The sequence below is a fragment of the Henckelia pumila genome, chromosome 3, assembly GCF_033568475.1.
Source record: "Henckelia pumila isolate YLH828 chromosome 3, ASM3356847v2, whole genome shotgun sequence".
In the NCBI taxonomy this organism is placed as follows: Eukaryota; Viridiplantae; Streptophyta; class Magnoliopsida; order Lamiales; family Gesneriaceae; genus Henckelia; species Henckelia pumila.
Genome location: NC_133122.1, coordinates 125566677 through 125638765, shown reverse-complemented (window position 1 = coordinate 125638765; position 72089 = coordinate 125566677). Strand labels below are relative to the sequence as shown.

Sequence of the window (72089 nt, the reverse complement as noted above, 5' to 3'; positions counted from 1 at the left end):
CGGTCTTGTTTTGGGTTGTGCCTAATGTCGGTTGCCGAAACCCAGGGGATCTCGTCTCAAAGTATGTAAGATTTAAGTTTCATTACTACTATCTGTTTAAATTTTTTAGCTCTAATCCATAAAGTTTTTTTTCTAGCATGTAAAAGTTTAAAGAAACTCTTTTTCCTTTAGGCATGAAATTTGAGTGTTGAAATTTGAATTTGCGTATAGATGGCCCCTCTTCGTGAGCGTGTTGCGGAGCCGCCGCCACCTCCGCCACCACCACCACCTCCACCTCCGCCACCTGCTCTAGCTACGGATGTTGGGACTCAGGTGTTGGCTGGTTTGGCTCGCATATTGGAGCAGCATGCTGAGGCCAATTCTAGGGCCAGATCGGGGAATATTTATGATCAATTCAGGAAGATGGACCCGAAGGATTTTGTCGGTACGACTGACCCGTTTTTTAGATGAGGGTTGGATCCGTTCACTTGAGGTGATCTTCTGATACATGGATTTGGGAGATTCAGATCGAGTTCGATGTGCCACCTTTCTTCTCAAGGATGATGCTGCCCTTTGGTGGGAGGGAGTTGAGAAGACAGTAGATCCGACTATCCTACCTTGGACTAAGTTCCAGAGGCTCTTCTTTGAGAAGTATTTTATCTTAGATTTGAGAGCTCGTTTGAATAAGGAGTTTATGAGCCTGCGACAGGGAGATCTATCAGTAGCTGAGTTTGTGAGAAAGTTTGAGCGGGGCTACCACTTTTTGCCTTTGATTGGAGATGAAGAAGTAGAGAAGCTCCAGCACTTCATTGATGGATTACAACCCACCATTTGATGTGATTTACTGATGGCTGAACCAGTTGATTATGTTACTGCGCTCAAACATGTTTTGAGGTTTGAGCAATCATTAATGGACATCAACACCGAGGTGCAGGGTAGTGGCCCTTTACTCAACAGGGCCACTCGCAGCAGCAGCAGCATGGCAAGAAGTCATACCTAGGGCCGCAGAGACAGCAGAGGCCCCCAGAGACACCATCAAGCTCAAAGACCCACTCCTCCCAAGACTGGGGAGAAGCCATTTTGCAAGGAGTGCAAGCGTGCCCATTATGGGAAATTCCTAGTAGGTGCAGGAGTCTGTTTCCGTTGGAAAAAAAACAGGGCACATGGTTTCAGAGTGCCCTGAGATGAGGAGGCCTGTTCCAGGGAGAGTCTTTGTGATGCAGGCCGAGGAGGCCGACCCGGATACTACCCTTATCACAGGTAACGCTTTAAGTTTTTTGATATTAAATATGTTTATTTAATGTATGGAATTTGTGTTGAGGAACTGTCTAATTGGGAATTTTCTTCCTACTAGTTGCTAAGTATTCTTGAGATTTTTGGAATTGGCTTAAAATTGGTTATTCATTGCATGATTTATGTTTGGTTGCTAGTTTGTATGATTATGAATTTGAATCGGGTTGAATTAGGGTGAGCATAGGTAGAACTTGTGAATAGGGAATCCAATTGCTTGTGTGGTAACCGTTGTCTTTGCAGGGAGAATCATAGTATCAGGTGTAGCGACCAAGGCATTATTAGACTCGGGGGCTTCGCATTCTTTTATTTCTGAGGAGTTTGTGCTTAATTGGGGAATTCAGCGAGAAGAGTTATTAGTGTGCTTCTCCATTACTATCCCGTCAGGGGAAGAGTTGTCCACCAGAATCATGGTCAAGGATCTTGAACTTCTCTTGTAGGGACAATCAGTGGTTGCAGACTTGATAGTATTGCCTATGCCCGAGTTTAATCTTATTCTAGGGATAGACTGGATGGTGAGGAATGCAATGGTGATTGATTTTCAGCAGAGATCCGTGTTGATTAGACCAGAGGGTGTGAAACCATTCTGGTTCGAGGTAGCCAAGAGTTGGAGGAAGGCCCGAAACATATCTTTTCTGCAAGAAAGGCAGCTTATATCGGATGGTTGTGAGTCGTTCTTGGCTAGCTTGTTGTTGAGAGAGTCGCCAGTTAGGCCTGTGATTTCAGATTTAGAAGTGGTCAGTGAATTTGAAGATGTGTTTCCAGACGATTTTGCAGGTCTTCCGCTCAATAGAGAGGTTGAGTTCTCTATCGAATTGGTTCCTAGTACCGTGCCAATTTCCAAGGCACCGTACAGATTGGCTCCTATAGAGATAAATGAGTTGAAAGAGCATATTAAAGAGTTGCTTGTTAAGGGTTTCATACGCCCTAGTTTCTCTCCATGGGATGCACGGAGTTGTACGGAGTGAAGGTGAAGAATAAATACCCCCTTCTCAAGATTGAGGATTTCTTTGATCAGTTGTAGGGAGCCTCCATATTTTCGAAGATTGATCTTTGTTCGGGCTATCATCACTTGAAGGTGAAGGAATCAGATGTGTTTAAGACTATTTTTAGGACTTGTTACGACCATTACAAGGAATTGTGATGCCGTTCGGTTTGACAAACGATCATGCGGTCTTTATGGATCTCATGAACCGCGTTTTCCAGCCGTACTTGGATCGATTTGTCATTGTCTTCATCGATTACATCCTTACGTACTCCAAGGACCGTGAGGAGCACACACAGCATTTGAGGACAGTTCTAGAGGTGCTTCGAGATCTGATATTGTTTGTCAAGATTGACAAGTGTGAATTTTGGTTGGACATAGTGGAATTTTTGGGTCATATAATCTCCAAGAACGGTGTATAAGTGGACCCTTTCAAGGTGCGAGCAGTTAAGGAGTGGTTAGTACCTAGTAATGCATCGGAGATTCGCAGCTTCCTTGGATTGGCCGGTTACTATAGTAAGTTCATCAAGGGCATTTCATACATTGTTGTTCCCTTGACCGCGTTGACCAAGAATAATGCTAAGTTTGATTGGAGTCCGGAGTGTCAAGAGAGCTTTGATGTATTGAAGAAGGCTCTTACGACAGCATCAGTGTTATCCATGCCATCAAGGAAAGGTGATTTTGTTGTGTACACGGATGCTTCTAAGTTGGGATTAGAAGCAGTTCTTATGCAGCGGGAGAGAGTTATTGCTTATGCTTCTAGGCAATTGAAGAGACACGAGGAGAATTATCCTACTTATTATTTTGAGTTGGCCGCAGTAGTCTTTGCATTTAAGATTTGGAGGCGCTATCTCTATGGGGAAAATTGCAAGGTCTTTATAGACCATAAGAGCCTCAAGTACTTCTTCACCCAGAAGGAGTTAAATATAAGGCAACGGAGTTGGCTTGAGTTGGTGAAGGACTACGATTGCAACATTAGTTACCATCCGGATAAGGCTAATGTCTTTGCAGATGCTCTGAGTAGGAAGGCAGCAGTGATTTCATCCTTGTCAGTGTCTAGACCGTTGCAGTATGAGATTCAGAGGTTTGACCTGGAGTTCTATGCCAAGGGTGGGGCACCCCGACTATCTTCTTTATCAGTGAGGACCACACTATTTGATCGTGATGAGCAGTTGATTAAGAGGAGACAGAAGGATGAGGACAGAGGCAGTGGTTTGTACTCAGTGGTTGATGGGATTGTGAACTTTAGAGGCCGATTTTGGGTATTTGCGGGTGATTATTTGCGAGCTACGATCATTTAAGAGGCTCACGCATCACCGTACTCCATCCACCCAAGGAGTACGAAGATGTATCATGATCTACAGCAGTTATATTGGTGGTCGGGTATGAAGCAAGATATTGCCCAATTTGTAGCTGAGTGTGTAACTTGCCAGCAGGTTCAGGCAGAAAATCAGAGACCCGGTGGGCTACTTAATCCGCTCTCTATCCCCGAGTGGAAATGGGAGAATGTTACTATGGACTTGGTTGTTGGGTTCCTAGGACAGTGAGAGGCTCAAATGCTATTTGGATTATTGTAGACCATCTCACTAAGTTGGCACACTTCCTGCCTATGAGGACAACGTACTCCATGGCTCAATATGCGTAGTTTATACATCCGTGAGATAGTCAGACTTCATGGTATCCCTGTATTCATAGTGTCTGATCGAGATCCAAGGTTTACTTCATCATTTTGGAGGAGCTTTCATTCATCTTTGGGGATGAAGCTTCTGTTCAATACAACATTTCACCCTTAGATGGATGGGCAATACTAGAGGGTAATTCAGATCTTAGAAGATATCTTGAGAACCTGTGTCATTGAATTTCAGGGCATTTGGGAGTTGAGGTTGCTTTTGGTGGAGTTTGCGTATAATAACAGCTATCAGGCCACTATTGGTATGACACCTTATGAGGCACTCTATGGGAGATCGTGTAGATTGACTGTGTTGTGGACCGATGTTGGTGAGAGATCAGGGTTAGGACCGGAGATTGTACAGCATACTACCGCGGTTGTAACCAAGATCCGTGATAGGATGAGGACTGCACAGAGCAGGCATAAGAGTTACGCTGATCATAGGAGGGGGGACTTGGAGTTCTCGGTGGGAGATCATGTTTTGTCCGAGTAGCTCCAATGAAAGGTGTGATGAGATTCGGGAAGAAATGAAATTTGGATCCGAGGCTCATAGGACCCTTCGAGATATTGGACAGAGTGGGGGCATTGGCTTATAGATTGGCCTTACCACCTAACTTGGATGGAGTTCATAATGTCTTCCACGTATCGATGTTGAGGAAATATGTAACGCCCCGAATTTATTTAAATTTAGTTTATTAGCGATATTCGGAGATTATTAATTCGAGGGCTAAAGTGATATTTGATCAAGGACTATTTTGCAATTTTTGAATAATTTAGGGACTAAAGTGCAATTTTGAGATTTTTGACTTAGTCTTACTTTTTATATGGATGACAAGGCTCATCCTTTAATTATTTTCTTCTCCTCCAAACGTGTTCCCTCCATTGAAGACTAGAAACGCCTCTTTCAAGCTTTTCAATTTCGGTTTTTACTCGATCCGTCCGATAGAAATTTAATCTGAAGGTATATTCGCGATCACGACATCAAAGGCTTCGTTCTATCGTAAGTTTTTATTCGATCAGTTATACTTCAATTTTTTGACGTTGTTGGAATTCATTTATTTTTTGATATATTGTTCTTGATCTAGCATATATCGTTTATTTGAAGTCAGATTGGAAAAAGAACGACGTTCGGAATTGTTATGCTTTTTTGAAGCATAATTCAAAAATGGGGTTTTGAGATTTGATTGATATTGATTTGGTTTTGTAGAGATTGTAGTTGTTTTGAGTCGTATTGATTGATATGCTGAGTTTGTGTTTTTCAGTTGTCCGTTTGTAAGTCGTTACGCTGCTGGTTTGAGTTTTGGATATCGATTAGTTTGAATTGATTGAGCCTTATTTTGATTGAGTTTGAATGTCGATATTTATCTTATATTGCTTCATTTCAGATTGGTTTGAGAATTGGTGAATCCAGAGTTAGAGGAATTCAAGTAGATAGAGTTGAAGCCGGTATAGTATTGATTTCTCTCTTGACGATTTTTTTGGATTCGAATAAGTTTTGATATGATATTATCATTTGATTATCCAGGTTTGGAGCATCTCGAATCAAAGGAAAGGTATAAGTCGACATCAAATTAAATGGGACGAATACTCGAATTCGAGTCAATTTTTGAGTTTCCCAAGAAATCACATACTTGCATGTTATTTGAATTATTTGAAATACTTGAATTTACTTGAATGAGTGATTATTTGCACATGCATTCATATTGATCCAAATGATTCGTTTTCATTTTAAATTAGACGTTATGTGGACTATAGTCAAGTGGCATTGGTTGTGGAGTTACTCCAATAGCCCGAAAACTCTTATAGTTGCTTCAGAGTCTATAGGAGTGAAATATGCATCGTCGACCTCGAGCGGGAGAGTGTTGTGATTGTTGTAATATCTTGTTCTCGGGATCCCAACCGAAGAATCAAAGAACCAAATTACCTTCTGATTATCCGATTAGATAATCCCGAATTTTAAAGACATGCATCTCAAATTAGTTTCCTCTTTGGAATTACATTGTTGTTATATATATCATGATTTGATATATTATGTGGAATTGCATGTTATGCCTCTTTTACTGGGAATATTATTCTCACCGGATTTATCCGGCTGTTTTCTTGTTTTGTATGTGTGCTTGGCGACAGGTGGGGAAAGATTGAGTTAGAGGCGACCTGATATGCTCGGGACTGAGGGATAGAAGTGAGGCTTCGGTTTAGAAATCTAATAGCATGTCGAACTCGTGTTTTTTTTAAAGCATGTTTATAACTCGTACTTCCTTTGAATTAAGTTGTATCGAATATTCGAGTATGGAGGTTCATATGTTGTTATTGCATGTATCTGGATACCTCGTTATGTTTTCAAATTATGTTGATGATGGAGTATTGTTTAAGTATAAGTTCAACGTTTTTTTTTGTACAGAGTTGGGCTCTCTCGAGCGGTGGTTTATTAACGCTCAAGCGAGGGTTTTCCATTTTTTAAGACAGAGTTTGTCTCGCTCGTGTGGAACTTTATTACCGCTCGAGCGAGAGATTTTGAGATTTTTTGGGCAGAGTTTTGCACGCTCGAGCGAGGCCCTTTCCATGCGAAAAATAAAAAATAAATATTTTATCTGATTCTTTTTGGCTCTTGTTGATTTATTTGAATTATGTATTTCGAGATTAGTTGATTAGGACCGAGGTCTGACATTAAGTGTTATCAGAGCGATAAGTTTCTTGGACTAAATTAGAGTGAGCGGGGTAGATCGAGTCCGCTTGATTTAATCTCTCGCATGTGATTGAATTCTTTATTCGGCTATTTGAATTCCATGAGAGCATGCTTTATTATTTGAGAATTAATTGAATTACATGATTTTGTGATTAAATTGTAAATCATGAATTCTTTGAAATACGAATTGATTCGATTCCCGATTATAATCCGAATTCCATTGAGGTTATTTGAGTAAGATGAACAGAGGTTGTTGGACACCGATATGTTGAGATTGAGATATTTGTGTCCTAACCATGTGATTATCAGATATGGCTCCTCGACAAGTATTGAACAGGAACCAACCGGAAGTAACTCCTCCAAACAAAAAGGCTAGTACCGAAACTGATCAGATGGATGTCACAGCGATGCCAATGGAAACCTTACTAAAGAGGTTTCAGTCATTCAAACCGCCAACATTGAAGGGTACCGAGAATGCAGTTGACTGCGTTTGTACTCTATTATTGAACTCGACTTAGTATTGTATTTTTGGGCAGAACTTAGATTATGGCATGTTCTAAATACTGATATGTATGTGTGTATGAGTTTAGAATTATTTAGAATTGCCTTTGATTGATTTTCCAGGCTCTCTCTCCCTCTCTGCCCGTTTAGCTTGCGCGCGGGCGAGGCATGACCGCGCGCGCGAGGTTTCCTCGAGGGCTCGGGAATTTTTGCCCGCGCGCGAGGTTTCCTGAAGGGCTCGGGAACTTTTTCTCGCGCGCGCGCGAGCCCTTCTCTCACGCGGGCCCGAGCCTTTCGCTAGCCCTCTGCCCGCGTAGCTTGCGCGCGCGCGAGGTGATGACCTCGCGCGGGCGCGAGGCTTTGTTTAAAAAAAAAATTGATTCGTTTTTTCTGCGGCTCTTCGTGTTCGATTTTGTTTAATTATTCGAGAATAAAAGATTAGAAACGGGGTCTCACAGATGCTATCCTTGGAGCCCTTAAGGCCAAGTGTTCGATTTGTATCGGCACTATGATCCTGTTGAGTGGTAAGGCTATCCTTGGAGCCATCAAAGCCAAGACGTTCGAAGTGCTAGCAATCCTTGGTTAATCGATCTTAACCAAGAAGGGGAGATGTAGACGATTTATCGTCGAACTTCCATAAACATCTCTTATCCCTGTTACTGCTTTATTTACATTACGCATTTATTTACCGCAATGTTGCGTGTTTTTCGCTCGCAAGCACACGATGTCAAGTTAATATAGGAATTAAGTCCAAGTCGATCCCACGGAGAATGAATAAATGATATTATATCAAATATTTGCAACTAATAAAATCATAATCCTATGTAGAGCTACGAAAATGGTTTGATTTTTATACAACTAAAATTTGCAAGAACAAAACTAAATAACCACGAGTTCACGAGAGTAAAATTCAATAAGCGATGAATGCTAGATGTTCGACTTCACTTGACTGTCCACCACAATTTATTTCTAATGATTGTTCAATTATTAATTCTTCTAGTTTATTAGTCAAGAATCCCTATTATTTTTTACTACCTCTCTCGAGTGTCAAGCAGAAATTCGTATTTAATAACAAACTCAATATCTCTATCAAAGTTCAATTATTAAATTCGGTAAAAAGTACAAGAATTCTTCTAATAACTTCTATGGAGTTATATGCCTCTCGAATAATATAAACACCAAAGATGTATTTTCCTATGTCGTATTCAAAATCTCCTCTCTCGAGTGATAGATTCTAAATAAAATATCATTCAATCTATGGCCAGTAAATTGAAAGCATTAAAATCAGGAAAACACAAATAAACCGTGCGAAGAATTTAAATATATAAATCAAAATATCTCAATCATGGTTTCCAGTCAAGATCTGTCTACCTCTAGACTAAGAAATTAGTTCATAACAAATTCAAAGATCAAACAAAACTTGTTCTTCAAATAATCCATCAAACTAGAAAAATAGATTTTAAAGGAAAACTAGAACGAAGTAAAATTAAGCTTTTCTGTCGCCGGTTGCCGCCGTCTTCTGTCTTCGTATCAAATTCTCGAGCTCTTGTGCACTTCAAAACTCTCAATAGCCGTCTCTATGCTCTGAAAACTCTCTAAACCCTCGTCTCCTCCAGAATAAGTCATAAAATCCCTTTTAAAACTCGATTAAAGATTTTCCATATTTTTGGCGACTGCTCCGCGCTGGAACGCTAATAATTCGGCGCTGGGGAACTCAAGTTTCGTATTTTATTTTTCAATGATAGACATCTAGCGCTGGAGCGCTCAAAAGACGGCACTGGAGCGCTCTGGACATGAATTTACGGGCGTTGGAGCACCAGAAAACTAGAGCTGGGGTGCTACTTGTTCTTCCATTTCACCATCTGCGCAGCAGTTTTGTAAAAATCATAACTTAAGTTTTAGCCGTCGGATCGAGCTGAAATTTTGACAGAACTTTTATAACATCCAAAAATTCAATTTGAACAGTGAAGATTGGATTTAGTGTCTGTAACATTCCCAGTAATTTTTTGAAGTTTGCTGTCCCGTAATTCGGATTTTCGCTTCTTCTTGCTACTTTTCTTCAAATCCTTGCAACTCACAAAAACAACAAAAAATACGCATAATATTCACTCGATACATCACAAAATCCAAGTCAAATCATATATAAATTAAGTGTATAAAATGCACTTATCAAATCCCCCCAAACTTAGACTTTTGCTAGTCCCGAGCAAAATAGTAATGAGCAATATAGTCGACCTCTGAATTTTTACATTTCAAGATTCAATACACATGCCCGCTAATTTTTTCAAGAGTTCTTGTGTGTGTGTGATTTTCCAATCTCATCTACCCACCTAACTTTTGGTAAAATCATGCAATCTGTAAGCTTCATAAAATCATTAACTCCGCCCTCAAGTTTCAAAATACTCTCAACCAAGTTCAGCTTTTACTCACACAGATCAACAGGACTTTTTCGGTTAACATTAGACTCAAGTATAATCAGCAGGAGATAAGCATCCATATATATATCAATGTAAACAAGGACTCATGATGCAAAGCAAAAGGAATTGAATATTTTCAATTTGTGCAGGATTATGAGTAGCTAAAATTTTTTTATTTTCATTGCCAGACATTAGTTTTGGCTTTTTTCTACTCCATACATCTCCATCTTTATGCCTTGTATTTGGACTAGAATTTCAATCCATTTTTTTTTCTTTTCAAGGCCTCCCCTCACCTTACTTTCTCCGCCATTACTTTTCTTTGAACTTTTTAGCTACTCAATTTGTTTTGGATTTTTCATGAATATAGAATGGCTAAAAAAAACTCAATAGATTCGAAAAAAAAAACGCCTAAATCACTTCTGTGATCTTAAAAATCTACCTCAGTTTCAAATAAAAATCACAAGAGTTAAGAATCAAATCCTCTAATCCACATCACAAATCCACATAATTTTTTTCTAATTGCTAGGAGTATCGAAAATCATGGCATTCGTGCATAAATATGAGAACTCAAGATTAAATATAGCTAACATAAACTTTTTCAGCACACAAAATTTATTTTCATCATAGGTCAACACAATTACAACATCATGCCTTCAGCTCCAACTAACTCATAAAAAATTTCAAATTTTCACAATTTTTAAACACCCCCCCAAACTTAAATTGTGCATTGTCCTCAATGTACAGTATTCATTAAAAACAAGGGACACATACCTTAGGCACCAAGCGTCAGTACTCGGCACCATCTTAATCACTCAAAACTCTTCATTAGGGGTGGCTCCTAAACTCTTTCAGCTTCATATTTTTTAACCTACACAATTCAAAATTATTATTAATGTCTAGTTTCCTCATGAAAAAAATAAAAACAAAAACAACTAAAAGAAAATAAAAAAACGCAAAAAACAACTAGCTTAGGTTGCCTCCCAAGAAGCGCTTAATTTATAGTCCATAGCCCGACTTTATTTCAATTCTAGCCCGGTTCCGTTTTGTTGAGGGTCTTCCTTTTCGCTTTCACCCTCCAAATATATTCAACAACCTTTTTAAACTTTGATTTCTTCTTCGTTTTCTTCTTCTTCTTTGGCACCTTCGGATCATTCTCTCTTGGCAATTCTACAGCACTAACAACTTTACAGCAACATTCCATCTTCTTTGATTGTTCAATCATGAACACTTTTTCCATGGATGAATTTTTAACCTCCTTATAAACATTAAAGATCACCTTCTCACCATCATCTCATCGTCAACTCACCTTTCTTCACATCAATCTTGGCTTCAGCAGTAGCCAAGAACGGTCTCCCCAAAATCAATGGCATATTTGCATCCTCCTCCATATCTAGCACAACAAAATCCGCAGGGAAAAATAAATTTATCTACTTTTACCGTACATCCTCAATGATTCCAAACGGATATGTGATAGATCTGTCAGCTAGCTGCAATGCAATTGTCGTGGGTTTCACCTCTCCAAGTCCCAAACTCCTGAAAACAGACAAAGACATTAAGTTAATGCTAGCTCCTAAATCACAAAGTGCTTTATTAAAATTAGAAGAACCAATAATGCAAGGAATCGTAAAACTCCCTAGATCTTTTAATTTTTGTGGTAGCTTCTTTTGCAGGATAGCACTGCACTCTTCAGTCAGGTTGACAGTCTCGAACTCCTCCACCTTCCGCTTCTTAGACATCACCTCCTTCAAGAATTTTGCATACTGCGGCATCTGCTCCAAAGCATCAGCGAATGGAATATTAATATGAATTTTCTTGAAGATGTCAAGAAACTTAGAAAACTTCTCATCCAACGCTTTCTTCTTGAACCGCTGAGGATATGGAAAAACAGCTTTTGGTATAGGCGGTTTCTCAGGCACAACTGCAGAATTGCTGGAATTTTTGCTAACAGATTTTTCAGACTCCACCACAATCTCTTCAGCCTCTTCATCATCTACTTCCTTTGGGTCATCAACCCCAAGTTCTTTACCACTTCTAAGGGTGATAGCCTTGCACTGCTCCCTTGGATTAACCTCACTATTGCTAGGAAACATACCTCTCTGCTGATTATTCAATGCATTCGCCAGTTGACCAATTTGTGTTTCAAGATTTTTCATAGAAGCGCTCACATTGGTCAAGTGTGTCTCCATACTATCAAGCCTATTTTCATTCCTCTTAAATCTTGTGGATGATTCTGCAATAAAATTACTCACCAAATCTTCCAACGATGCCTTACCTTCACCATTCTGAGTATTGAACTTCGGTGGAGGATTCAACATATTCTTATTATTTGCATAAGAAAAATTCTCATGATTACGCAAACTAGGATGATACTGATTGGGTACAGGATTACCTCGATAATTGTTGTAATTCCTATTGTTCACATAATGAGCTTGCTCCACACTCTCAAATCCATAAGCAGAATTTACGGTAGTCGCCAGCGATGTTGTCTCATTAGAACTTTGATTCCCTTTGGTCAGTGCAGCCAACTGTGTAGAAATAGTAGCCATCTGAGCAGTCAAAGCAGTGAATGTGTCAACTTCATGAATTCCAGCAGGCTTCCTTATTGCAGATCTCTCACTCGGCCACTGATAACTGTTAACAGTCATTTTCTCAAGCATCTCATAAGCCTGTTCAGGAAATTTAGAAAATATTGAACCTCCAGCTGTAGCATCCACAGAAATCCTCGTTGGGCCATTCAAACCATTGTAGAATAACTCAATATGTTCCCAATCCGGAAAATTATGGTTTGGACACTTTCTAAGCAACTCCTTGTACCGCTCCCAAGCTTCATAAAGCTACTCAAAATCTTGCAGTTTGAAAGTAGTGATCTCAATTTTCAGCTGGGCAGACTTGGCAGGAGGAAAGTACTTAGCCAGAAATTTGGATGACATGTCTTCCCATGTAGTGATACTCCCCAAGAGGTAGTGACTGCAACCAACTACGAGCATTGTCCCTAAGAGAGAATGTGAACAATCGTAGTCTGATGGTGTCCTCAGTAACACCATGAATCTTCACTGTGTCAGCAATCTCCAGAAAAGTACGCAGATGCAGATTTGGAACTTCAGTAGCTGCACCCCTGAACTGATTCTGCACCATATTAATCAGAGCTGGCTTCAACTCAAAATTATTTGCCGTGATGTTCTGCCTAGCTATCCCAGAATAATGAGTATTGATCACTGGTCGAAAGTGATCTCTGATTGGCACCGGAGCATTATTGACAGCTCTTTCTCTTTCTTCAGCCATTTGTTGCAACTCTTCTCTTCTAGATTTTCTCAAAGCTTTAGCAGTTTTCTCGATTTCCGGATCAAAGAGCAGTGAGTCGTCACTTTGGCTTTTTAGCATAAACTGCATAGACAGGAAAGATTTAAAATTAGAACCAACAAAATAAAATAAAATGCTCTAAATCAAAATTAAGACCAATTAGCACAATTTAATATAAATCAAATAAAATTCAATTCCCCGGCAACGGCGCCAAAAAACTTGTTGCGTGTTTTTCGCTCGCAAGCACACGATGTCAAGTTATAATATAGGAATTAAGTCCAAGTCGATCCCACGGTGAATGAATAAATGATATTATATCAAATATTTGCAACTAATAAAATCATAATCCTATGTAGAGCTACGAAAATGGTTTGATTTTTATAAAACTAAAATTTGCAAGAACAAAACTAAATAACCACGAGTTCACGAGAGTAAAATTCAATAAGCGATGAATGCTAGAGGTTCGACTTCACTTGACTATCCACCACAATTTATTTCTAATGATTGTTCAATTATTAATTCTTCTATTTTATTAGTCAAGAATCCCTATTATTTTCTAATACCTCTCTCGAGTGTCAAGAAAAAATTCGTATTCAATAACAAATTCAATATCTCTATCAAAGTTCAATTATTAAATCCGGTAAAAAGCACAAGAATTCTTCTAATGACTTCTATGGAGTTATATGCCTCTCGAACAATATAAACACCAAAGATGTATTTTTTTATGTCGTATTCAAAATCTCCTCTCTCGAGTGATAGATTCTAAATAAAATATCATTCAATCTATGGCCAGTAAATTGAAAGTATTAAAATAAGGAAAACACAAATAAACTGTGCGAAGAATTCAAATATATAAATCAAAATATCTCAATCATGGTTTCCAGTCAAGATCCGTCTACCTCTAGAATAAGAAATTAGTTCATAACAAATTCAAAGATCAAACAAAACTTGTTCTTCAAATAATCCATCAAACTAGAAAAATAGAGTTTAAAAGAAAACTAGAACGAAGTAAAATTAAGCTTTTCCGTCGCCGGTTGCCGCCGTCTTCTGTCTTCGTATCAAATTCTCGAGCTCTTGTGCACTTCAAAACTCTCAATAGCCGTCTCTATGCTCTGAAAACTCTCTAAACCCTCGTCTCCTCCAAAATAAGTCATAAAATCCATTTTAAAACTCGATTAAAGACTTTCCATATTTTTGGCGACTGCGCAGCGCAGGAGCGCTATTAATTCGGCGCTGGGGCGCTTAAGTTTCGTATTTTATTTTTCAATGACGGACGTCTAGCGCTGGAGTGCTCAAAAGACGGTGCTGGGGTGCTCTGGACATGAATTTACGGGCGCTGGAGCGCTGGAAAACTAGAGCTGGGGCGCTACCTGTTCTTCCATTTCACCATCTGCGCAGCAGTTTTGTAAAAATCATAACTTAAGTTATAGCCGTCGGATCGAGCTGAAATTTTGACAAAAACTTTAAAATATCCTAAACTTCAATTTTAATGGTGAAGATCGAATTTAGATGTTTGTAACATTCCCAGTAATTTTCTGAAGTTTGTTGTCCCGTAATTCGGTTTTCCGCTTCTTCTTGCTACTTTTCTTCAAATCCTTGCAACTCACAAAAACAACAACAAATACGCATAATATTCACTCGATACATCACAAAATCCAAGTCAAATCATATATAAATTAAGTGCATAAAATGCACTTATCAATTTGCATAATCGCTTTAAATTGATAAAGTTGTCAATAGAACCAAATCCCCCCCCCCCCATTAGGTTCTAACAAGTGGTATCAGAGCCACCTTTTTACAAAATATTTTCAAAAGGGCTCTATGGCAAATCTAGCGAGCGATTATACTCAAGGGCAATCAACCTATCGTCCTCCTCTTTTTAACGGCATAAAATACGGTTATTGGAAAAATTGAATGTCCCTATATATCCAATCCGTAGATTATGACCTTTGGAAAGTGAAGGTGAAAGGTCCCTATATACCTATGAAAGAGGTTGAAGGGTTTAACATTCCAAAGGGAATGGATGACTTTTCAAAAGAGGATATGAAATTAATATCTCAAAATGCTAAAGCTATGAATATTTTGCATTGTTCTCTAGATACAAATGGGTACAACCGGATCTCAATATGCTCATCCGCAAAAGAAATTTGGGACAAATTGGAGATATGCCACGAGGGAAACAATCAAGTTAAAGAGACAAAGATTGATCTACTACAACTCAAATATGAGACATTCGAGATGGAATCCAATGAAGACGTAGATACAATGTTCCGAAGGCTTTCTCAAATCATCAATGAGCTAGCCCAACTTGGAGAAAAATATCCAACCAAGCAAGTGTGGAGGAGAGCTCTACGCGCCCTACCCAAGGAGTGGGATGCCAAGAAAACGGCCATCATTGAATCCAACAAAGACGACACTGCATCTTATGATCTTGATCAACTTCATGGGGCCCTTAAAACCCATGAGTTAGAAGTGTCTACAAGGAAAGAATCAAAGAGGGAGGATGAAAAGACCAAGGCAAAGGGGATTGCCTTATCCACCCAAGTCGAAGAAGAAGATGATGATGATATGGCACTCTTCGCAAGAAAGTTCAAAAGATTTATGCAAGAAAACAACTTCAAGAAGAAGACGGACAAGGAAGTAACATGCTTCAACTGTCAACAACAAGGCCACTATGCAAATGAGTGCCATCTCAAGAAGAAATTTGACAAAGGCAAGAAGAAAGCCCTAATAGCAACTTGGAGCGACAGCGATGATGACGAGGAGGAAGCTAACATCTGGCTCATGGCTAGGAGTGATGACATCGTTTCTGACGACGATGACAAGGTACCATCCTATGATGAATTATTGCATGCATATAAACATATGTTTGATATGGATAAATCTCTTAGAAAGGAAAATAGAAACCTCAAAAATGAATTAGAATCTAAGGAGCATGAAAACCTAAGATTAAAGGATGATATAGCTCACTTAGAAAAATCATTTGATAAATTCAATGTTAGTAGTAATAAATTAAATAATTTACTAAGCATGCAAAAATGTAGCCTTGATAAAGGTGGAATAGGGTATGGTATGAAATCTATAGACTTTGCTAGCCTTATTGCTAAAGCAAAAATGAGATCACACCCTGCATGCTCTTACTGCTGTAAAATAGGTCATGCTAGACATAAATGTAGATCTTTGAAATATCAATATGATCAAAAGAGCTATATGAAATGGAGGCCTAAGAGTACTTAACAACTCATCAGTCGGCATTATGAGATCATGATCTAAGGAAGTTCATCATAGACCGGTTTAAAATGTCTTGACTTGCGACTATTCTTCCTTATGAACGCTGCTATGTCCAAAGAAATAGGTTTTTAAAGAGGCCATAGCCCTACCTACTACTGGGAGCACTTTTGGAAAGTGGAGATGATGTCGTTATGAGAGACTGAACTCTTAGAAGTCCTTTTTTTATCTCTTTTTTCTAACTCTGTGGACCCAAAAGAACTAAAGGGTACCAAAATCAATTCTTGTAGGGAAATAGGAAAAATATTCTCCCTAGCATATGGTATCTAGACAGTGTATGTTCTAGACATATGACGGGAAACAAAGAGCTACTCCAATCATTCAAATCAAAGGAAAAAGGAACTGTGACCTTTGGAGACAATAGCAAAGGAGTAATCGAAGGAATCGGCTTAATAGGTATATCTAAATCCTCCTTGATTGATGATGTACTCTTAGTGAAAGGACTTAAGCATAATCTACTAAGCATAAGTCAATTGTGCGATAGAGGTTATGAAGTCAAATTCACTCCCCAACACTGCACTATATCACTCACGTCTGACAAATCCATAAATTTCAAAGGATATAGAATTTAAAATGTTTACAAGGTTTCTTTAAATAATTTATCTTTTACAAATATTAAAAGTCTTGTATCCTTGAATGTTGATGACAACATTCTTTGGCATATACGATTAGGTCATGTTGATACTAGTACCATAGAAAAACTTTTTAAACTTGATTTAGTTGTCGGTATGCCAAAACTTAATTTAAAATTAGATTTTGTTTGTGATGCGTGTCAACTTGGCAAACACACAAAGGAATCTTTTAAAAGCAAAAATTTTGTATCTACTTCTATGCCCCTTGAACTTCTTCACCTAGATCTATGTGGTCCCTCGAGGAACGCTAGCCTAGGAGGGAAGCTTTATGCATTTGTCATTGTGGATGATTTCTCACGTTTCACGCGGACATTGTTTTTAGCCCACAAAAATGTTGCCTTTGATTATTTTAAAACTTTTATCAAATGGGTTGAGAATGAGAAAAATCTTTCAATAAAACAGATCTGTAGTGACCACGGAACTGAATTTCAAAATGAGAGTTTTAAAAATTTTTGTGAAGAGAAAGGCATCGGTCACAATTATTCTTGTCCTAGGACTCCTCAACAAAACGGGGCAGTTGAGAGGAAAAATAGGACACTTGTGGAGATTGAGAGGACCATGATATGTGAGCATTCTCTACCAAAATATTTTTGGGCTGAAGCAATGAACACTGCCTGTTACATCATTAATCGTGTATCAATAAGGCTCATTCTCAAGAAAACTCCATATGAATTATGGATAGAGAGAAAGCCTAACATTTCATACTTTCAAGCTTTCGGTTCAAAATTCTACATCCATAATGATGGTAAGGATAATCTCAGTAAGTTTGATGCCAAGTCTGAAAAAGGCAACTTTCTCGGATATTCTATCTCAAGTAAGGCTTTTAGAGTATTTAATAAACGTACTTTACTTGTTGAAGAATCTATTCATGTTGTATTTGATGAATCTATTTCTGTAGTTTCTCGTACTACTAACGATGCTATAGAATTACTCGAAGAAGAGATGGCTTCCTCAACCCTAAATGATATAAATGTTTTTGTTGAGGAAACACCACTTCCGAAGGATTGGACGCTTCACAGAGATCATCCTATGGATCTTATCATTGGTAGTCCTTCGAAGGGAGTAACCACTCGCTCTTCTCTTAATAATATTTGCAATCATCTTGATTTTGTTTTGCATGTTGAACCTAAGTGCATTGATGATGCTTTATTAGATGATTCATGGATTATTGATATGCAAGATGAATTAAATGAATTCAAGCGCAATGATGTTTGGTGTCTTGTTCCTAGGCCGCATGATAGATCTATTATTGGTACTAAATGGGTATTTATGAATAAACTTGATGAGCATGGTACTATCACTAGAAATAAAGCTAGGCTTGTAGGGAAAGGATATAGTCAAGAAGAAGGCATTGATTATGATGAGACATATGTTCCTGTTGCCCGACTTGAATCTATTCGCATGTTGCTTGCTTTTGCTTGCTCTAGAAATTTCAAGTTATTTCAAATGGATGTTAAGAGTGCATTCTTGAATGGTAAATTAAAAGAGGAAGTTTACATTGAACAACCTGATGGCTTTGTTGATGCTTTATTTCCTGATCATGTGTATAGACTAAACAAAGCTTTGTATTGTTTGAAACAAGCTCCTAGAGCTTGGTATGAAAAATTGTCTACTTTCCTTCTTTCAAATGGTTTTTCGAGAGGAAAGATTGACATTAATTTATTTACCAAAAATGTCATAGATGATTTATTGATTGTGCAAATTTTGTTGATGATATCATTTTTGGTTCTACTAACGAAACTCTATGTCAAGATTTCTCCAAGCTTATGCAGGAACACTTTGAGATGAGCAATATTGGGGGAACTTAACTATTTCCTCGGATTGCAAATCAAACAGTGAAAAGATGGGTTCTTTGTGAACCAAAGCAAGTACATCAAGGAGATTCTAAAGAAGTTTGGGATGGAGAACACAAAATCATCATCCACACTGATGAGCACAACAATCAGACTCGACAAGGATGAAAATGGTAAATTTGTAGATCAATCTTTCTTTTGTAGTATGATTGGCTCCTTACTTTATGCTACTGCTAGTAGGCCGGACATTATGTTTAGTGTTTGCTTGTGTGCACGATTTCAATCATGTCCAAAGGAATCACACTTGTTCGCCTTAAAAATGCATTTTCAAATATCTTTTAAATACTCCAAATCTTGGCTTGTGGTATTCAAAAAATTCTTTCTTTGATTTAAAAGCTTATTGCGATGCCGACTTTGGTGGATATAAGGTGGACAAAAAAAGCACTAGTGGAACTTGTTTCTTTTTAGGAAACTGTTTAGTTTCTTGGTTTTCCAAAAAGCAAAATTGTGGTGTTGTCAACGACCGAAGCCGAATATATGGCTGCTGGTAGTTGTTGTGCGCAAATTCTTTGGATGAACCATCAATTGCTCGACTATAAATATCTTTTTCAAAAATTCCTATTTTTGGTGATAATACTAGCTTCATATGTCTTACAAAGAATCCTATTCAATATTCGCGCACCAAACATATTGACATTGGTCATTATTTTATTTGCAACCACATCGAACAAAATGAAGTTGAACTTCAATATGTTGACACGACAAATCAAATTGCCTATATTTTTACAAAACCACAAGATGAAAATACTTTTATTCGTTTGCGTGGTGAACTTGGCATGATTGAGTTGTAATCGCTTGTAGACATAAAATAAATTTAATGTCACATTAAGGGGGAGCTTAATATTAAATTTGAGCAATTTAATTTTGCATAATATAAATCAATTGTATTTATTCAAAATTAAAAAGCTCACATTTTATGTGAATTTTTTGATTTAAACTTAAATTGCAAAATTTAATAAATTTTAAGGTCATTCTCGAGTTTCTGACTTCGGCTAGTTTGGACCACCCGAATTGCCTCACGCCTTTTCAGTATAATAATTTCAAAATTCCCTCCGAAATGGCTGGTTCAGACCCTCCAAACTTAGCTTCGGGCCGTCTGAACCCTTAGCGGTAAAACTTTAAATTTTGACCGCCTTAACTTCGGGTTGTCCGAAATTATTCGGATGACACGAACTCAAATTGAACTGTTCAGACGCTCCGAACTCACTTCGGTCCGTCCGAACCCAATTACAGTCTGTCATATAAGATAAAACTTATCACCTCGATAATCGACTTCGGTTCGTCGGAACCCTCGGCTATAAATACCCCTCGGGCCATCCGATTTATTCACACCAAATTGTCTTCCCTTCTCTTCATTAGTCCGAAATCTAGCCTTCAAAATTCCTGCCAAACTCCATCGTGATCAAGCCAGCTTTAGTCGCCCAATCCCTATCCATGATCCTAACCTACCTGCTATTTCACGTCCTATCCCGGACGATTACCCCTCTCGACCGATTTTACCCTGTTGTATTTTCGATGTCACCTACCTTGCGACAACTCATCTGTTGATGTTGCCTCTCATTGCTGGCCAGCATTGGGAATCTTTTTTTCAGCCTTCCATTCCAGATTCTATTTTCCCAGAGTTACTTTACGAGTTCTATGCCAACCTAGAACTCGAAATTGGCGAGGAGCTCCATATTGCCAAGATTGTCCAGGGTTGTCATATTCGCTTTTCTGTCTCCAACTTTGCTGAGTGGTTTGATTTTCCTACGGAGGGACCCAGCAACTACTTTGGTCAGGGATGGCCTCTCGACGATCCTACTTTTGATCGAAATGAGGTCCTTTCTACTATTCTTGGTCGTCCTGCTACTCTTGCCGACGATCATCTGCTTTTGAAGCAACTCCGTCCCGACTACCAAATCATTCAGAAATTGATCACCACTTCTATCATTCCGCGCAGTGGAGATTCCTCCATCTGCAAATATCTTGACCTCTATGTTCTCTATCACATCGTTTTCTCCCGTCCTTTCAACCTTCCTCGCTTCATTATGCAGGCTATGCATAATGCGGCTAAAGCCACGAGGAAGGTTACTCTACCTTTTGCTCGTCTAATCAACCGCATTTTGACTCACTTTGACATCTATTTTGTTGGCTTAAATTCCTTTTCCATCTCTGATTTCCATACTTTCAACCATTCTATGATTACCAAGATGGAACTATCTTGGAATCCTGTCCTTTCTCATTGGGTTGATGACCCAACTCATGCCTTTAAAAAATATCTTTCGGATAAACACTTTTCACTTTCTTATTCGAGTCTTTCACCCACCTCTCAGGCTAAGGGATTTCCCAATGGTCTGCCTGTAGAAGAAGGATTTTCTTCTTCTGGCTTTCAGTCTTTTCCAGCCAATCTTGGCGAGCTTCCATTTAAGATTCCCGAGATTCCTGCTACCCCCACTCACCAGTCTGATCGTCTTTTCGAGACTCTTCAGCGCATTGAAGGGAATCTAGCCAGCCACTTTTCATCTTCTATTGCCTCTATGGATGCACTGACTATGAGAGTTACCTCGTTGGAGACTCGCTTTGATGACGTTTTCTCCCGCTATCCTCCGCCGCAGCACGATGATGACTCTTAGATTTTATTTTGCATTTTAAGTTGTATTTGTTTATGCTTTCTATGTAAAATTCAAGACTAGTTTAAATAAAATTATTGTGTATTTTATTTTTCTCGTCTTTTATTAATTGTTTTTTGATTATCGCAAAAAGGGGAATAATTAATTTGGTTAAATAATTAATTATTAAATTGAGGGGGAGTTTTAATAATTAATGCTTAAACAATATTTCATTAAATTGTTTAAAATATTTTTTATTGCTCTATTGCTTATATTTTATTTATCCTATTTAACCAAGTTTTGTGATCATCAAAAAGGGGGAGATTGTTACGCCTTAAACGCATACAAATCTCGTGTAATGAGATTAATGTTTTTAATGCATTAACAAGTCTCAAAATATTGTGTTTTGATGATTATAAAACTCGGTTAATTATTACTAACAGTTTAAAGTGAGAAATTTGCAGATAATAATACTTTTGAGTATGAACAATATTGGAAGCAAGAACCGATAATCAAAAATTGGAGATAAAAAATTAAGGGTCAAATTTGCCTAGGTTCGAACGGTCCGAAAATGGTTCGGACGACCCGAAGAATTATTCAGAATTTAAAAAGATTGGAGGACAGGCTCGGAGGCAACGAAGACCACTTCGGACGATCCGAAGTCAGTTCGGACGGCCCGAAGAATTTCTTGGAATTTAATATTGTTCATAAGCACTCTCGGAGGCCACGAAATGTTCACTTCGTGTAGCGACCCTATCCGGATCCGCTACCTAATCAGAGTTTAAGAGCATAATTAAACATGCATTAAATAAATCGCTGCGAAAGACTTAAATAAAAACAGACCGGCAGAATACAACCGGTTAAATAAATTCGATTTATACAACCAAATCGAATAAATAGCCTAAAGGCAAAACCTACAGCTAATCCTGCTGTCTTCACTGGTCACTGACTACTCCAAGCACCTGGTACTCAATCCTGCACCTACACCTGCCCCGTTGAATGGGGTGTCCAAATACACAGAAAAGACTGGACGTGAGCTCTAAGCTCAATACGAAAGCACTGGGTAAAACATATAAATATGATGCATGCAAATGATAGGGTATCCATATCTGGGATAACTGTATATAACTGCTCAGTAAAGGCGCCTAGGATATGAGTGGTACAACCCGAGGAGCAAACCCTGCGTACACTGCTCATTCCTACAGGACGTGGACCGTGTCCCCCGATGCTAGCCACCCATGACCCGTCAGTCAATGGGCCCTAGACATCAACCATCCAGACAGGGCTGAGCGACCCTACATGGCTCATCTCACAAGATGGACAGGCACAATATGATATGCACATGCTGCATAATAAATGACATACAAAATGCAACATATAAGCATGCAAAACCCGCTGGCAATTTCAATCTGTACTTACGTACCTTACTACAGGCAGTTCCTAGCAGTCCCACTCTAGGTTCCAAGCCTATATCAGCTCTACAATGAAAATACCCATGCATTAATATTTAAGCTCTAAAAGCCTTAACTAAGCTATTGTATACTCCTAAATAATTTAAGGAGACCATAGCTATACCTGCGTCCGTCGTCAGCCCACTGATGGCGACTATCCCGCAACTAGGGGCACACCCCTGCTGCAGCTCCACAGTCTCAAGCACTGCTCCGCTACACGATCACTACTCTACTACTATGTCAGACACTATCTGACTATACTAAAATATGTTTCCTACTCCAACTCTAAAATAAGAGTACCCAAAGCCCTAAATAGAGTCACGTGGGCAAAGGAGAGGAACTCGGTGCGCTTTGAAATGAAGCCCTCGCACCTATATTTATAGACATCGATCGGAAGCTCCGTTCCTGATCGGAAGCTCCATTCCTGATTGGAAGCTCCGAACGTGCAGATCGGAAGCTCCGTTCTCCCGATCGGAAGCTCCGTTCGATACGTGTCAATTCGGTCCACATGCAACCACACACCTGTCACCGACAACCATCGGAAGCTCCGATCGCTGATCGGACGTTCCGATCTCCCTGCTTCCGATGTGGTTCCGATTTTACCAAGATCGGAGCCTCCGATCCTGGATCGGTGATTCCGATCCCACTCGAGTCTTGGAACCCTCTAAGCCATTTTTGAGTGTCCTGGATCCATTTTTGGAGTCCATTTGGAGTTTCCTTAATCACGTTTTACTTAATCCAAACATGATTACTTGATTAATTACTCATTAATCATTAATTACGGATACGGGTCACTACATTCTCCCCCCCTTAAAAGATTTCGTCCTCGAAATCTAAGGTAATACCTCGAGAACGTACCAGAAACCCTTGCTCGAGTGTCTGGTCGAAATATCCTCTGACACACTCAGACTCCCGTCGAATTCTCTGCAAGCTCCATTAATGCTGAACTGCATTAACATTTTCCCAGCTGAAAATTTTTGCGCTACTTGATGACAACCAATATTCCTTGACACTAACGTATCACAGCACTGATACGAACTCTGTCGTAACCACGATCTCACTGATCATGAAGGATGCAAACACCCATTTGATCAAGATTATCGTCTCAAAAGAAATCTTATACTGACGAAGACCAAGTCATAACCTGACTGGTTTTACTGCATTCATCGAATTACTTATCGAATCTAACCATCTAATGGTTCCAAAAATTCTCGGTGTTCAACACCTCTAGTCAGGAAAACACTAATCCCAACCTTGTGCTGACACAACAAAGCCCAAATTCTCCTCAAGAGAATCTAGTTGTTCAAGTCTATACTTCAACGTAACTGCTCGCAATGTTCCCTAGATGGGTTATCCTCCCCACTCTCCCTGAAACACAACCGGTTTTCCAAGGAATACTGGGAACTTAAACCATCATGTCTAGTACATTCTGCTGTCCAAGTTTCTTAGTATAACCTCAACACTGTGCCCTGATGATAACTATCATCACTTGCAATTCATGACGCTACGTCATCTCCTAGCCATTGGTCTGCGAAATCACGCATACATTGCAATAGAAGTTATTACATCTCTGATGATCTTCATCATCTCGATCATAGGTTATTCACCTCATGAATTTCAATCGATAGACATCCTCCTGATAGTTATACATACTCGCAATCACTGTCCACGCATCAAGACTAAGGCAAGCTCCCACCAATATGCTCGACTGGGACATTCCACAGTGCACAGACATATGGAAATGCTTCATATTCCATCTCGAAACTCGACAGTCATTGTACCTTTTAACTCAACTCAGAGTCTCTGATAATACCATCAGCTCATACTAACCTTCCAAGGTCGAATCATAAAGATCCTGAAAACTAAATCCCAACGGATTCTCAATAGTCAAATCGCTCCCTTGCCGAACGCATCAGTCTCCGCACTGAACGATCTAATTCGTCGATTCCCTAGTCAATCCTGGGAAACATTTGTTCTCGAAGTAACTTGCCACCCGACGCACATCCGAATATCGATTATTGCTAACGCGCAATATTCTTGACAAACAATCCACACGGATATGGCTTGTTGACTGGAAAGAACAAAGTTGTTTCATCGCTATCTTGCGAAATCTTCAATTCCCACAACAATCTTGTTGGCTACTAAGTTGAAATTCTACTATCTCTGTCATTTCAGAGACATTGTTCATCACACGCTAGAAGACTAGTGACATATTCTGCTAGATCTCGAGGATCAGATCCTAGCTAATATCACACAGATCAGACAACTGATGTTTCCTTGCTAATGTCCATTAGCATTTCCAACTACTCGTCGGATCCAAACACAACGGTATACATAAATGTCCTCGCAGGAACACTTCATCGAAATGTCCGGTTGACACTCTTCACTATTGTTGTTCAATGGAAAACCTCACATGAAACAACAACATGATCCTTTCCTGACCTATTGCTATCACTAAGCAATTGATTGGATCAATATCAGCTTCCTTCTTAACAAGAATGCACTATACTGGAAACTACCAACTCCCTTGTTTGTCTTCACTGTCGAGTTAGCACCTAACTTGATCATACAAGTCTACTTGCAATCTTTCCCGATTACAGCAATCCCAGAAGATTCATCTCTGGCGATCATTGAGACTAAATAACTCAGATCTCCGATTTCTCTGAGATGGTATTCAGTACTCATCCCATAAGCATTACTCGACAGAATACTATCCCAAGTCTCTTAATTGCTACATCCTGATCAACCCTGATTGGCTCAACCAATCGAATTCGTCGATCTATTTAAGTTCGCACTTATCAGATCAGACCACCACTGATCATCCAACTTACATGGCTCGGTCAATAACCATGACTTAGCTGCCACAAGGAATCATTTCCAAACGGTGTCAGATCACAGTACATAAGTAGTTTTCTTGGCACAAGTCCTGTACCTTTTCAGCACTACTAACCGCTGCTTCGTATTTTGAACTTAATCATCCTAACTCTGACAGAGTTACCCAATAACCACTAGTAATCACTAGCACAGATCCAATGCCACCTTAGCACTACTAATCGTTGTCTTGTTTACCCAAGGCAAACATCAAGATAGACTAAGCCCATTTCCATCCCATGAAAAATCATACGCTCAACCTCTGAAAATATCAGACAGTACTTAGTGCAACCACTGGACTCACTGTCCTTACCTCGTTCATTCAGAATGAACACCACGGCTTGTCAAGTCCAAGAAGAATAACTGAAGAATCCCAAAGATTTCCACAATCTTCGAACACAATCTTTATTATATCCCTTGCTAAGATTGTTCAACAATTTAAGACTAAGGTAGCTTACCTCAATAACCCACCTGGACAACCACCAAGGTTTCACGATCATAGGTCATGCTTCCCTCATATCTTAAATAGTCATGTACAATCCTCAACGTCTGATATAATCCAATACTGATGAAGCCAATCATCAAGGAGTAGTCCTCACATTAAAGTCGAAGTCTTAAAACAGCATCCCATCCAAGTTCTTGGATAATTCCTATTACAGGAAAATTCTAACCACAACTCTGATGACAACCCTTAGTCATTGCTGGTAGAAATCCGTCCACCTACTAGATCCACATGTCTAGCAGTAACTTAAAGGTAAAAACCTATCTGCTCAGAGTATACACTTGTCAAGAAAATCCCTCCATGACTGGTTTCCATAGCAGAACACTCAAACTATATCTCTGGCACACCAGACGATATCGAACCATCTATATCAAACCTGATATCTTAATCCAAGGTCATACCTCGTCGTGACTGTCACCAAATCCCTAGACTGAGTAGCCTTCCCACCGCCAATCCTGAAGCACCAAGGCTCCCAGATAACCTCTGAAATACAAGGACTCCCAGAGTAACACTGGCATAGGGTCGCGCCCCATCACGTCTGGTCATGGTCATAGTCCACAACTCTCGGCATATACTGGACCTGGTATCCCTGATGAAAATCCATCATCACAAGCCTTAACCTAACGAAGGTTAGATAGCCTACTGTTCTAAGGAAACATCCTAGAACAAATCCCAATGTTCTAAACCGAACAATATTCCTAATGCCTCTAGATGAGTCCACTCACCGCTGGCACTATCTTAGTCCACTGACTAACTAGGTCAATCCTAGGAAAATGCCTAGACTAACCGCAAGTCAAACAGTCACAGTCGGCCCACTCAAATCTCATGAGCTGCAATAGTTGAACGCTAATCAACTAAAACAATGCCAATCCTAGCAAAATCACTTGCAATCATTCACGAATTGCTGGATAGGTAAAACATGTATCATTGTTTCCATTTATGTACAATTTCTCAATTACAATCCCATGTAATACATACAGTATTCAAAATACAATGAAATGTACAATTGAACTCGAAATGATACAACCAAAGTATGATGATTCATTACAACTGAAATACTGTTTACAACTACAACGATATAGTATTTAAATCATCGTACTAGTCTTGTTCCTTGAGCATGAAACTTCTAATCGACACACGCATCGATACAAGCATACTCCCGACCAAGTCTCTCTACATGTCCTCCTACGAAGAACTCTGGAGAAATGGCTCGTGATAGCTAACCAGTTATGCTCTGCATCAGTGCATGTCAGTCGACCCCTTCTGCTCACGATCTACCATCAGCGTTCTTCTTGTATCCATATCATGCTTCTAAAAATGAAGTTTCCCATGTGCCTATCGAACGCATTGATACAGCATACCGGCAAAACCATGTTCTGCATGAGGTTAAAGACCTCACGCTTGAAACCTATCATGCTTTAGGCACTCGAGGCATTCTCTGGTAAAGGTCTATCTGACAATCTCTCCAACTACTACTGGAGAATCTTCAGAGTAGTGTCATCATGGTATGGACGATACAGATGCAAGCATCAAGTGCGTCCCATCCAATGCTCTGCCACTGCCTCTGACATCCGGTACTCAATCCAAAACTAGGATCCACCTGAGTATAAATCTTGAAAACTCGGACACGATCCATCACTCCTGTCCGCACTTGCTGGAATCCCATAAGCCAAATCTTCAAAAATCCTGCCGATGATGATAATCTCTGGGCAAACTAATTGCCGCATCATCACCTCTTCCAAGGTCTCATCCATCCTATAAGGATAACCCAAATTCTTATTACTATATCCCAAGTCTCTTGCATGCATATGCTCTGATACCAATAAATGTAGTGACCCTATCCGGATCCGCTACCTAATCAGAGTTTAAGAGCATAATTAAACATGCATTAAATAAATCTCTGCGGAAGACTTAAATAAAAACAGACCGGTAGAATACAACCGGTTAAATAAATTCGATTTATACAACCAAATCGAATAAATAGCCTAAAGGCAAAACCTACAGCTAATCCTGCTGTCTTCACTGGTCACTGACTACTCCAAGCTCCTGGTGCTCAATCCTGCACCTACACCTGCCCCGTCGAATGGGGTGTCCAAATACACAAAAAAGACTGGACGTGAGCTCTAAGATCAATACGAAAGCACTGGGTAAAACATACAAATATGATGCATGCAAATGATAGGGTATCCATATCTGGGATAACTGTATATAACTGCTCAGTAAAGGCGCCTAGGATATGAGTGGTACAACCCGGGGAGCAAACCCTGCGTACACTGCTCATTCCTACAGGACGTGGACCGTGTCCCCCGATGCTAGCCACCCATGACTCGTCAGTCAATGGGCCCTAGACATCAACCGTCCAGATAGAACTGAGCAACCCTACGTGGCTCATCTCACAAGATGGACAGGCACAATATGATATGCACATGCTGCATAATAAATGACATACAAAATGCAACATATAAGCATGCAAAACCCGTTGGCAATCTCAGTCTGTACTTACGTACCTTACTACAGGCAGTTCCTAGCAGTCCCACTCTAGGTTCCAAGCCTATATCAGCTCTATAATGCAAATACCCATGCATTAATATTTAAGCTCTAAAAGCCTTAACTAAGCTATTGTATACTCCTAAATAATTTAAGGAGACCATAGCTATACCTGCGTCCGTCGTCAGCCCACTGATGGCGACTATCCCGCAACTAGGGGCACACCCCTGCTGCAGCTCCACAGTCTCGAGCACTGCTTCGCTACACGAGCACTACTCTACTACTATGTCAGACACTGTCTGACTATACTAAAATATGTTTCCTACTCCAACTCTAAAATAAGAGTACCCAAAGCCCTAAATAGAGTCACGTGGGCGAAGGAGAGGAACTCAGTGCGCTTTGAAATGAAGCCCTCGCACCTATATTTATAGACATCGATTGGAAGCTCCGTTCCTGATCGGAAGCTCCGAACGTGCAGATCGGAAGCTCCGTTCTCCCGATCGGAAGCTCCGTTCGATACGTGTCAATTCGGTCCACATGCAACCACACACCTGTCACCGACAACCATCGGAAGCTCCGATCGCTGATCGGACGTTCTGATCTCCCTGCTTCCGATGTGGTTCCGATTTCACCAAGATCAGAGGCTCCGATCCTGGATCGGTGATTCCGATCCCACTCGAGTCTTGGAACCCTCTAAGCCATTTTCGAGTGTCCTGGATCCATTTCTGGAGTCCATTAATCCTTTTGGAGTTTCCTTAATCACGTTTTACTTAATCCAAACATGATTACTCGATTAATTACTCATTAATCGTTAATTACGGATACGGGTCACTACACTTCGGATGACCCGAAGTCATGTTGGAGGACCTTGACTACTTTACGGCCACTGAAGATTTTGTCGAAAGAAATTTTCTGTATTGAATTTAATGCAACCGTTCGGACGACCCGAAGATGAGTTCGAACCCCCTGAAAAGTTCACCAACCGCAGAAATTTGAAATTGAATCATACAACGTTCGTACGACCCAAAGTACAGTTCGGAGGCTCCGAACCAGCCCGGATTAGAAACTATAAATACATGTCATTTGAAGCCATTTCAAATCATCCAATTCACTCTCATCTCTTGAAAACATCTTCCCTCATTCAAAGTGTTCTATAAAAGAGTTATTCGATATATTCGTTCAAAAGTCAAGAGTTGTTTGTAAAAATCATTTGTGAGTTGGTTGTGCTATTGTTGTAAACACTTGAGTGTGAAGCCAAGTGTATTGTTGTTGTGTTGAGGCTATCCTTTGAGCCCTTAAGGCCAAGTGTTCGAGTTGTATCGGCACGGTGATCGTGTTGAGTTGTAAGGCTATCCTTGGAGCCATCAAGGTCAAGACGTTCGAAGTGCTAGTACCTTGGTTAATTGATCTTAACCAAGAAGGGGAGACGTAGACGATTTATCGTTGAACTTCCATAAACATCTCTTATCCCTTTTACTGCTTTATTTACATTACGCATTCATTTACCGCACTTATCATTAATTTCTTTAAGTCTTCCGCTTGCATATTTGTATAATCGCTTTAAATTGCTAAAATTTCCAATAGAACCTAAATCCCCCCCCCCCCCAATTAGGTTCTAACAATATGCACATGCCGCATAATATTCCATGCAAATATGACACATAAATGCAACACATAAGCATGCATACCCACTGGCAATCTCAGTACAGGCAGTCCTAGCAGTCCCGCTCTAGGTTCTCAAGCCTATCATCAGCTCTACAATGCAAATACCTATGCATCATTCAATAAGCTCTAAAAGCCTTAACTAAGCTATTGCATACTCCTAAATAATTTGAGATCATATTTATATCTGCGTCCTTCGTCAGCCCGTTGATGGCGAATATCCCGCAACTAGGGGCACACCCCTGCTGCAACTCCACAGCCTCGAGCATGGCTCTGCTACACGATCACTGCTCCGTTAATATGCCAGACACTGTCTGACTATGCTAAAATATATTCTCTACTCCAAATCTAAAATAAGAGTACCCAAAGCCCTAAAATATAGCCACGTGGGTGAAGGAGAGGAAGTTGGTGCGGTTGTGAAATGAGCTCCTCGGCCTCATTTTATAGACGAGGGTTCGTATCATCCGATCCTTCTTTCGGATCGTCCAAACTTTGCATGCATGACAAATGTCACCTGATAGCACTTCGGACCGTCCGATCGAGACTTCGGATCATCCGAACTCAAATATTATGTCACTCATGACGTCACTCACTCGGACACCTATCTGGCTACTGTTTGGACCGTCCGATCCATCACTTTGGATCGTCCGAACTCAAATTCCAGCCAATCATATTATCTCCCTTATCCTATCTCATCTGATGGAGATCGAACCGTCCGATTCTTCTTCAGATCGTCCGAACTCTGCCCATGTGAACTGCAACAGGCCCTCCGAACTCTGCCACTTCGGACCATCCGATCCGGAGTTTGGAGCCTCCGATCCTGCCTAAGACTCGGAACATTCTCGACTATTTTTGAGTGTTCTGGATCCATTTATGGAATCCGTTAATCTATCTGAAATTTCTTTAATCATGTTTTAATTAATCTAAACACGATCATTGAATTAATACAATTAATCCTTAATTCCGAATACGGGTCACTACAATACTTATGCAACAGGGCAGCATTTTAAAACCTTCCTAAATGTTCTTCCGGGTTAGAACTACCATCATATTACCCCACTGCCAGTTTTCGGAAAATCACGGGGAGCTTTTCGTTCAAGATGGCCTGGGAGAAAAAGGCTCTCTTTGTACATCGGACCAGGTTGGCCTCCCACTTTCCGACCCAACCTCCTGAGCTCTTCCCACAGTGCATCCATTTGGTTGGGCTGACCTCCTCCTGGAGGTGGTGGCGGTGGTGGTAAAAGAGGTGGTGGTGGATAGTTCAGGTTAAGGGACTCATCCACTGTGCGGGTGACCAGCTGAGTGAGCTGATCTAAAGTCATGTTAGCCATGTTTCCTGCTCCGTGCTGACGACCTGCCATATCTACGTCTTATCTAAAACTTTCTCACAGACAACCCCAATTGATGTTTCTCAATAATGTGATCTTCTTGGCCGAGCTGAAGGAGATCAGTTCGACCTGATAAGAACCTGAAACCAACAACAAGAGTGTTAAGAAGGACCGGAAGGTGTTCCGGCGTATCTTCTCTGATGCTCAAGTCAGATACTAGGATAGCGAAATATAGTGAGTGGTATGTGTTCACCCGGTGGAATTGGAATCTCAAACAATAAAATCAAACCTGGTATTTATAGGAGAAACCTCCGGATTTGGTTTCGTCCTTCCTTAATTAGAATCCAAGAAAATTAAGATTGTAATCCCGCAAATCTTGGTTGCGATTTCGCCCGAATCTTCCTTAAAGATGGAAGGTAGAATCTTTGAAGAGATCTGATATTGTAAAGTTGATTTGGTATTTTAGATGACCTAACATCTTAGCCGATCTATCGAGGTAACTGAGTCGACCTTCCACCTTAGCCAACCTGGGGCTAAATGGCAAGAGAGCTCTGCCGACCTGCCTACCTAACATGTTGTCGACCTGAAGGAGCTTTGTCGACCTACCGACCTGGGGGCGGCGAGGGAGCTATGCCGACCTGCCGACCTAACATACTGATGACCTGACGTCTTAGCCGACCTGGGGTTTGGGATGAGGGTCATCGATGGACCGAGCTGGTCTCCTTTCGGGGTATCACAATAGGGATATTAATTAGAGAAATAGATAAAAATTAGTGTGTGTGTGTGTGTGTGTGTGTTTTTTTTTTTTTTTAATAATAAAAAATTAGTAAGTGCTCGGAGACAAAAGTAGTTACTTGAAGTGTGTAAATAAAAATAAGAATCTATTTTTGGAAACCAAAGTAGGCATTTTAACTATTTTAAAGAATTTATTCCATAATAAAATAAAATAAATTCGTACAAGAAAGGGAAAGCAATTTATGTGCATTTCTAATTAGCCTAACTAAGCTACGTATAAGCTATACCAACTAAACTACCAAAGCACGTCGATCGAGTCTTAAAATGTTGAATAGCAACTTAAAATAGAATGTTTCTCAAAATAATTAATATATAGCAAGTTTCATCCTCCATTGTCCCCTGAGTATTCGCGTGTGTGTAGAGAGGTCCTATTAAAAAACAAAATCAAATCAAATAAAATTATATTTATACAAAAATAATTTTGTAGTTTTTTATTCAGTTACATAAAAAAAATTTATCGTCGAATCTCTCGCTCTCATCTATTTCTCTAGATCCATCCACCCTCGAAGTTTTGATTGGTTAATTCAACTGACCAGGGTAATCGAATGTATTTTAGAATTCTATATATTTTTAAAAATTTTATTTAAAAAAATGAATACGGTATTTTAATTTTCAATATAACGAATATATAATTGCACTTCTCTGTATCGTTCCAAATTGCACTTCTACCTGGTCGTAAATGTTGACAAAATATGTTTTGTCTACATAGGACATTCTAACATTGTTTGAAAACCATATATTGTCGCCTGTAGAGTCATAAATAATCTACAAAAAGATAATATATATATATATATATTAGTTTAATGTTTTATACCTTTCGAAAAATAGAGTCATAAATAATCTACAAAAAGATAATATATATATATATATATATATAATAAAACTCATATATATATGTGTATATATATATATGAATCGTTAGAATTTTAATATATGAAGGCGAAGATATTTTTCTCGTATATTATCGCCGAATTATAATTAAGATGCTTGATACTGTTTGGCTTGGATTTTTTGTGTGCGAGTGTATCAGTCAAGAATCGTGTCAAAAGTGAAAAAGAAAAAAAAATCTAACTTTATACAATGTTCTAAAAAGAGCTAGGCGGTAGGCGAACTAGTGTCTAGCCGCCTAGGCGGGACCTAATCGGTTTTTATTTTTAAACCTAAATAATAAATAATTTGAAATATTCATGAGTTTTACTATAAAATATAAATTTTATGTCTTATGTTTTTCAGTTTTTGTACGAAACTCTTATAAAATTTTAATAATAATAATAATAATAACCACCACAACAACAACAACTACATAGATATTAAGTTTTTATATGTAATATGAGATAATTTTTTGTTTGACTTTCTTTTGTGCGCTTCTTCTTTTTTTTTTTTGTGTTTTTTTCTCGCGTCGCCACTCGCTCTTTTAGTTTATTATTATTTTATTTTTTTGTAAAAAATAGTAACCGCCTATGCGGCTTAGCGAGAGATTAGGCGGGCAGCGCCTAGAGGCATAGCCTAGCAAGAAAGCGAGATAGTGAACAACAGTCTAGCGTCTCGCCTCGGCATCGCCCTTTAGAACACTGCTTCCATCAAAAACGATTACGAGTCTCGGATCCACCGTCAGTCTCGATTTCTCCGGTTTAACGCTAAAGAGCATAAGAAATAACGAAGGACAATTCCTAATAGCAATCGAAACTCTTAACTTTGCTACTAAAACTTGAAAGTGACAAATGTTTGTCATAAAAAAATACAAAAAGATACTACTGAAACGTAGAGGAACTAAAAAAATACGTACTGGAAATATATACTGAAATTCTAAAAACATGAAAATTAGGGATGTAAACGAGCCAAGCCGAGCCGAGCTTTTGAATGTTCAAGCTCGGTTCATTTATAAACGAGTCGAACCCGAGCTTATTTAACGAATATATTCATGACTCACGAGCTTATTCGAGCTTTTATCAAGTCTAAACGAGTTTAATATATTTAAACTATAAATTTAAATATTCATTAAATTAATTAAAAACTAAATTATATATTTAAAAAAATATAATATTATTATTAAAATTTTAATTTTATTCTAATAAATTAATTTTTATAGATTTTTCAATATTTTTTCATAAGTAAAGTGTAAATTTATAAATTAAATATCAATACTATTATTTTTTCGTCTAAGAGATGACTTACGAGCTTGTTAACGAGCTCGTTAACGAGCATGTTCACGAGCTAACGAGCCGAATATTGTAAAGCTCGAGCTTGGTTTGTTTGCCTTAACGAGCCTCATTAAACGAGCTCGAACGAGCTTTTAACGAGCCGAGACCCGAACAGTTCGCGAACAGTTAGTCTCATTTACATCCCTAATGAAAATGAAAGACTGAAAAATTATGCAGAAAATTTGATGTAAAAATCGAGAGCTTTTGGAGCTTGATTTGGATTGATTGATTGTTGATTTTTTTTTATTTATGCATGGATGTCCTTTTTATATGCTGGTTCTCGAGTCAGTTTTTTAACTGCTCAAGTCCATGAGCCCACTTTTTGCAGCACTAACCACCCCACTAACAGCCCCACTAACTCTTAACCGCTTTGACTTGGTCTTTCTCTCATTCTTTCTCAGCTAGTTCCTCGAGTGCCGAAAGTTCTCCGAGTGCCCAACTTTACCATCCCACTACTTGTAACTGTTTTGATTTGGTCTTCTCCTATTTCTCTGTTTGGTTCCTCGAGAGTCCATCTGGTTCCCCTGGTGCCCAACTTCACCGTCCCACTACTTGCATTGTGGGTCTTGGAAGTTGTTGACTAATTCTTTGCAGTTCCTGTAACTTTATTGGATTTTAATTCACCGATGCTCATCATTAAAATTTTTAAAGGATTAAATGATAAATTAATGATACAAATTAATTTATTGGTCAAACAGATACAATACCAATAAATTAGTCCACTAACTTTCTTTAATGTCCCAAAAAAATTTAAAATAAATCATGAACTAATATTGACAATTCAGGAATAAAACTCTTGTGGATGCTGTTATAATTTATAATGCTACAGGATCGAATATATTAAGTAAAATCATGCGAAAAGAATGTTGGGATGGAAATCAAGTGGTTGATATTATCTCGTCTTCGGAATAGGCACTCCATTTGAACATTTATTATAGACATATTCTCCTAAATGTTTTACCCTCTAATTTTGTGAAATATTATTTTTCCTTCTGGTGAGAATCTGAATAGCATAATATTTGTTGAAAAATAATTAGTTAGCGGTTAAAGGAGGGACAAGACATTTGGTGATTAGGGACAAACGTTGAACATGATTACAAATTATCATGAAGATAATAATTAATTAAATGATTAAATCCAAGGGGCGAGAGGGTCTGACTCAATGGTTTATTATACCATATAATATATATAGAAGTTGAACTTATTTTTTCTGACAAAAATTATTTGTAAAATATAATCTATTAGGCTTGTTTGGATATGTAGTTTAAAATATTATGTTTAGTGTTTTATAAGTGAAAAAATATTTAATGTGTTTGGACAATATATTTAAAAAAAATTATTTCCAAATATATTTTTTAAAGAATAATGTAAATGAGAGACATTTTGTTATCATGTTTAAAAAAGATAAGGGTCAAATGGGTAACAAATCTAAAACAGGAGAAAAGATTAGAAAAAAAAAATTAAAACTAAAAAGTTTTTATAGAATAGGTGTCCAAACAAGTTTATTAAATACTTTTAACTAAAACAATATTTTTATAAAATAGTTGATCGACAAATATATATATCAAAATTTTCGATAGGAAAAGAAAAAAGTTGAAAAATATATTACTAAAATCAATTTCAACAAAATAGAGTATCGAAATTACTAATTAGAGACATAGATATAAGATGAAAACTACTATGTGACTTCAATTTCGATAAAAATGTGACTTCTTCTTTTATTTGTTTGTTTGCCTCTGACGTGAGTTCCTCTGAGCCGGCAGATGATCACAAATTCATTCAGAATATATAAAGGTCGACATTTGTTTGTTATGAAATGGATGAATGTTGGTATTTATAAATATAATTTTATTGCACGGTATATTGGGATTGTGATGAACAAATGGTAAAAGATCTGTTTAAAAAAATCGATCGTTGGATAAATAACCAGTCCAATTATTTTTTATTTTTTTTTAAAAAAAGGGATTTTCAAATAATAAATATTCTCTATATAATGCTTGAGTTCATTGTGAAGTCGCGCTTTTTGAATAAATTTTTTTTTCCTAAATGATTTACCTATCCACCCTCGAGAAAAAAATTTGTCTCCTCTTAATTGAATTTTTTGGCTCGATCCTTAATCACACTCTTGGATCACATTGCATGCATATCAGTTACTTTTAAGATAAAATATAGTAATTGATTACGTGTAGCTCATCTGGTACCAAAGTCTCAACTTTGAGTATCGAATTCGAAATCCAATTGTAACAAATCTCAACTCCAACTCAAATATATATATATATATATATATATATGAGTAATTTTCAGTTGTCCAACCATTCTAGCCCACCTCGTCCCCGATCACTAAAACCCGGTACCGGATTTTAGTTGTTTTTTTTTAAAAAAAAATTTGTATCACTAAAACACGGTACCGAGTTTTAATTGTTGAGGACGAGTTGGGCAGCATTTATTGGGCAGCTGAAAATTTATATATATATATATATATATATATATATATATATAGTTGTAAGTATATTCAATTTTTGTACACATAGTAACAATATAGAAGTCATAATTCTCTACCAATTATTATATGTTCATGTTTTTATTTTGTTTTTTTAATATTTTATATTTATAAATGTAAATTAAAGATATTATAAATATGGGTACTTTGAAGAGGAAAAAATTGGTATGTCCTAAAGACAAGAATAATTATTACTTACGCTTAATAATATTCTAAACATATAGTAAACTTTTTCAAAAAAACTGAGAATACCATGAAGTAAATGCTTTTTAAAAAATATTATATTTTGATTTTTGGAATAAAATTTTGTTTTAACAGAGTCATAATAAAATAGTATAGATTAATACACGAAATTAAATCACTAATTTTCCAAAAAAAAAAAAATTAAATCACTAATAAAATCCTTAACTTGTGACGTGGAACCGATCGGGAAGCAAACGTGAGAAGATACTGAGTTTTTTTTGTTCATGGAGATCACCGTATTTAATTTATTCGAATAAAAAACCAATAAAAAATCCTCGGAATTTATATTGAATATTTCAACAAATAATTATAGTAAGTTTTCACCTTCCATGCGTCAGCCGACCAAAGAATAAAATAGAGAAGAGAAGACCGAGGTTGGTGCATATAAAACTAAAATGGGATCTCAAATAGGTAATATTATCAATTAAAAAATGGTGAGAAAAATATTAAAAATGATAATATTCATAGATGGTCGTGTATCTAAATTAATATATTAAAAAAATAACAATTGATCTTGTAAATTGTTTCTTTTCATTTTTCGTTGTTATTGTCGAATTTCAGTGAATATCGGTGAGGCAGTATTGATTAGTAACTTACAATGTTGTACTTGAGATTTTTACGAGTTGAGTAGAACTTTAAAAAGTTGAAATGCAAAAAATAAAAAGTAATACTACATGTATATGAATGTTACACGTTAGGTTACTCATTACACTTAAAATTATAACATGATTATCTCTGCATTTATTTGAAAAAAAAATCTTTCAAAAATGCATGTAGGATAATTATCATGTCATTTTAAGTGTAATGTATAACCTAATGTGTAACACTCATCTACATGTAACAATAAAATATGTTTATTTCTTTTCGTTTGAACATTATAATGTGTAAACTAGCTCGATCGATGACGAACACAAACAATTATTTAATGGCATTGTTTGGCTGTGGAATAAATAATGTTGACAAAATTTGTTCTGTCCACGTATTAATATTGTTAGAACACCGTGATGTCGTACGTGTAATATTATTACATTTCAGTATAACCTTTAATGTTTAAAATTTTTTCTTAACGCAAACTCAAAATTATAATTGAATTATTAGGATTATTTTACTATAAGTCGTAAATTAATACTTGTTCATAACTTTTAGCACGTTACGCGAATTAAAACATGGTTCCAGACCAAAAATATATAATAAAGTAGTCGACCAACTTTCTATAAAGAATATTTATACTCTTTCAATACGTATATATTTTCGGTCTTGACCAAACGTATGGTAAAAAAACTTCTTCAAAGATCTTCACGTTATTGACATATTGTGCCTTTCATACACACACTGACACACTATAGAGTTTTGATATACGAGATGTTTTGTCAGTCGATACTCATATAAATGTTCAAATGGAGGTTGCCCATCAGATTAAAATCATATATCTATACCTATATATAAAGTATATATATATATATACACTCTACACATTAGTATGGACGACATCAATTAGCTCAACTTGTAGCCTTTTAATTTTTTTCCAAAAAAGTTATTTTCAAATATTCAAGTGAACATCTAAAAAAAAATTATAAAATGAGGGAAAAAAAACCAAGTTTTTTTTTTTTTTTGGGAAAACACCGCCGGAAGCCCCCGGTTAGGCAGACCCCTACCTGTGTATAAACATAAAAAAGCGATACAAATAAAACCTAAAGGGGAGGGGGACTAGGCCAAGACCTCCCCAAAAGGCTATAGAAAGATAATAGTCACATCAGAACAGTTAGGGTATCGAAAAAAGTACAACCAAAACAACCCTAGAGTATAAGTGAAAACATACAAAAAATCATAGACAACTAACTAAGTCATCGTCAGCAGTCATCCTGTGCAGCAAAAAGCCAGCAAAGATCCACAACTCGAGCTCAGCAAAATCAAAATCCGACACTGAAGCGCGAAAAGTGGCTGGCACCATCCTGAGCTAGACTAAAGATCAGAGCTACGCAAAATCAAAGATAAGAGCTACGCTAAAAAAAAAAAGCAAGTTGAGCGCTAGCTCAGCTGGCGTCCAACTTACAACATTTTATTTATAAAAAAAAAAAATTTAAAAGATAGCGCACATGTATCCTTTGGACAATAGTGTGCAGGAGATCATTTTTGTGTATATATGCATATATATATATATGTATATATATATATATATTCACAAAACACACACACAAACTCTTCTGAGGCGCTATGCGGGTCAATTTTGTAAGAGGATCTCCCATTGACTCGACAAAAATATTACTTTTGATGTCAAAATATCATTTTTCATTGTAGATATGGGTTGAGTCGATCCGTCTCACGAACCTCTGTGTGTGTATATATATATAAGAGTATTTAAGTTATAAAGAATTAAAAAAACAAATTCAAAATTCAGTACTTTTTATGACTCCTGACAAATATTTGTGATCGGTTGTAATTTTTAATAAAACAAACATGTATAACATGCCCACAGAGGCATAGACGAGTTGGTAAGCCAAGAGGTGACGTGAAAAAAATTCTCCAGTGTTACGGGTTCGATTCTCGTGTGGAGCATATTCTCTGTTGAAATATTGTTGGGGCATGCTCTGGGAGTTGACCATGTTACATTGCTCCCTCCCTCAGGTCTCTGCAACTCGTGCACATCCCTCGATTTAACCCTCGCATGAGCCAATGGATTTCTGACTCACGTGAGATGAGATCATTTTCGGGGTCAACCCAATAAAAAGAAAACAAACATGTATAACATGGCAATTATAGTTACCATATAGCGGCGGAAGAGTAAAATGACCATTATGACATGTCATAATATTTATTTAGGTAGTGTTTGATATAATTTTATAAGAAATATTTTTTAGTTTTTTATTAACAACATTTTGAGCATTTTGTTAAAGGAAAAATTGATAAATGTTTCCTAAAATTTTTTTCAAACATTACTTTAATATACTATTTATGCCCAAGTTTAATAATTACTTTTTCGGTCTTCATAACCATCGATTGAAACATGCCAAATAATCGAACAAACGCATATGTAGCAACTAACAAACTTCTTTAAAGATCTTCACGTTATTGTAGCATTGCAACGTGCTCACTTCAATCTTTATAATTATATATATATATATATGTATATATATATATATATATATGGAAAATAAATAATATGTATGTATCTGGGACAATGTGTATTTTGGGCATGGTTCAAGTAATGCTTTTCCTGTTACGTGTGTTTACGAACGAGGGCAAATAGGTTTCAACTTTCAACAATTCTATTTTTAAATAAATTACAAATTGGTTAGTATAATCATGATCAGCTTTGAAATCCAAGAACCAACAAAAAGTTTAGCATTCTTTCGGGATTCCAATATTTCATTCTTTATAAATTACTCGAATATGTTTGCAAACTAATTGAAATATTAGAGCATGTTCATGATTTACTCGAAATATATTTAAAATTCTTTATTTTTCAAAAGATGAAAAACAAATAAATTATTGTAAATAATAAAAATATATTATGTATATGAATATGATATTTATAGAATATATATTGTACACATGTAATGCGTGTGCACTTACATATCAGTTAATAATGCAATGTATGAAAACAAAACTTTAAAAATGTTAAAAATGTTTTGTTAGATTTTAACTGTCCAATGAGACTGTTATAATATGTGGACATCTCACATACCTACTATCCAAGAACTTGTGTAACATTAACCTTAGATTTGATAATTGTCCCTACTATGTTAACACAAGTTTTTCAGCGTATTTATGTTCTCACTCATAGTACATATCGTAGGTAACTTTCCGGGTGCTCATCCTTTCCAAAATAGTTCAAAGTCAAGCACATTTTAATTTTGAAATTCTTATTTGACGAGTTATCGAAAAAAATGTATTTTTGTTGATAAGAATGATACCTATCAACTCTTTTATATCTTTCATTAATTCTAGTATGAAATCGGTTCTTCATATTCTCCGTCACCCAGTTTTTGGTAGTGTCTCCATATTTTATATATTAATCATCCATATTGTGGACAATATACCACTCCAAGGAATTGTGATCATTTACCGACATAGAAATTTGGCTTCCCATATCATAACTTGCATACTACACTTGGATTACATTGTTAGTAGTCTTTCTATCACAAAGCAAAGAGTAATTATTTTTCGAATTCGTAAAATAGATGAGTACTTGATAATGGATTATGAGTTGAACTCTCTCTACATTTTTTCTTCGAGCCATGGTCAAATATATTAAGTCACAACCCATATTGTACATTATAGTAAATTACTAATATACCCCGGCCATACCAATGTAGAATTTCAAAACTATAATACTACCCCTATAATATAAATCAAAATAATTGATTTTTTTTCCATTAAAAGCAAAAGAATTTTTTTTAAAATAAGAGATTATACTGTTGGGTATTCAATCAAAGTTTCACATTGAAAGATGAATAAAAAATCATGGATTAATATATTGAATAATATCTTCATTGGTATGAGTTTTTTTGGATGGTTTTTAAAAACAAAACCATGAAGATTTATGTCCAAAGTGAACAATATTATAGCAATGTCGAAATATCTAAATTTCATTGATCAACATATACAAACATACCACGCTTGCAAAGAGACATTAACATATATAAAATATGTCTTAAATACAATGAAAATAAAACCAACCACTTGGAGAAGGGGTTAAAAATTATTTAATTTTTTCACCAAAAAATACCTTTGAACCATTTACCACTCTTTTGACTTCCACCTATATGCATATATGCCAATTAATTTAAAGTCTTGAAAATAACCCGAAATCAAACAAATGTCCCAACCCATTTGAGATAATAACTCAATACTCCTATCTAATTATTTTATATTTATTTATAAAGAAATCACAAAATGTTAAATAACTTTCCAAATCTCACACTTGTGATTGGAGGCTATGTATATTATGCCCAAGAACTCAAACTCCGAATAACAACAAAATCAGAGGCGAGATGCCCAATCACATGAATCCTCTGCATCTGAGTTGTCTCCTTCGCCCTTAGATTACGGTCCCCTATCCATATATATATTCGCAACAAGACTTGTGTTTTCTTCCTCCGCCACCGTTAACAAAAAACAACACAAATTAATTTGCACACCAAAACAAAGCAACGGCTCACAATTCTGCGGGGAAATGGGTTGTTTTCCCGTCTGTTTTTCTTGACTCTATTTCGTCCCGGTTTGTGTTGTTTATAGCCCCCCGGCCCAGGGGAAATGTCGGACGGAGGAGCCACGGTCAATGCCGGCGGCGGGACTCACCAACGCCGCCGTGTCGCGGAGTGCACGAGTGATCAAGAAAAGGACAAGTCTTCTGATCAGGTGCAGGTTGTGTTGGAGTATTCGAAGATGGATTTAGATTCCGAAGCTTTGTTTAATTTCAATGGCGTCCATCACCATCATCATCCGGCGGTGAGGTTCTTTTTTATGCGTAAAAGGATGCCGGAGAATTGGATTCTGTGCGTGGAGGAATTCGTTTCGAGTTTGCGGAGAGTTTTGAGTTCTCTGACGTCGAGGAAACGTGCGAGGCTTATGATTTTCGTGATGCTTCTGATGATGGTGGCGGTCACGGCGTTGCTGAAGTTTTGTTTGCTGGCAGGCGGTGGCGGAGGCGGAGGCGCGGCGGCTCACGTCGCCGGGGATTTTGTCAGGCCGAATTTCGTTGATGATCGTCTTTCGTCTAATGTTAAAGGAGAGTTCTTTGATTTCAAGTCTTCCAGTTCCAGTAATGTTGGCTTGAAACGGAAGATGAAGGAATTTCCGGTGAGATTAAATTAAAGCATATTTAATGGAAATAAATTTGATTTTATATATATATATATATATATATATATATATATATATATATATTGTGTTTGATTAATGTGGAATTTGGGAAAAAAAAAATCATGGAGTCAATGCCATTAAAGCTGGCATATTTTGATCTCATAGATTTTCTGTTATTGATTTCCCAAGATTTTCTATTATGAAACAAATTTAAATTCTTTTTTAAAAATATATGCATGAATAAAAATATTATCTTTTAAATTAAATTTACATGCATAAAAATATAAACGGTCGGCCACCATTTTCATATATTTTTTTTCCAGTTTGGATGAAAGGAATTTGAATTTCTATTAAATATTAAATATTATAATAAAGTCCAAGCTCAATGATTAGTTGACGACCGTTATGCTTTTTTCACACCAACAACGTTAAAAACAACTGGTAAATTTTACATTTTCCAACGGGAATTTCGATTGCTTTTATGGAGTTAAAATTCCAGAGTTAGTGGGCTCCTTTTTTCCCCACTTTACTTACCACTTGAAAAGTTTCTATTTTTTTAATTATGAACTTTTGATCTTACTGAATTTAGAGTTTATGGAAAGACTTTGTTTTGGACAGATTCAAGAAATATGGATGAAACCGAACAGTGATGACTTTTACCAGTGTACCTCTCGGCCAAGAAATCGCTCGAGTATGTCTGGTTTCACCTTAAAATTTGGTAAAGAAATGCAGCAAAACATTTTTTTGGTATGATAAATACATGTTCGAAATCGTTTCAGAGTCGGGAGAGACCACGAATGGCTACATTTTGGTTCATGCCAATGGAGGATTGAATCAAATGAGAACTGGTGTAAGTTCAATATTACTATCCTTTGCATGAACTTCTACAGGTTCGATTTCGTTACCTTGTGTTTATGAATACACCCATAAGAATGAATGAATGCTATTTTGATCTCAGATATGTGATATGGTTGCTGTGGCAAAGATTATGAATGCTACTCTTGTGCTTCCTTCACTTGACCATGAGAGCTTTTGGACGGATCCTAGGTACCGTCTTTCGGTTATTTCTTTTAATGTATGTTAATCTTGTCTGAGATTTTGGTATATTTTTTGACAGTGGCTTCAAGGATATTTTTGATTGGAGGCATTTCATCAAAGTTTTAGCAGATGATATCGATATAGTTGAGAAGTTGCCATCGCGGATTGCGGGAGTGAAGCCTTTGATCAAAGCACCGGTTTCTTGGTCTAAGGTAGTGCAACGAGTTCAATAAACGCGTGTTGCATCGAGCTAACTAATGTTGGTCAACTCGTGTGCAGGCTCATTACTACAGAAGGGAGATTCTTCCTCAGCTAAAGAAACACAAGGTGATCAAGTTCACTCATACAGACTCGCGACTCGCGAATAATGGCCTCGCCTCACACATCCAGAGGCTAAGGTGTCATGCAAACTATGACGCCCTTCGCTACACGCCTGAAATTGAGGCCCTCGCGAAGAAACTTGTCGATAGATTGAGAGACGAAGGAGGACCATTCATTGCTCTTCACTTGAGGTAATCAACCATCACAGGATTTGCTATAGGATGTGTGCCAGCAAAAGATTGAACAGAGTTGATTTCTTCAACAATTACTTTGCATTCACATAATTTTATCCAATTAGGTATGAGAAAGACATGCTAGCATTCACTGGTTGCAGCAACAATTTAACACGTTCCGAGGCCGAGGAACTTCATGTGATGAGACACAGCGTCAAGCATTGGAAAGAGAAAGAAATCGACAGCAATGAAAAGAGACTTCAAGGGGGCTGCCCCCTGTCTCCAAGAGAGGCAGCTATATTTCTCAAGGCAATGGGATATCCCAGTACATCGAGAATATACATTGTCGCTGGAGAAATATATGGTAGCAATAGCATGGATGCGTTTCAAGAAGAGTACCCGAACGTTTACTCCCACTCTACGCTGGCAACAGCTGAAGATTTGCAACCATTTAGTCATTATCAGAATCGCCTTGCTGCCTTGGACTATATCATAGCACTGGAAAGTGATGTTTTTGTTTACACGTATGATGGAAATATGGCAAAAGCCGTCCAGGGGCACAGACGATTTGAAGGATTCAGGAGGACGATAAACCCCGACAGGTTATTGTTCTAGATCATTTATAAAAGTAACATCATCCAAATTCATCTTTGATCAATGGATTGGAAACTAAAGTTTCTTGAATTTTTCTTCATTTCAGGTTGAATTTTGTTGGACTGATAGACTTGTTGGATAAGGGCTCAATCTCATGGGAAGATTTTAAATCCAAGGTCAAGAAATTACACTCCAACAGAGTTGGAGCACCGTACCGTCGGAAAGCAGGAGAATTACCCAGACTAGAGGAGAATTTCTACGCGAATCCTTTTCCTGGTTGCGTCTGTAACAGATCTCAGGAACTAACTAAACGTCAGAAACTTGATCGAAGACCTGATCGTCGAGTTGCTTCACAAAGATAGGCAGTCTTACATTTTAGTCAGCGCATGAAATTATAATATAATAGTATACAGAATGCTATGTCTATAGCAGTACAAACAGCCTCAGCAGGACAGGGGCATTGCAAGAAACTGTATCTTTTACCACTACTGGGGAACACTAGCAAGAATCGGGATTGTAGATGGACCCGTGAAATGCGTTTCTACACAGAAAGGCGACTTGTTATGGCGGCGTACACTGGATATATCAAAAGATATCAGAAGCATGCAAAGAGAGCTGAGGAAGGGGTTGAATGGAATTCCAGACTATGCATACATTCAAGTTCGAAATCTGGAAACAAAGGACTACATATTATAAATTTTTTGAGTCATATTTCCTATATCAAGATTAATAAAAGCCTATCTGCTATCAAGCTGTCAATGAATGCGAAGGCCGAGTCGAGATACGCTCTTTCTTCGAATGTTGTTACAACCATATAACAAGAATTTTTCATAAGATTGTTTATCATAATGCACATAGTTTTACTCGAGAACGCTTGGTGGGTGCCGTGAGTTTGAATACCGTGTTATTTGATGGCTCATTGTGTGCAATGTTATACAAGATATTCACGCGAACATGTTGTATAAAATGCATCATGTGTGCTACTCTCGACATAGCATAGACGGAACTTTGTTTGATGCTGAGTGGTTAGATTTCTTGAGGTTATAGTTTAGGCAAATTCACTTGCAATTCTGCTCACATGCCAAACATTATCAACCACTAGTATATTTGCACACACTATGTGTGAAATGTCCTAAAACTTCTACTGGATTTTTTTTTAAAACTCTCTAACGATAAAATATAAAATAATAAATATAAATATATATATATATATGCCCATACATATATATATCATACTTAAAAATAACTTTACTTAATTTAAAATACAAATACACAAAAGATACAATAAAAGTACACGCATGCAATTAAATTAATTACTAAATAATAGTTTATAAGAATGCCATAATAAAATTTTTAAATAATATTTCTTTCACAAAAATTCATGAAAACTTAGAAAATAAATACTTAAATTTAAAAATCCATGCATATACTGAAAATCTATAATAATAAATCATATGCGGAAATAAATGTTTCTAGTCTCAACATAAAATTCATCTTAGAGCAATGGTCACGGGTTCCAGCCGCCTGGATACTCATACGCCCTCGCCGCCAGTCGGGAACACATTATCCTTATTGGCATTTTGCTCACCTGCACCATTTAAATCTAGTGAGCCTAGAGGCTCAGCACGTTCTATCCTTACATAACAAAATGAAACCACACACAAGCACACATCATATAAAATACGTGAATAATAATTATACGTGTATGATATTAAAATTATATGCATATAAACATAAATAAATAATCATACTTCTAAATCATCATGCTATAACATAATTCATCATACTTTATAATTTTCGTAAAAATAACATATCATGATTTCTTAGTTCTCAACAGGTCGTATCCATATCGGTGGCATCATACTGAGTGATTGATCAATCTATAAACCAACGTACGCGGCGGTGGGGTTTTCACCTCTGTGCTGCCACTTCACCAGCCCTCTCAGCTGGATCCATAAGCTCATCATACTTATACATCATTAGGAAGGTCACCGGGCCCAGGTATCCCGGCCTCCAACCACATCACTTTTCACCTTCACTTCAACTTCCATAAAAATATATTTTTCTTAACATACATTTAAACTTATCATTAAAATTCTTACATGATGCATGAACTTAAAAAAATCTCATTTATTTCTTTATTTCATGAAAATTTGTCCGTAAATATATATTTAATTTATTTTCTTAAAAATCATACTTATATAACTAATAAAAATGCATGCATGAATTAAATATATATTTACAGACATTTATTTTTCCAAGGACTTGTTCGAGCTGCTTACCCTTGACTTAAACCCAAAAATTCCTAAACTGGCTCAAAAACCCAAAAGCCCAACCTGACCTGGCTCATTAAGTTTTATGGGCCTCAAGGCCCATGAAAAACTAATGAGCTTACTTAAAACATACTTTAAGCCCATTAAATTAGTCCGATATCATTAATTAATTTAATCAAGTCCAACCCATAAATTACTGACTTAAACACTTAATTAATTAAAATAAAATATCCAAGCCTAATTATTAAAAAAAAAATCTAGACCCGAACTAAAAATAATTTGACCCATAAATTTAGACCCGAACCGGACCCGGATCCAAGGACCCAAGCCCGGCCCAAGAACACCCCAAACCCACGGCCCACTTCCCCAATACCCAACGTGACCTGCACAACACGGCCGTGTAGCCGGAGCTCTACTGCCCAGACGTAGCCCACGTCTGGACGGTTCCAACGAACCAAGCCTCGCCTTGAACCGATCCCTACACTGCCCTAGCGACACACGATTCGGGAATCCCGAAGGTGCCGCGATTTGCTACTATCAACCCTTAACCACCTGCTGCTTGACTCACGCCCAGCCCCTTCTCCTGCCTTCTCCAAGACCAAGCCCTAACTCGAACCCTTAGCCCTCAGTACATCCCTGGTCCGACCATGAACTAGAACGAAGACCCAAACGCATCATCACCATGCGTCTTCCTTGTACGCACCCCACGCCCAGTAGCTTACCCGGCCACCTATAGGTCTGAACCACCTTGCTAAATCAACCCTAAGGACCTCGACTCAGACCCCTGACAGCGGAGCAGCAGACCCGAACAACCATGGTTGGACATGATGCCAAACAAAACGGGTCACATACTCAAAACCGTGAACATGCATGAACTATGATAAAAACTCATTCAAATCTGAAGAACACATGCATTCAACAATCATTCATGTTAAAATAAGTGTATATGATCTAAATGGTGTTCAAGAATGGAAATCAAACGTGCCTTATTAAAGATTTGGACCAAAACAAAGAAATCAACGCGTATCGGGCTCGCCAGAACGAACGGCTTGAAAATCCTTGCCGAAAAACTTCAAGAAAATTGTGTGTGATGCGTTCTTGACGATGGAAAATTTTCTGAAGATTTATGGAGGCGGCTAAGAGAGTTTTGGCGTGAGATAGGGATAGAGTTTTAGGGAAAATAATTTAGGTTAAATCTTTAATATAACAAGCTTAAGATATTAACTAATTATATAATAAAATAAAATAAACTTAAAACTCTTAAATACAAAATAATTAAATCTGATATTTAACTTAAATCCCGAAATATAAAAATAGGGTATTTTTAAAAGTTATTAAAAGTCATTAAAATGACTTATTTTGGATAAAAATGGACACACAAATTGTTGAATCCGACATTTTGGTGATAACAAACAACAACTCATTGTATAGGAATGTGCTGCCAATCTTTTGTATTTCAGGAATCTACTACAACTCCTACCGCAACAGTCTAAACCCTTCAAGTTATCTACCGAAAGCTTGTCAACCGCCTTTGTCTCTCGACCGGTTGCAGTCACAAGCCTATCGACTGGTTATTCAAACCAGCAGAGGATAAATCTATCTACCGGTAGAATTCCAACTGCTTATCAAGATATCTCAAGACAAATACTTGAGACAAGACGTTCATTGCAAGATCTTTTATCAAAAGCAGAACCGGCGTATCAGAAGATCTGTTGACTCTTGCATCGAGACAACAGGTTGCACTAAAATGGAAAAAACGCAGAATGGCTACAGATAAAGAATTCGACCGTTTATACCAATTTTGGACCCTGGAAGTTGTCTGCATTTAAATAAGTGTATGATCTTCATGCAGAATCATCAATGCATTTATGAAGCATTAAATGTGCATTCAATGCAGCATCAGAACGTTCAAAATAAAGACGTTGATGATTGACCTATATAAAGGGAAGATTGCTCAAGAAGTAAAAAGAAGACAAGCAACACGAAAAATCTCAATCAACTCAATCACTTGAATACTATCAGAAGTCCTCATCTGATATACTGAGGCAATACTTGAGCACACTTACAAGATCATTCACTTGCTGCTCAAATAAACCCTCGCCTACAGTTTACATATCTGATCTTCAAGGATCATCCTAGGGTTTCCAAGCCTCTCGACCGCTCTGCAGTTTGAGAAGCTCAACCGGACTGTATTCATTATTGAAGAGACTTGAAGCTACTCTGAAAGCTTCCACCAGTCTGATAAGAACTGAGAATCTTATCTGTGTAAATCTAGGAGTTTCGGATTAGGCATTGGATAAGTCCTAAGTCTGAAGTGGGTGTATTGCAAGACGTTGTAATAACCAAAGTCTTCTAGTGAATTCCTTCCTAAGTGGAAGAAGGGGAGACGTAGAAGGATTAAGCCTTCGAACTTCCATAAATCGTGCCTTAGTCTTTACTGCATATTTATCTTATATATTGCTCATACATCGTGTTATAACTTGCCTTTGCATCACTAAAACCTCTGAACTATTTCCGCACTATTTAAGTTGTTCAAACCGTTTTAGAAGTTGAGAAAATAGATTAAGTGAAATAAACTTCACTTGATCATTTTGAAAAGAAAGAAAATAAGTTTCAGAGTGTATTCACCCCCCCTCTACCCTCTGAACCGATCCCAACAAGTGGTATCAGAGCGGGTTCCTTTCTCAACTGCTGATCTAAAGTTTTAAAATCATGACTTCTTTCAACAAAATTCCTATGTTTTCTAAAGAAGATTATGATGACTGGAAAATTCGCATGCAGGCACATCTTGCAGCACAGGACGATGACATGCTATATGTCATAACAGACGGTCCTATAAAAATCATGAAGGTCAACCCAGCTCTAACCGTTGGTGCAGGACAAATGATTGAGAAACCAAGAGCTGAGTGGACTACTGAGGACAAAAAGAAGGCCAATCTTGACAATGTGGCCCGGGACATCCTATACAAAACACTGGACAAGAACATGTTCAGCAAAATCAAGTCATGCTCCACAGCAAAGGAGATTTGAGAGAAGCTCACTCAGCTGTGTGAAGGAAATGACCAGACCAAGGAAAACAAGCTCACCATGGCCATTCAAAAATATGACAATGCCAAAATGAAGCCAGGGGAAACCATGGCTGAATTTGATGAACGGTTCAGTAGTATCATTTGTGATCTTATTGCTTTAGGAAAAACTTATACTAACCGTGAAATTGCTGTGAAGGTTATGAGAGCTTTGCCCAAAGAATGGGAGATCAAGACAGTGGCCATGAGGGAGTCAAAAGACTTAAGCAAGGTTGAACTGCATGATCTCTTTGCAGATCTCAAAGCCTACGAGTTCGAGCTCAACATGAGGACAGAAGATGAACCATCTACCTCTCAACCAACCAAGGCCTTAACCTCAACGGTGATGCGTCCACCGGTCGAGGAAGCTCCAAAGAGATCAGCTGAGCAAATCAGCAACGAAGCCATGACACTCTTTGTCAAGAAATTTGGTAGATTTATGCGTAAAAACAATTCTAAATTTAAAAATTATCATAAATCGGATCATACAGACGATGGTCCTACTTGTTTTAACTGTGGCAAGCCAGACCACTTCATTGTAGATTGCACCAAGCCTAAGAGAAATGATCAGAAGCAATTCTTCGAAAGAAGAAGGGGCAAGGAGGACAAGAGGACGTTTAGAAAAGGAAGAGACCAAAGGGTTCTAGTAGCAGACGAAAGCAAAAGCAAGTGGGCTGAGTCTGACTCTGACAACCCCAATACCGGAAGCTCTTCAGATGACAGCGATGATGAAAAGGTGGAATGCCTTATGGCTGACATCGAAGAAGAAGCTGAGGAGGTATTTGACTTTGGTTCACCTGAATTTACTCACAGTGATCTAGTTACTGCTTTACACGAAATGGCTAATGAATACAAAGCATTATCCAAGGAATTCGAGGAGGTAAAGGCAGAAAGAGCTGACCTAAAAGATAAGTCAAGCGAATCAAGCTGCATGCAGCGAAAAGAGCTTGATGGTCTTAAGGTCAAGCTAAGTCTGCTGGCTACTGAGAATGACACCTTGAAAAGAGTGTTCCAAGCAACCTTGACTGAGAACAAAAAACTACTTGAAATAATTAAGGCTTGGAATAAATCTTCTGTAACCATTGACAAGATTCAAGAAATCCAAAGACCGGCACATGACAAAACCGGTCTAGGGTTTGGAACAAATGAACAGTCTATGGAATCTTGTATTCAGTCAAGCCTGGACAAAGGCAATCTTAACAAAATAAGATTTGTCAGGTCCAGCACGATATATGAACATGATGAGTGCAACTTTGAAAAAAATCAGAAAGTATCTAACGAACGAAGCTCTAAGCATAGAGGGCTGGGATATGTGGATCCCCAGATCTCTAATCAAAGAGGAACTTGGATTAAACCAAAACCTAATGAAAGAAGAAAGGGAAACCAATCTAATTTCAAAAGGCCATGGAATGAGTCTAACTACTCTAAGAGAAGATGGTCAAAGGAGAAGCCTTACCAGTACTTTAATTGCAGGCCAGTTCAAAAGAGGTACAGGCTAACTGATAAAGATAAAAAAGGCAAGCAGCACACAGCAACCTCACAAGCACACACATTTACTGCTTATCGACCGCACAGATTTCTGGACACACACACGGGCAAACCTGTAAGGGTGTTCCAGGTGTGGGTCCCGAAAGGGCTAATCCGACCTGGACCCTACTAGATATGGGTACCAAAAGTTCTTCACTTTTTGCAGGTACTAAAAGTCCAAACGGGCGAGAAGGCCACTTCTATCAAGGACACTACCTGGTACTTAGATAGTGGTTGCTCACGGCACATGACAGGGAATTCAGAACTTCTAACAGAAGTTGTGCTGTGCAAAGGACCAAAGATCAGCTTTGGACACAACTCCAAAGGTAAAACCGTGGGTAACGGTAAGATTATCCATGGTAACATCATTATTAAAGATGTGTTGCTTGTTGACAAACTGTGCTATAATTTGATAAGTATTAGTCAACTATGTGACAATGATCATTCGGTCGAGTTTCACAAACACACTTGCATCATCAAAAATGACAAATGTGAGACTCTTATGACCGGTGTAAGAGACCTAAACACCTACAAGGTAAACTGGTCTTGCTCACATATTTCTTCACCTACTTGTCTTACTGCTCATCATGATAAACATTGGTTGTGGCATAAGCGGTTAAATCATCTAAATTTTAAGTCCATCTCTAACTTGAGGAAGCATGATTTGGTTTCTGGTCTGCCTGAAGGAGATTTTATAAAAGACAAAGTTTGTCCTGCTTGTCAACTAGGAAAGCAGGTGAGAGCAACCTTTAAAAATAAAGGGTGTATGTCTTCTTCCAAATGCTTAGATTTACTTCACATGGACCTATTTGGTCCTATACCAGTAAGAAGCATAGGGGGAATGAGATATGCTCTTGTTGTTATATATGACTTTTCTCGATTTACTTGGGTCATCTTTCTCTCTTCAAAAGATCAAACTGCACCTCACCTGATTAAGCTTTTTAAACGCTTGCAAAATGAACAATCTACTGTGATAGATAGAATCAGAAGTGATAGAGGGACTGAATTTTTAAACACCACTCTTATGACTTATCTAGATGATCAGGGAATCAAGCATGAGTTGTCAGCTGCTAGATCCCCACAGCAAAATGGGGTGGCTGAAAGAAGGAACCGTACTTTAAAAGAAGCAGCCAGAACTATGATTGCTGATTCAAATGTTTCTCAAAGGCTTTGGGCAGAAGCAGTTAACACAGCTTGCTATACTCAAAACAGATCTATGATTAATAAACGATTTAACAAAACTCCATATGAGATCTGGAATGGCACAAAACCTGATATTTCATACTTCAAAATTTTTGGGTGCAAATGCTTTATCCACAACAATGGCAAAAATCATTTGACAGCCTTCGATGCCAAAGCAGACGAAGAAACTTTTATTGGTTACTCAGCCGTTAGCAGAGCTTATCGAGTGTTCAATCAAAGATCACTAACGGTCGAGGAAACCATTCATGTTGTTTTTGATGAATCTACTCTTTGTACAGAACAAACTCAAGGGAGCATAAATGATCTGAGTCATAGACTGGAAAACACAAATCTACAGGAAGAGAGTGACAGTGATCCATATCCTCCAAAGAAGGATGATCCAGTTCCCTCTACCGTGTGTGATCAAACAAGGCCAGAAGAGGATCCACCGGTTGATAACGATCCTCCTGCCAATGGTGATCCAGTAAACGAGGACGTTCGTCAACCAATTGATGACAACCCTTTAGGGAATTATTTTAGGTGGAACAAAGATCATCCACCTGGGTTGGTCATAGGTGACCCTTCTGCTCCTCGAAAAACACGTGGTCAAATGATTAATGAATTCTTGCATGCAGCTTTCATATCTCAGGTAGAGCCCAAGAAGATAGATGAAGCTCTATCAGATGCCAGCTGGATTGAAGCTATGCAAGAAGAGTTGAATCAATTCACCCGCAACAATGTTGGCATCTAGTTCCTCGACCGGAAAATCAAAATGTGATTGGAACTAGATGGGTGTTTCGTAACAAGCTCGATGAACATGGCACTGTTGTGCGTAACAAAGCTCGGCTTGTTGCACAAGGATTCAGACAAGAAGAAGGCATAGACTTTGAGGAATCCTTTGCGCCAGTTGCAAGACTAGAAGCAATCCGCATCTTTCTTGCCTATGCAGCTTTCAAGGACTTTAAAGTTTATCAAATGGATGTCAAGTCTGCATTCCTCAATGGTCTACTTCAAGAAGAGGTGTACGTTGAACAACCACCAGGTTTTGTCAATCCTACTCATCCTCAATATATCTATAAACTTGACAAAGCCCTCTATGGATTAAAACAAGCACCGCGTGCATGGTATGATACATTACTAAAATTTTTACTGGAACATGATTTCCAAATTGGAACGGTCGATAAGACCTTGTTTAAATTTGTAAAAGGTGATCATGTGTTACTAGTACAAATTTATGTTGATGACATTATATTTGGGTCAACTAACCCCAAGTTGTGCTCAAAGTTCTCTAAGATGATGCAGGAGAAATTTGAAATGAGCATGATGGGCGAGCTAAATTTCTTTCTTGGATTGCAAGTGAAACAACTTGAAACTGGAATATTTATCAATCAATCCAAGTATGCCAAGAAATTGGTAAAGAAGTTTGGAATGGAACAGTGCTCAACTGTATCTACCCCCATGAGTGCATCAATCAAGCTTGATAAAGATGAAGGGGGAATCCCGGTCGAGGTAACAATGTATCGAGGCCTTATTGGCTCATTGCTTTATTTGACTGCCAGTCGACCGGATATCATGTATTCAGTTTGTTTATGTGCTAGATTTCAAGCAGCACCTAAGCAATCTCATTTCATTGCCGCCAAACGAATAATTAAATATATTAAAGAAACTACTAATGTGGGTCTTTGGTATCCCAAAGATTCAAATCTTAATCTTATTGGCTATTCAGATGCAGATTATGCAGGTTGTAGAATTGATCGCAAAAGTACAAGTGGCACATGCCAATTCCTTGGAGATAGACTAATTTCATGGTCAAGTAAGAAGCAGACATCAATTGCTACCTCGACCGCCGAAGCAGAATACCTTGATGCTGGCAGCTGTTGTGCTCAAATACTCTGGATTCAACAGCAGCTTAATGATTATGGAATCCGGTCGAGTGAAGCTCCAATCTACTGTGACAATACAAGTGCCATAGCCATCACTCACAATCCAGTGATGCACTCTAGGACAAAGCACATTGATTTCAGGCATCACTTTATCCGAGATCATGTCTTAAAGAAGGAAATCAGGCTGGAATACATCTCTACCGATCAGCAAGCAGCAGACATATTCACCAAGCCTTTACCGGACGCTAAGTTTTCATATTTTCGAAATATTCTTGGCTTAGTAGATCTAAGTTAGTATGCATGCTTTTAGGGGGAATGATTGCTAGTATGACTTTAATAGCTTAGCTGTTACATTGCCATAAATGTTGGCATATCATCCGCCTTTAGCTAGTCTCTGACAGGCTCCGTACTAGCAGCTTTGTGCTTTGAACCAAATGACATTGATTGGGCGCGGTGATTATACTCTTCAAAACTTTTTGAATTTCAAAAATACTTTTCATGACATCACCATATGGCCCATAGGTTCCTATATATACTTCTTTACACTCGTATATCAACCTTTCACCGTTGCTAAAGCTTTTATATTGCATTAAAAGTTCTATCGTATTACTATCAAGCTTTTGCTTACTCTCTGCTCGAGTTCTTATCTACAGCTATCATGTCGATCCAGAAGACTTGCCTTGCAATCAACTTTGATTCCGTTATTGAGGCAAACAATGCAGGAATCACTGAGGTCTTCACCATGCTTGAAGCCTCTGGACTGAAGAAGTTTTTGGGAAGCAGCGCCATCTGCGATCTGCCTATCTTGAAGGAGTTCTTTGCAACCGCTCAAATCGAGCATGGGACTGTCAAATGCTTGATCCGGACAGAGTCCTACTCCTTCAATCAAAAGTTCTTCGCCAGCACATTTGATCTGCCCTCCAGGGGTTTGACAAAATGCGCGGATCTTCCCGATGGTAACTACTCATACTGGTTGAAGGAATTCTCAACCACTGATGCTCCGATCAAACTGCCGGCTCAGAAGACATATCTTAAAGCTCCATTCAGGCTATTGACCAACATCGTGGCCAAGAATCTTCTTGCCAAGGCTGGATCGTACGACAAGGTGACGATGGAGAAATTCCAATACATGGCTTGTATCGCCTCCAAAATCAACATCAACTGGTCAGATATATTGTTCACTACTTTATGTGAAATGATCAGGGGAAAAGGGCAATCCGAGGGATTTGCTCTGCAAATTTGCCACACCTTGAGCGTCCTTGGAGTAGACTTCTCCAAGACTGAGCCTCTGCATCCCACCAAATGGCTCAACAAGTCTACAATCTTCAAGTTTCTGAACAAGAAAGAGGTTGCGGTCGACACTCTGCCTTCAACCGCAAGTGTTGTTGCTGTCACTCAACCGCTTTCAACAGTCCCGGTAGCGGCCAAACCAGCCCATACCAAGAAATCTGCCAAGTGTCAACTTATCATAGAGTCTGACTCTGAAGAAGAATTATGTGAGAACGTTCCACTGATTCAAGCCTTCAGCAAGTCATCTCCTTCTGTCTCCAAAGCAGCTGTGCCATCCACGCCTGAAGGCGAGAAGAAGAGGCAGCACAAGAAGTTAAAGTCCCTTTCTGGACTTACTCCTACCGTTCCAACACCAATTCTGCCAACGGTCGAGACTACTACCACTACTGCTACTACTGCTCCACGTCCTACCAAGGGTGTGATAATCATGGAAGGTGCCTCATCAACTCCAAAGGTCACTCTCGCTGATCCCAAGGACAAAGGGAAAGGTGTGATGATCTACTCACCTAAGGCTCAACCAGCAGCTACTGTAGAGCTCAACTTGATCATCTCTCACGTTCTCCACACTGTCAAGCGTCACCTACAGCGCTTTGACAGATGGCATCATTCCCGTACTCACCTGACGCTTGCTCAAATATTTCCTAAGTGGAAAGCTCTGAACGTTATTGAGCAGAAGATGCTTCTTTTTGCTGACACTGAAGACATCGTGGAGGCTCTGGGAAGAAGACAGCTCATCGACTTGAAGCTTCGAGGAAGCCTGATATCTCTGTTGATTACTGAGCGTGTCAAGAACTTCAAATCCAAGAGTCCTACCGCCACCGATGACTTTGTGATTTTAACTGGACTACAGAATAGTCTACGTCAAATCACTCAACTACTTCAGCACTTCCAAGCTCTTAACAACGTAAAGACGACAGTTTCAGCAGCTTGTATACAGGCTTATGGACTGGAAGCACAGGTGATGATGAAGACTTTTCTTACCCAAGATCAGGGTGAAGAAGACGTCTCTGCTATTACTCTTTCAGATGGGATTCTGACCGGTCTCATCACTGCTGACCTGTTTCAGTCATCCGCTCTAGGATCGATTGTGGCAGCATCTTCATCGGTCGACCCCGCCTCAACCGTAGTCCAAGCAGTAATTCAATCGGAAGCAGCTGTGACTGCTCACTCATCTCCAGCGGCGACCGCTCACACCTCTCCCAGTCGTCTACAAGATTTTTTAGAAGTGATTGAACAAAAAATTCCTGTCACCTCTGTGACAGAGGCTCCTTGCAGCAGTGAAGCAGTAGTGCCCCCAACAGAGATACCAAGCACTATTGTATCACTTGCACCTCCAGAACAGCCAGTGACTGATGCTGACCCAGCACTTCAACCGTCTCCATCTACTGAAAAGTTTGTGGAAGATCTCCTAATGGATGAACCGAGTGCTGATCCTGCTACTCCACCAACCATCTTGGCTGCAGTCGAGACCCCTACATCTCCAATTGTACCACTATTGGAAGGTACATCAGCTAGCTCACCAGCCAGATCACCAGCATCACATCATCTTGAGTCTGGCCCGGCTTCACCAAGGAATGACACACAGAGTCAAATGCTTCAGACTGATGACTCATATATTGAAGCCATGGCAGCAGCTCTGGATCACACATTGATGAATAGGCTTCATGAGCTCCTGCAAACAGTTCAATCCTTTTCACAAGACATCACAAACACATCCTCATGGGTTGACAATTCACGCAAGACGATGATTCGGCATTTTGAGACCGTGTCTAGAGACCTTGCTCATCTGTCCAAAGAGATCACTGCCCATCATCGCACTCAAATCAAAACGCTCTCTACCGTCTCCGAACAAGTTGTCAAATCCGAAAACCGCCTTCATAGGCAGTTGAATGATCGGATGGACACTATGCAAGCTACTCTAATTGCTCAACTAGATGCAAAAATTGATACTATGCAAGCCTGCCTTGGCACTCAACTCACTGAGATCGTCCTTCGACTCAACCAAGGTGATGCCAAAAAGGGGGAAGAAGAGCAACGAAGAGCAGCAGAGGCAAGAAGACGTGAAGAAGAATCCAGAAGAAAGGAAGAAGCCGACAGAAGAAGAAGAGAAGGTGATAGGTCAGGAGGAGCCAGTTGGTTCAAAAGATGAACAACTTGTCTCTTCTTTACTTATCGCAGCTGTATCTCATTTTGTTTTTCTTCAGTAGGTGTAATAAGAATGCTTATTGTAATTAATGAAATTCATTCTCTCAATGAAGTTCATTTTAATGCTTTCATATTGTTTTCGGAGCACTTAAGTTTTGTCATCACCAAAAAGGGGGAAATTGTTGAATCCGACATTTTGGTGATAACAAACAATAACTCATTGTATAGGAATGTGCTGCCAATCTTTTGTATTTCAGGAATCTACTACAACTCCTACCGCAACCGTCAAAACCCTTCAAGTTATCTACCGGAAGCTTGTCAACCGCCTTTGTCTCTCGACCGGTTGCAGTCACAAGCCTATCGACTGGTTATTCAAACCAGCAGAGGATAAATCTATCTACCGGTAGAATGCCAACTGCTTATCAAGATATCTCAAGACAAATACTTGAGACAAGACTTTCATTGCAAGATCTTTTATCAAAAGCAGAACCGGCGTATCAGAAGATCTGTTGACTCTTGCATCGAGACAACAGGTTGCACTAAAATGGAAAAAACGCAGAATGGCTACAGATAAAGCATTCGACCGTTTATACCAATTTTGGACCCTGGAAGTTGTCTGCATTTAAAGAAGTGTACGATCTTCATGCAGAATCATCAATGCATTTATGAAGCATTAAATGTGCATTCAATGCAGCATCAGAACGTTCAAAATAAAGACGTTGATGATTGACCTATATAAAGGGAAGATTGCTCAAGAAGTGAAAAGAAGACAAGCAACACGAAAAATCTCAATCAACTCAATCACTTGAATACTATCAGAAGTCCTCATCTGATATACTGAGGCAATACTTGAGCACACTTACAAGATCATTCACTTGCTGCTCAAATAAACCCTCGCCTACAGTTTACATATCTGATCTTCAAGGATCATCCTAGGGTTTCCAAGCCTCTCGACCGCTCTGCAGTTTGAGAAGCTCAACCGGACTGTATTCATTATTGAAGAGACTTGAAGCTACTCTGAAAGCTTCCACCAGTCTGATAAGAACTGAGAATCTTATCTGTGTAAATCTAGGAGTTTCGGATTAGGCATTGGATAAGTCCTAAGTCTGAAGTGGGTGTATTGCAAGACGTTGTAATAACCAAAGTCTTCTAGTGAATTCCTTCCTAAGTGGAAGAAGGGGAGACGTAGAAGGATTAAGCCTTCGAACTTCCATAAATCGTGCCTTAGTCTTTACTGCATATTTATCTTATATATTGCTCATACATCGTGTTATAACTTGCCTTTGCATCACTAAAACCTCTGAACTATTTCCGCACTATTTAAGTTGTTCAAACCGTTTTAGAAGTTGAGAAAACAGATTAAGTGAACTAAACTTCACTTGATCATTTTGAAAAGAAAGAAAATAAGTTTCAGAGTGTATTCACCCCCCCTCTACCCTCTGAACCGATCCCAACACAAATATACATATATATAAATACCATAATTTTCTTCAAATTATACCTTAAAAAAATATTTTAAGGCTCCTAAAAATCTCATAAAATATTTTGGGTGAAAACAAACATCTCGTTCGTCCACGGTCCCGCCTACGCGATCATAAAATAAGCTTTCTCAAATAAATTTATAAATCACATCATACCGATTTAAATGCCGAAACAATATTTAAAACATGCAAATAAATCACATAATTCACATAATAACTAATAAAATTAATTTAACACATTTTCACATTATTTTAAAATTATTAAATCTCCTAGTTATGCATGCGGATTTACGTAGCAAATTTTCGGACGTTACAATGTGTGTGACAAAAGTTTTTTTAATAATTAAATTCAATTAAAAAATCTTATAAATTTATAGCAATAAAATAGATAAATAAAATGATTGTATTATATATTAAATAGAAATAATTAAATAAATAAGAAAAAAAATAGAGATAGTGGAGAGAAACATTTTTAATGTGTATGTTTTTTTAAAAATATTTTTTTAATATTTTGGCATACCTAAGGGTCTCTTGCATAATCTATATATATATATATATATATATATATATATATAATAACTGAGTTTTTGCCAAAAATAGTAAAATTCTGCCAAAAAAATTAGCTAAACAAGAAAACAAACAAAGCTTATTTCTATTTGTGTTCTATATGCAACTAAATTTTCCATTCTTTTCATACATTATATTATATATATATATATATAAACATATAATTTATGAAGATAACTCATATAATTTACGAAAATTACATATTTTATAACATTTTCTTTTACTAAAAATTTTCACTTTGAAATGTAGATAAATAAATACTACAAATATATAATAAATAAATTATAATTTTAAATTTGCTTAATTACTCTACACAAATTCAATAATTTTAGGAATCCTTACATATTAAATAAATGCTTTAATATATAAAATTTGTAATAATTAATATATTTATTTAATAATACAATAAAATTAGAATATTTAATAATTATTATATATGAAATTTACCGTAAATGAAAGAATAACTTAATTTATTTTTAACATTTAAAAAGTCTTTAATTTCGGAGGTTGATTTTTCTTTGTTAAAATACAAAGATTATATTTAAAAATATGAAAGTTTGAACACGGATTAAAATTGAACATTATTAACAAAAAAATTTTTAGTTTCCAATAATTATCATATTTTTGAAGGTGCAAATTTTAAAAGAATATATTAAAACGATTTTCCATAATCATAGCATACATAGAGCTACAAATATTAATTTGTTATAATAAAATACAAGACAATCTACATATATAATATTAAAGATTTTGGACAAAGATAAAAAAGAAATTGTTTACAAAAAAAAGACATATGAAATAGAAATAGATATACGAAAATTTATAGATTTATATAAATATATACATATATTTATGTATAATATAAATAGATTTATTTATGTAATTTCCATAATAAAAAAAAACAAAATAAGTAATGATATTTCAACCGGTCAATAAAATAATAAAATAAAAAATAATAACTAAAATAGAATACATTTCCAATTTTGATTAGATCCCAAATATTATTGTATAAATAAACAAATATTAAACATCTAAATTGTGAAGAGTTTAATTCTTCAAATTTTCATGCAGAATTATCAGTAAGTATACATAATCACAGTTCAATAAATTTTTAGTTTGTCATATTTACCATATATATGAAGGTTCAAATTTTAAAAAAAATATATTAAAACGATTTTCCATAATCATTGCATATATAAAGCTGTAAATATTCAATTTGCTATAATAAAATAAAATATAATCTATATATATATATATAATATAAACCATATAAATATTTACATATATTTATCTATAATAATAGAAATAGATTTATTTATGTAATATCCGTAATAAAAAAAAGAACAAAATAGCTAATGAAATTTCAACCTAATAAAAAGAATAAAATAAAAAAAAAATAGAATACATTTTCAATTTTGATTAGATCCCAATTATTATTGTATAAATATACATAAATATAACATCTAAATTGTGAAGAGTTTAACTTTTTCTTCAAATTTTCATGCAAAATTATCAATCAGTATACATAATCACCGTTCAAAACATTTTTAGTTTGTAATATTTACCATATTTATGAAGATTCAAATTTTAAAAAATACGTTAAAACCATATTCATTGCATATATAAAGCATCAAATATTCAATTTGCAATAATATATATATATATATAATATTAAAGATTTCAAAAATAAATAAATAAAATATTATTTACTGAAAACAGACATATACAGTGTTTCAAATATTCAGTTTGAATTATTATTAACCATATTTATAAGAAACTATTTTATTCTAGATATTCGAAAATTTATAGATTTATAAACATGTATAAACTATATAAATATTTACAGTATCCTTTGATTGTATCATATGCAATGACAATCAACAAAAGTCAGGGTCAATCATTATCTCATGTAGGACTTTTTTTTGAGGAATTTCATTTTTAGTCATGGCCAGTTGTATGTGGCCGTATCTAGAGTTACCAATCCTAAGAATCTCAAAATCTTGATATGTGATGACAAGACCAATAAAAAAAATTCAACAACAAACGTTGTATTTAAGGAAGTTTTTCAAAATGTATAAGATAATTTGTTTGTTTTCTAATTATATAATGCATATTTCGATTGTTTGTTCAAATGTTTATTTTTAATATTTTTTTATCATTAACTGTATCAAATAATATCACGTGCATCACATAACATATTTTTGTTTAAAGAGTTTTTGTCCTTTTTAAATTTTTTTAAACATTATTCTAATTACTCACTGTAAAATTAAATTTTTTTTTATATTTTACTTTTATATTCAAAATTTTAATTTAATCTAATTTAATTATATTATACACAAGATATAGCCCGTGTATCGCACGAGTGAAATACTAGTAATAGTAATAGATGAGTTGAAGGCCGGGGAAGAGGATTATTGCTAAAACGGGTTCGGTTATCGATCAAATCGAACTAATTTAATCGAATAATAAATAACCAAACCAACGAAATTCATTTTTGAAATCAAATTATAAATATGACATCGATAGAAAATGGTTGGAATTGAATCGACCTAACCATTTGGTCGAACTAATTAATTTATGACATTTTGAAGGCTATTTCGTGCTTCATCATACGTGATGAAATAATTAATATATCATCAGAAAATGCAAAGAAATTAATGTCGGTGGAAATATAGAAGGGGATTGATGCTAACAAGGTAACGTATCACAAAAAGCCTAAGAAAGTGCCATAATTTTGTATTAAATGCTGACCAAAATAGATGCACGTTCAATATTTTTGCAAGACAAGGGCAGGTTTGGAATCACGGTGGGTGATTATTATAATTTATAATACACATATGACAAGCACGTACAAGATTTGCAAAAGATCGATCATTAGGGTTTGGATCAACTGAAATTTAACATTAGACATAATCTAATATAATCATCAGAGAGGAATCGACTCAGGACTTTATTATAAGGAGACCCAAATTTTTTTTTATGTATAGTAGCGTTTCAAAGATATATCCTATATTGATGTTTAAATATATATATATATATTTTTTATTCATCGATCGTTTTATTCAATATGATCTCATATTTCAGAATTATAATTTAGATTAATGACTATAATAATATGATATTGAGAATTCTTAAAAAAATATTTGTTTATGCATGTTTTGTTGTGGATCATGCCTAGGGCTGACATACCGGATCAAAATATCGAGTTTTTGGCATATCGTACCGAATTTTTTTCGATATACAGACATTTTTTCGGTATACCAAAATTTTTTCAGTATCTATACGGTATCAATATGGATTTTTTCTGTACCAAAATTTCAAAATTTCAGTTTCGGTATCGATATGAATTTTTTTCATACCAATATTTTTGATACGGTATACCGAAAAACCAACCCTAATCATGCCAAGAAATGATAAACTTTAAAAAATTTCTATGTTATTTTTGTGGGAAAAGACTAGGGATCTATATGTTGAATCCTTTTTTCGGTTCAGTGCCAAATGTTTTGATATTTTCGATTTAGTCTTAAATGTTTCAAAAAAATTTCTGACTTGAACTTTCCCAATCTAACAATGAAAAACTTATGTGTTTGGATAAAGACTTCGTTTAGACAAATACTTTAAAAACGTTTTCGATGTTTTATAAGTGAAAAACATAAAATATATGTTTAAACAAGATTTTTGTAGAGCATTTTTGAAATTCTTTTTTTTTTTTAAAAAAAAAATTTCCTCTAAATATAGTTTTTAAAGAACAATTGAGATGTGTTGATGTTTTTAGAATAAAACACAAGTAAAACTATAATTAAAATGTTTTATAGAATAATAATCCAAATACCTTCTTAATAATTTTGAACAATTAAATCATTTTTTTAAAACTAGCCAAATATGCTTTCAACTCTAAAAACGTTTTTGTATAGAATAGTTGTCCACACACATATTTATTTTTGAAAATTTTTTTAAAACTTTTTATAAAAGATTTAGTATTTAAAAATAATTAAATTAAGTATGTGTTCAAAGTGAATCAAAATTTTTTTGAATCCCTCTTGAAATATGACCTTGAAACGATTACGACGCTGCTCCTAACTCCGATATGTCCACTTGCTCAATATGGATTACAACTTAGTGGGCTTACAATTGGGATTCTAGGCCTTGAGAGGTCTAATTAAATCTCAAGCCCACACACAAGTAGCGGATAAGAGTGACGAGAAGAAGGTGCAAACCTACTTGGATGTGTGATTACCTCGTGATGAGATTTACGATTTTTTTATTTATTTTTTTTTGGCAAGAATCAGTTAAATTTTCGAAAGAGAGTACTATAAGATTGTGCTTGGATCGATGGCCTTCAAATCTATAGATTTCAATTACACTTTATTTTTTATATATATAATGAAATAATAGAGTAAATCTTAAATCCATACTTTACTTATTTACACATGACTAGCGTTGCGGGTTCGATCCTTGTGTGGAGCATATTTCCTGCTGAAATATTGTGGGGTAAGCTTTGGGGTTGGCCATGTTGCTCCTTCCTTCAGGTCTCTGCCGCTTGTGCACATCCATCGATTTAACCTCTGCATGAGCCAATGAGCCTCTAACTCATGTGAAATGAGGTCCCCTTCGGGTCAATCCTTTTAAAAATGGAATGAATTTCAAATAACATTATTATTTGGTGAACTCGAAATTCATCTTCATTAACATGAAATACTATATAAATATGTAAGAGATGAATTTGAAGTTTATCGTCTTACTTCTTTGCATAACAAAAATAAATTTGAAATATATCAATCCAAATACAACCTAAAAAGAAGTAATTATGAGGCAACAGTTCTCCTGAAATAATGAAGATGATTAGACATTACTGGGTGGGTGGTAACCCAATTTACATCGGCCCAACAAGATGCTCATGCAAGGCCCAAGCTCAGGACAGTGGCTCGTTTGCTTCAAGACAATCTGGAGATCTATAGGTACATAATTTCTTTACATTTGAATATTGAGCTATCATTTTGACATGTTTTGTGCTGACAAGCTTTCTCTATCATCTCTAGTGTTGAGTAGTGCTGATTTCAGCGTAAGAGAATTTTCATCGGGTATTTCTCGATGCCTCTAACGACGATCCAACCCCTTTTATCATAAGTTTCGTAGGAATAACGTTTGATTACTTGGATCTGACATTCACGCACTCCCCTGAATTATCCTAATTCATGTAACAAATTTATTTTGCTACATCGAACATTAATTGAAGTAACATATGGATTTTTTTTAAGTGAGCAAAAACTAATAATTTTTCTTTAAAAAAACTAAGATTAAGGTAGTATTCGAAAATGCTTAAACAAAATTTTGTAAAGCAAAATTGAGAGAAGCACCTTCTTTTTTTTATCATTTTCAAAAACTACCTAAGTATCATTAACTGATTTTAACTAATTTAAAATTTGATTTGATTAAAATAATTCTAAACAAATTTAATTTGAACTTTGATCGGACAATATACTCGCGTAGTGCATGCTTGAATTTAGTTATAATCAAACATTTAGTAAACACTAAACAAAAATTAACCATTACTCTGGTTTAAGAAGCAAGTAGCTACACAAACAATTTAACTTAAATTTTAGTTTGGATACGAACTTGCTAAAATTTGGAGGCCTCCCTCTTCTCTTCTTTCGAGAAATAAATATCATCTGTCACCTTGGATTCACTTGTTATATCGTCCCTGTTTGGCAAGGACAAAACGACAAAAAGAGTGTTGGAATTAAGTTTTGGTGTTTGACAAAACATAAATATATATTCAAGAAGTCAAGACGAAGTAGGTCAAGATCAAGCAGTCCAGTTAGATATTTCAAGACCAGTTGAGCGAGATCATTTGAAAATAACCAGTACATATGACTAGTCCAAGTATCAAGACTGCTCAAAAAATTAATTACAAAAATATACTAGCATATTGGATCAACTGCTCAACAAGAATACATTGACCGACTGTGATAAGTGTATTTTATACACTTAATTTATATATGATTTTAATTGTTAAATATTTGTTTCGAGCAGATTTATGTGGGTATTGTGTTGTTTTTGTGATTGTAGAAAATTATCGAGATTTTGTGAATTATGGAATTTTGAGGAGAAAAATAAGAAGTTTAGAAGAGAAAGGAAAAGAAAAGAAGAAAGAAGAAAAGAAAAGGAAACAACGTACAGAGTCAGGAGATGTTAATGGGCTTTTCACAATTGGGCCAAAGATAGCGCTTATCTTTAGCGCTTCTTCAAGAGCTAACGCGCAGAGTTCTGAAATCTGAGAATTGGAAATTACGAGTTGAAGGCGCGCCCGCGCCGTCTATTGAGCGCCCGCCCCGTTGCTGATTTGGAAATTTTAATTATTTCGGGTAATAAATTCTTGGGCTTTTTGTGGGCTTTTGCTGAGCGATATAAAAGAGATTATTATCAGAGGAGAGGAGGAAGAGCCGCCACACACTCATAATACAGAAATCAGAGGGTTTGATCGTGTGATTTTCCTGAGGATTTTTCTGGAGCTTAATCTGAAGAATGAAGACGGAGTTTGATAGTCCGGACACGGCATCGACGACGGATTTGTTTCTTATCTTTTATTTAATTCTGAACATGTTTGGATTTATTATTTATTGTTTTCAGAATTTTATTATGAACTAATTTTTATAGTCTAGAGGTCGGATGGAACCTGGTGTAGACGCTTTCATGAATTTTTGATTTTATTGAATTGAGTTTCTTCTAGATTAATTGTTTTTTCTAGAATTGATTGTATTTTCAATTATCTGATCAATAATTGATTTGTTATATTTATTTGAAATCATTGCTCGGGAGAGGGGATTTTAAATAAGACATTAGAAACTACACTGCTAATTATTTATACAGCTCGGGAGAGTGTATGATTTTAACAGAGCTTTTAAAGAGAACATTGTTTTGTGTTAGATCACTGCGATAAATTCTTAATAGGAATATTGGAATTGAATTGTAGTTGATAAACATTATTTGTTGCTCGGGAGAGGGAAATAATAAACGTAAGTGTTCTTGGCTATTAATTGATTGGAATTCATGAAGATTAATTACTTAGAATTGATTGTTGTTGAAACCAGGTGAAATCTATACCTCTAGACCGTTTTTCTCTGATTGATTTTTAATATGAAAGTTGTGTGCGTGCTTTTAAATCTTTTAATTATTTTTATTTTATTGCAAAATTCTCAAAGTTTGATTTTCTAGATAAAGTTTAGACTATTTTAATTACAAGTACTAAATATTTTCATTTTACTCCCTGTGGGATCGATATCTGAATTATTCACTATATTAAAACTTGACACTCGTACACTTGCGAGAAAATTTCACAACAGACTGCTCAATCAAGTTACCAAAAGATTGTTGTTGAAACCAGGTGAAATCTATACCTCTAGACCATTTTTCTCTGATTGATTTTTAATCTGAAAGTTGTGTGCGTGCTTTTAAATCTTTTAATTATTTTTATTTTATTGCAAAATTCTCAAAGTTTGATTTTCTAGATAAAGTTTAGACTATTTTAATTAAAAGTACTAAATATTTTCATTTTACTCCCTGTGGGATCGATATCTGAATTATTCACTATATTAAAACTTGACACTCGTACACTTGCGAGGAAATTTCACAACAGACTGCTCAATCAAGTTACCAAAAGAGGAAATCTCAATTCAAATATAAGAGATGTTGAATGGTTCAGACATCTCTATTAAAAGATGTGTGACTTCATTTAAAGCTCTCATAAAGATTTATTGAAGATCTAGAGACAATGGAGACATGCATTAATATCAAAGTCGAACGTTGAAAGAAGATATACACTTATATATATACGAAGTATGCAAATAAAGAAACAGAGACATGAGATAAGAATACATTCGAGAATATCCGAGAGCATACAAGAGTAGACAGAAATACATAGAGATTCAAGCTCTACAAGTTCTTGGAACAATTTGTATTGCTCAAGAACTTCGGCCACTCATATTGATATATCAGATCTCTGAAGATCATCAAGGTCCAAGAGTCGACTCCAAACTGTGGATTCCAAATTTGTCATAGAAGGAGTTGCTCATTTGTTTGAATCTAGAGATTCATTCACTATTGTATTTCACTGTTAGGACGTAGTGTCTTAACTTGGGTGTATGCTAGGAGTTTTGATCTAGGCAAGGGTAAGCCCTACGATTTGAGTGGGTTGTATACAAGACGTTGTATAAGTCGAAGTCTTCTAGCAAATCCTTCCCTCGTAGAAGAAAGAGTGACGTAGGAGCAGTTGAAGTCTCCGAACATCTAAAACATATTTTTGTTATTTACCAGTTCAGTCACTTCCATATATTTGTTCAATCTGTTAGTTGGTCTATTTCCACACATATATTTGTTGGCCAATTAACATCGTCACACAAGAAAGATAAGAGTTCGGTTGCTAACAACAACTAAGATCACATTTGAAGATTTTAATCTTGAACTGCTCTTCGTAGTTCTAATTAGTAGTCCGAAATCAATCCCAACAAGAGTTATTAGAGCGGGTTTCTTTCTCATTTCTGAACATCTGTATATGGTTTCTTTCAGTGATATTGCTAAGAATTTCTGGTACAGTACCATGGATAATTGCTCAATCAAAACTATGGAGACATGATCTTCTACGAAAAATCTTTGGCAGCAGTTGACCAAGCAATTCAACATTGATAAGACTGAGAAAGCAAAGAATATTCCAATAAAAGATGTTGAAGAATCTTGATGTTCATCAAGTTCAAATAAAAAAGAAGATAGTTGTTTTATGGCTCATGATGATCAGCCTTCTGCAAGTAAACAGGTGATTACTCATTCATCTACAAGAGAACATGTATTGAGTTTTAACTCTACTGATTTTACACAAGAAGAGTTAGCTAATGCACTGTATGAAATGACAAATGAATATAAAAAATTATGCTTAGAATTAGAAGAAATTAAAGCATAACAAAATTACTTGCCAATCAAAGCTGATTTAGAGGCAAATATTGTTAAGATTAGAACAGAAAATAATGACTTACAAGTTGAGAAACAACATTTAAGATTAGAAAATTTGAAATTAAGTGAGTTGATTCAAGCCTGGAATAAATCTTCGGTTGTTTTAAGTACAATACATAAACTATAGAGACCAGGAAATGATAAGACTGTTCTAGGTTTTAAAGAAGATAAAAGCAGTTCTGAAACTGATACTATGCATAAATTTAATATTTGTAAAGGAAAGTATATACATTTTGTTAAATCTATGAATAAACTTCCTTTACAAATTATGAAACCGTTGAGAAGTGGAATAATACTCGAAAGTTTAGAATTGGTTATGTTCCAAAAAGCTCATGTGAAAAGCAAGACTGAAAATCCAGTCAAGCAGTATACAATCATAGATCATGTGTGAAAACAGTTCAAAAAAGCTATAGGAAATATGATAATATAAAAAGGGTAATACCTCATATTGTAACACATGCTCAATCTTGTTCAAAGTTCATAACACATTATACAAATCACAAGAACACAAAACACAAAGCAAGAACTTTATGGGATACAATAAATAATCTACCTGTCAAGGTGATTCAAGTCTGGATTTCCAAAGGACTAATCCGTCAAGGACCCACATAAATTTTGGTACCATACACCAGTTTGTGACAGTACTTGCAGGTAACAAAACAAATAAAGAAGATATCAATCATAGGGGCAACTGGAGATAGGGGAACTCATGACTATCAGAAGAAGACTGCTGGATGGATAAAATAAGATCACGCCAAAAATGGGACTAAGGTTTCTTACTCTTAAAATTGTCTTATATCTATGTTTATATACGAAAAGTTTGATATCTTGCTAAATAGTTTGAAATTATGCAAAATAGATAAAATTTATTTCATTCATAAATCATAATTCAAAGAGTACAATTAGGGGTGCAAACGAACTGAACCTGTTCGTGAGCTTTACGAGTCCGCTCGATAAATATTTGATTCATAATCGAGCTTATCGAACTCGAGCCGAATTCGAACATGTTCGAACTTTTTTTCGAGCCGAGCTCGAGCCGAAATTTTATTGTTCGATAGTTCGCAAATAGTTCGCGAACCTTAATATTTAATTAATATAATATAATTATATAATAAATATATATACATTTCGAAATTTTTTCGAACATTTCGAGCTTTTCGCATAATATCCGTATAGTTCACGAATAGGTTCGAATATTTCGAGCCGAACTCGAACTCGAACTCGAACTTCATTTCGAGCCGAGCTCGAGCCAAAATATTTGAAATTATCGAACTTCGAATCGAGCTCGAACTCGAATATACTCTTATCGAGCCGAATTAGAGCCTTAAAATTTTACCATTATTCGGCTCGATTCGGTTCGTTTGAACCCCTAAGTACAATAGTAGATTTCTTATTCAACAGATATTTTCCCAAAAGGCATCTAGGTGACCAGTTCACCTGATGTTGTATTCTGAAAATCTGGAGAATAGATGACTTTATCTAACGTCTAAAGCTCCTTAATAAGCTTCAAATGAGATATACTATCTTCCGAAAAAATATCTTTAGATTTGGATATATCGAGACGATGTTTAAACTTTGTTTCAATTTTGGCAAGTCTCTCAGCTATGGCTGGTGGATATGGAGTAACTTTATGAGTCTTCATCATTATCACTTTGGCCATAAGAGACATCACTTTCTGATCAACGAACGTTTCTTGTTCTTTGATAATAGCCTCCATGATAACTTTAAATATTTTATGAATTTTCTAATGATTGCAAAATCATCCAACTTGTATCTATTTATAGATCAAATTAGAAGAATATAAAGATTTATAGATGTTAATTATTTCCAACAAAATTTATGGATATTGAAGAGGTGTATGGAAAAACGAGAATTTTAATTATTGAAAAGAGAATTCCAAGAGCAACAATGTAGATATTATATGTCACTTGAAAAGGGAAGCTGTGGATGAATATATCAAAAAGGAAATTCAACGATTTTAGTCAAATACCAAAAAGAAGAAAATTGTTGGAATTAGGTTTTGGTGTTTGACAAAACACAAATAAATCAAGAAGTCAAGACGAAGAAGGTCATGATCAAGCAGTGCAGTCAGATATTACAAGGCCAGTTGAGCGAGATCAATTGAAGATAACCAGTCCATATGACCAGTCCAAGTATCAAGGCTGGTCGAGAAAATAATTACAAAGATATACTTGACATATTAGATCAAATTCTCAACAATAATACATTGAACAACTGCTCAATCAAGTTACAAAAAGAGGAAATCTCAATTCAAATATAAGAGATGTTGAAAGGTTCAGACATCTCTATTAAAAGATGTGTGACTTTATTTAAAGCTCTCATAAAGGCTTATTGAAGATCTAGAGACAATGGACACAAGCTCTACAAGTTCTTAGAACAATTTGTCTTGCTCAAGAACTTCGACCACTCATATTGATATATCATATCTCTGAAGATCATCAAGGGCCAAGAGTCAACCCCAAACTGCTGATTCAAAATTTTTCAGAGAAGGAG

The 72089-nt window shown here is 36.7% G+C and overlaps 2 protein-coding genes and 1 non-coding gene across 3 annotated transcripts; all 3 read left to right on the top strand.

Annotated features, from left to right (window-relative positions):
- Positions 1–1142: 1142 nt before the first annotated feature.
- LOC140889438 (uncharacterized) lies at positions 1143–2237 on the top strand. The gene is made up of 3 exons (XM_073297154.1): positions 1143–1239; positions 1513–1628; positions 1710–2237. The coding sequence occupies exons 1-3, from the start codon at positions 1143–1145 to the stop codon at positions 2235–2237; spliced, it is 741 nt and encodes a 246-aa protein (XP_073153255.1).
- A 10065-nt stretch (positions 2238–12302) lies between these two features.
- On the top strand, positions 12303–12408 carry LOC140894016 (small nucleolar RNA R71). The gene has a single exon (XR_012153571.1). It is a non-coding gene; the product is annotated as a small nucleolar RNA R71 (small nucleolar RNA).
- Positions 12409–42225: 29817 nt separating this feature from the next.
- On the top strand, positions 42226–46089 carry LOC140891246 (O-fucosyltransferase 19-like). Its single transcript, XM_073299636.1, has 8 exons — positions 42226–43030; positions 43652–43724; positions 43813–43883; positions 43992–44080; positions 44151–44283; positions 44351–44583; positions 44691–45167; positions 45266–46089. Exons 1-8 carry the CDS (start codon positions 42485–42487, stop codon positions 45519–45521), a joined length of 1878 nt encoding a protein of 625 aa, XP_073155737.1. The 5' UTR covers positions 42226–42484; the 3' UTR covers positions 45522–46089.
- The last annotated feature ends 26000 nt before the right edge of the window (positions 46090–72089 follow it).

What these genes read in the sequence shown, in the direction of transcription:
- LOC140889438 (XM_073297154.1), top strand. Translation starts at nt 1,143, where the DNA reads ATGGTTTCAGAGTGCCCTGAGATGAGGAGGCCTGTTCCAGGGAGAGTC. An exon ending in GGATACTACCCTTATCACAG is followed by an intron (nt 1,240 to 1,512) that starts GTAACGCTTTAA and finishes TTGTCTTTGCAG; the next exon opens with GGAGAATCATAGTATCAGGT. An exon ending in TTCAGCGAGAAGAGTTATTA is followed by an intron (nt 1,629 to 1,709) that starts GTGTGCTTCTCC and finishes CTTCTCTTGTAG; the next exon opens with GGACAATCAGTGGTTGCAGA.
- LOC140891246 (XM_073299636.1), top strand. Translation starts at nt 42,485, where the DNA reads ATGTCGGACGGAGGAGCCACGGTCAATGCCGGCGGCGGGACTCACCAA. An exon ending in TGAATCAAATGAGAACTGGT is followed by an intron (nt 43,884 to 43,991) that starts GTAAGTTCAATA and finishes TTTTGATCTCAG; the next exon opens with ATATGTGATATGGTTGCTGT. An exon ending in CACCGGTTTCTTGGTCTAAG is followed by an intron (nt 44,284 to 44,350) that starts GTAGTGCAACGA and finishes ACTCGTGTGCAG; the next exon opens with GCTCATTACTACAGAAGGGA.